The sequence below is a fragment of the Lagopus leucura genome, unplaced genomic scaffold (genome assembly GCF_019238085.1).
Source record: "Lagopus leucura isolate 7727_CA_CO unplaced genomic scaffold, USGS_WTPT01 Super-Scaffold_73, whole genome shotgun sequence".
NCBI lineage: Eukaryota > Metazoa > Chordata > Aves > Galliformes > Phasianidae > Lagopus > Lagopus leucura.
The window spans coordinates 38,482,556-38,554,644 of record NW_024962252.1 but is presented as its reverse complement, the minus strand read 5'-3'; the positions used below and the strand labels follow the sequence as shown (position 1 = coordinate 38,554,644).

Below are 72,089 nucleotides of genomic sequence, written 5' to 3'. Positions count from 1 at the left end.
ACCAACTTGAGCACAAGTCAGAAATGTGCCCTTATGTGGATAATGTACTATTATGTCTTAATGTGCCATTAAGAAGTTTAATGATAGTCTTGGCTGCATTAGGCTAAGTATCGCCAGTAGGCCTAGAAAGGTGTTCCTTCCCCTCTGTTCAACATTGCTGAGTACCTGGAACACAGTGTCCATTTCTGCAACCCCAAGAGCAAGGGAAATCTGGACATACTGGAAAGAGTTCAGCAGAGGTCCATCAAGATGCTGAAGAGTCTGGAGCACCTCATTGAGGAGAGGCTGAGAGAACTGTAGCTGATCATCCTGGAGAAGAGGAGGCTCTGAGAGGATCTTAAAATTTATGTAAATATCTGAAGGGATAATGCAATAAAGATGGAGTCAGGATATTGCCCAGTACCAGCACAAAAGCCAGTGGGCATGAGCTGGAAGACAAGAGCTTCCCTCTGAACACCAGGAAGCACTTTTCTACTGTGTGGGTGGCAGAGTACTTGCACATATTGACCAGGAAGGCTGTGAAGTGTCCTTGCTCCAGGAGCCATCTGGACAATGTCCCAGGCAACCTGCTCTGGCTGTCCACACTTGAGCAAGTTGAACAGACGACTTTCAGAGGGCCCTTCCAAATCTAACCATTCTGTGATTTTGTGATTCTGTGATTAGGAATGTTTACTTTGAAAGAGTAGTGATACAAAGTTCCTCTGACTCAGGGGAATCTATTAGCCTTTTCTGCAATGCCCTTGTAAAACAGACATTGACTATTCTTTAATCACAGAGACAGTAAGTACAATTCAACTCTGTGTTTGGACTCTAAAATATAGGTATCTGTGTGTAAGTATCTACTGTGTCTGAGATAGCTGATGAAGACTGGAGAGATAGGGCACAGCTCAGCAACTTAAACATAGGTCCTAATATATCTAGCCAGCTAATGCCATTTTAGCCACTGTACAGTACCCAGATCAGGAACATAGAGATGAAAAAAATACTACAGTGGTAAAAAGTATCTCTACCTCAGGCAAAGGAAGCTGGGAAGAAAAATCTCATGCATCATATCTGGCCCTGAGGCTGTCAGCTGACCAAAAATTTTAATATAATCTATACGTAAGAATTCCTCAGATAGTATGTGAGGTTTTTATCTTCTGAGCATTTCAACTTTCAGTTCCTGGTGGTAATTATCAGATCTTTAAATACTTTAATATTTGTCTTCTGTTCTGTTTTCCTTTTCTTAGGTTCTACAGCAAAGCCTTGGCCGAGCATTTATCAGGGACGTGGTCATGAATCCAAGTCGCTGAAACAGGAAGTGTAGCTGTAGATAAGCCCTATCAGCTACTGTCAGAGCCTCTGACTTGGAAATGGTATAAAAAATCAGGGAGAGAGACTCCAGGCAGTTGAATAAAGCAGAGTATAACCTCTTTTGTTGCAGTTTACTGAGATAATAGAAGTAGCAACTGGCAAATCCATCCTACCTAGTAGAGAAGACTTTTAGAGCTATTTGCAGATGTAAATGCTAATAGGGCAACTGGGTAAGACAGAATTCTTCTCAAACTTCCTTCTGCTTTATTAACATTTCTGTGTCAATGGTTTTTAAACTTCTTTATGAAGACACTACAAAGTGAATTAGATGCTTTGCATGCTCATTGGCACTCATTAATGAGCACTAATAGACATACTTTCCAGTTTCTTTCCGTCTTCTGTTTTGCATTCTTCACTGACAACATTTTTGTTCAGCATTATTTGATTAATATTTGTATTAGTGTCTCAATTTATTAAGACATTTTAGTAATGAAAATATATATGTGCTTTTCCTCACATTACAAAATGACAACTGAAAGGTACACTTCCAGAATGTAAGGCAAGATAGGTATGATTGACCATCAAATTGTTCTAGAAATAATATGTTCAGTTAAGTTTAATCACTGAGGAAAAGAGTAACTAAAATACGTACATGTATGGAGGTGGGAAAAATCTTGTGTAAGTTATTTGATAGTGCAGATAATGTTTGATGTTTGACAGGAACTTAATTTCTACACAAGCCTTGCTGTGGCAGCAAAGTGATATGACAGCCTCTGGAGAACACCCAGCTAATTACTGTATTGTCCTTTGCTCTGTTTTTTCTACTATAAACCATGGAAAGGTGGAAATCCATGCTCCATATGCTACAAGAAATCCCCATGAAAAACAAATACAAAAACCTTTTATATGAGGATAAAGGATATTTAGATCCTGAAAAAAAATGCAGAATTCCAAATCAAACGTTCAGATTAATACAGCTACAGTGCAGGGCAGCCTGGCCCAGCTGACAAGAAGGCACTTGGCTTCATACAGAGTCTAAAATATGGGGCTCTCTTTAGAGGTGTGCTCAATGCATGAAAGCAAGCCAGCTTTTATAAGGTCTGCTCTGAACAGTAATGCCTCCTATTTTACTATGTTTCAGAGCAACTTACTTATTTGTAGAGACTGGGCTTGGTGACTCCAAGTCTGTCATGTGATCCAAGTCTGCATGAAGAAAGCTCAGATCTAGATCTCTCTTTGGACTGATGCTACAACAAATTAAATGTCGCATATGGGCAGAGCAAAGTCAAGCAATTTACACACATGCACTCAGATCTATGCATTCCCTCTTGATATCTACATCCTCTGCATTTCTTCCACTTTCATCTGCTTTTCTTCAGCATAAATCACTTTGGCAGCTTCTGCACATATTCATTTCAGAGAAAGAGATACCCTTTCCTCTTGAGATGTGTGCAGAGTTCACAGCTAATCATGAAAATAGATGATAACAAATTTTCCAAGTTTTCTGGCTGGTGGAAGTTAACGGGAAACCACAGATAGATCCATCTTGCTTGCTCCTACGTAACAGAAGAAGCTGAAATTCAGGCCCTGCGTCTAATTTCATCTGACAACTGCTCAGAGATTTTGCATGAGTAACACCACTGCAGCTTTTCAAAGGCATCATCTCAACCATGACCTCTGCTAAAATTGCTTGTGCATCCTGACTACAAGGGATGGGAGGCTCATTAAGGTTCTTTAGGCTTATAACGAGGAGTCCATTTCCAGATCTCTCAATTCCAATATATATTACTCTGGAAAAGAAGAAGAAAAAAAAAAAGTTTTAAAACAGTATAAAAAAAGAGAGAGGTAGAAAATATTTGCTGTGAGATTCTTTAATTCTATGTTACAACTGGGTCAGCCCTCTCCAGAAACATTCTCTGCAGGGTTTTGCAGCCATTAGATATGTTGTCTCATGATCCAAAACATTTCTGCATTCTGCTTGAAATGGCCCAGGGTCATCAGCTGTCAGGCACTTAGCTCCTGCTAAATGCTTTAGGAACCAGAAAGCAAACAAACAGATACCTAAGCCCAACAGAGAAAATCAATCCAATAAAGCATGCTTAGCTTCTGTGTAACACATGAAAGGATCAAACTCACAAGCATAGTGAGAGCTGCTTTCCTTTTCAAATACGCTTTAAACAGAAGTCCTCACTGACTGCAATGGCCGCCTTTACCCTCATTTTAGCATGTGAGATGAGCGGTCAAAACACTTGCAGAGGGAAGGGGAGGTTTAGTCTCAAGGTCTGCTCAGCCAAGGGAGTACGATCCATATCTCTCCTTTTCTAGCTTTTTTTTTTTTTTTTTTTTTTTGGCTGGGCAAGATGCAACTCAAATTCTCTGAATTGTGAAGAAAAAACTAAAGTAGAGATACCTACTTCCTGAATCCCAACACAGAATCACTGCTGTGGTCAGCAAGAGCGATTTCCACGGCCACAGCTCCCACGTGCCTAACTCTGTGCTCCTTCATCCATTGGTCTCTGTCCTTTTGCAGATCTAACACATGTATGTTAAGTGGGGCACCACCTAAGGGGCTGTGTGTCTTTCTCAAACCAAAAGAGGTTTCAATTGTTCTGTTACTTCAGAAAACTTCCTTACAGGGGTTTGCAATTCTTCTAATTGCAAAATTAGATTCTTCTAACTCTGTCTTTACATGCCAACATAGTAGCCTAAATCAACACGTGAATTATTTTCTATGTCTTAACTTCTGATAAATACTAAAACCTACAGCTATTGGGACCATCCAGGCAAGCTAAAAGCAAAGTAAGCAAACAATTTTTTTCTTCATTCATTTGGAAGGATTTATTTTAATGCCTAGGAACTGCCTGAAAGTATACTACCCAAAGGTTTTCATTATGCAATTTTTCAATAGGAGAAAATTTTCTGAAGGCCTGAAATATGTTAGGCATAAAGAGACATTGCTAGATGTATAAAATGATAGTAATGGTTTATTTAACAATCTAAAATCAAAGTGATGAAGACAGATTTCAACACTTCATGAGCTGAAAGCTAAGCTGTAAGCTAAGCAGAGATCAATTTCTACTCACAGATCTTTCTTTCCTGAACATTCACGTGCCCAATTCTATGTAATTTTCATAAATCTGCATAATCAATATATCTTGTTACACAAATATTAAGATTGACTGTTTTTATGAAACTACACGTTTCTTTACAAGCTGATTCTGATTACTAAGAATGAAGCATGATCATTTCTGAGCCACGTTTTTCAAATCTGCTGTGTGCTTTCAAAAACAGTATAGGTAGCTGAGACATTTACCCAATACTTCACCTAATGGCTTCCTATTCCACTGCATTCTAAGTAGTATTTGATTATTATGTACTTCATTAAAATGATGAGTAATATAATGTTGTCAGAACAAATTGTCCTTCATCAACAATATCAGTTAATGAAAAGTGATGTTGTAATCATATTTTTCATTAGGGTTATTCCACTGTTATCTTCATTTTTTGGAGTACAGCAGAAGTTGCTCAGTCAGTCGAAGTTGTTCAGTCAGTCAGTTCATGCTCTGTTAGTTAATTTTATAAGAGACATATCAATACTTGTTTGCCCTCAAAAAATCATCAAATTGTTCCATGTTTGTATTCTTATATCACCACAATGTTTCTGCTCAGCCTGTGTCTCTTTACCATACAAATATATCACAAGAACCTGATTCAGTAGAGGTTGTCTCTGTTCCTCTGCTGCCGCAGCAGCTATAATTCAAAATGCATGGGCAGGAGTGAGCCCAACAGCATTTCTCCATCCCTTTGTCTGAGACTGGTCCAGCAGAGGTGAGACACTTCCAGGAGTTCCTCTACAGGAGCCATTCTTCAGGTGTCTGAGTCCTTTCCTGTATCCAACATAAACTTAGCCTCAAAGAACATATGGAATAAAAAAGTAAATAATATAAATAAAAGAAATCTAGAGTGACTTACGCAAAATCACAGAGCAAACTAGTCATAAATACTGTGCTAAAGCCCTTTTCACCTGACTTCTATCACTATTTGCTATGCTTGGCATATATTCACCAGAGGTAAGAGACCAGTTAATCAGCAATATCACCATGCAGTGAATTCAGTGAGCATATTTCTACATAATATGTTTTATTTGAGGCCTCACAACTTCCTTCAGTCTCCTTATCCAGACAGGAAATTAGCTACCCTCTACAGTCCCAGACTTCACTAAGTAATCAACACAGCTCATGTGCAGACAGTATGAACCCTGCTTCCAATTAATTCCTGAAATCTGTTCTTCACAGGTGCTTCCATTAAAGCAGCTTGAAGTTTTAGCATGAGAAATAAATATGTTGGTGAATAAGATTAAATTGGATGGCTTGAAAGCAGCTCTGAGGAGAAAGATTTAGGGGTATCTGCTGATGAAAAATTTAACATGAGCCAGCAATGTGCACTGGCAGCCCAGAAGGCCAAACGTATCCTGGGTTGCACCAAGAGAAGCATGACCAGATCAAGGGAGATGATTCTGCTCCTCTGCTCACATGAGACCTGGAGTTCAGTTCTGAGGCCCCCAACATAAGAAGGACATGGAGCTGTTTGATTGGGTCCAGAGCCATGAACCCAAGCCACGAAGATGATCAGAGGGCTGGAGGGCTGCCCATATGAGGGCAGGCTGAGAGTTGGGGCTCTTCAGCTTAGAAAAGGCTTAGAGAAGGGGATGTTATAGCGGCCTTCCAGTATCTGAAGGGGGCCTACAGGAAAGCTGGGGAGCAACTTTCTGTAAGGGCACGTAGTGACAAGATGAGGGGAAATGGCTTTAAACTGGGAGAGGGTAGATTTACACTAGATATTAGGAAGAAATTCTTTACTGTGAGGGTGGTGAGACACTGGAACAGGTTGCCCAGTGAAGTTGGGAATGCCCCCTCCCTGGAAGCACTCAAGGTCAGGCTGGATGGGGCTGTGAGCAACCTGGTCTAGAGGGAGGTGCCCCTGCCTATAGCAGAGGGGTTGGAACTAGATAATCTTAAAGGTCCCTTCCAACCCAAACCACTCTATAGTTCTTTGATTCTTTGATTTAGTCTTACTGAATTATTTTTCACTAGATACTCACAATAAATTGCTTTTGCTTGTTTGCCCATTGTCAATACTCCACATCTTTCTGTTTTCTACAGAAGTCAACAGAGGGAAAGGAATATAAACAGACTGTCAGACTCGGTGTATGCAGGCCAAGGAAGCGAAAAATCTTTATTTTTGCTATACTCATGCAAATCTTTCCACTACTCTAAATGTCACTGGTGCTGTACTGAGAAATGATTTAATACAGTGGAACATCCTATTTCATGCTGTTTGACTTCTGCTGTGTGATATTTTTACTATAGATTAGTACCTTGGAAAAGTGACTGGAGCTGTGTGGTTTATTAGCTAGCTCAACAAAGTATGTCCCATCTGTGCGCTTAAAAAAGACCAGCTATTGTTTCATGTGGATATTGATTACTGGACAACAAATCAAATCGCCTGTTCTATTTACATTGAATTGGCAGACAATATATGATGGACCAACAAATAAGAGCCCTGAGATCAAGACACTGATCAAACAGAAATTATTATTCAGCAGGAGATCTCCAGAATATAAAGTGATGTCATAGTTGTACTACGCATGAACAACACGGAGCAGGTTAAATGTCTTCAGGATCACTAAAACATGTTTTGCATCTGCTACATTGTTGATGAGAAGATTAGGGAGGTCACAGAATCACAGAATCACAGAATTGTAGGGGTTGGAAGGGACCTCCAGAGATCATCGAGTCCAACCCCCTGCCAAAGCAGGTTCCCTACACCAGGTCGCACAGGTAGGCATCCAGGCAGGTCTTGAACATCTCCAGAGAAGGAGACTCCACCACCTCCCTGGGCAGCCTGTTCCAGTGCTCCGTCACCCTCACTGTAAAGAAGTTCTTGCGCATGTTTGTGCGGAATTTTCTATGCTGCAGTTTCCAGCTGTTTCCCCTTGTCCTGTCTCTACTCACCACTGAAAAGAGTCTGTCCTCACCATTGTGCCCCCCACACCTTAGATATTTATAGACCTGGATCAGGTCCCCTCTCAGTCTTCTTTTCTCAAGGCTGAACAGACCCAGTTCACTGAGCCTTTCCTCATAGGAGAGATGCTCCAGGCCCTTCACCATCTTCGTGGCCCTCCGCTGGACTCTTTCCAAGAGATCCCTGTCTTTTTTGTACTGGGGAGCCCAGAACTGGACGCAGTACTCCAGATGAGGCCTTACCAGGGCAGAGTAGAGGGGGAGGATCTCCTCCCTTGACCTGCTGGACATGCTCTTTTTAATGCATCCCAGGATGCCATTGACCCTCTTGGCCACAAGGGCACACTGCTGGCTCATGGCCAACCTGTCATCCACCAGGACACCCAGGTCCCTCTCCACAGAGCTCCCCTCCAGCAGGTCATCCCCCAGCTGTACTGGTGCATGGAATTATTCCTCCTCAGATGCAAGACTCTACACTTGCTTTTGTTAAACCTCATCTGGTTTTTTTCTGCCCAGCTCTCCAGCCTGTCCAGGTCTGCAGGCTTCTAGCAATTACTCCTTATTGTGAGCACAGTTCATATTTTCTGAAAGATCTATCATATCTTTGGTTGAAAGAAGTCTACTACTGTCTTTTCTGTAGAACTATATACCAATTACAAGAGTGAAGACAGATTCATTTTTCTGCAGAACTTTGACTTTAGTAGACACTCATCCAGCCCCTCAAGTGATAAACTGTTTTCTATCAAAGCCAAAATATCTCACAGTTCAAGTAAAGCAAGCACATTCCTGAGCCTATGCCATCCGTGTTCCTTTCCTATTATACTGCCTGCTGGTCCCTAATGAGCTGCTAGATCTCTTGAGGACACCTTCTGAGCTTAGTAAAATCGTTGCCTTTGAGAGAGCGCTGCTCCAAAAGCAATGCCTCCCAGTTTTATTCTTTCAGCCCACAACATCAGATGTGGATGTTGGTGGAATGGCAGTAGAGGTTGAATATTCCCACCAATATTCCACTACATTTTATTGCTGTGTGATAGATGGCAGCAGAGGGGCAGTCTGATAAAATGGCATCTGACATGGAAGTGTGTATGGAGCAAAGGTGTGGCAGTGAATTCCTCCATGCAGAAAAAATGGCAGCCATTGACATTCATTGACACTTGCTGAACATTTATGAAGACCAAATAGCAGTTGTGATCACAGTGAGACAGTGGGTGGTGCATTGCAGCAATAGTGACAGTGATGTGAAAGACAAGCCACATTCCAGATAGCCACGCAGATTTTTACAGGCATGGGATGCAGGCTCTTGTTCACATTGCTGGTGAGAATACACAACTAATGGATATGAATATGTTGAAAAATAGTATTTTGTAGATGAAAATTTGCTCTATCAAACAGTGTTATTGTGCTTCTTGTATCTGTTGTAGTTTCTATGGCAATCAATAGGAGGCATTAATTTCAGAGCAACTGTCACAGTTTTGTGATATTTGGTTGTCAGTATTCCACATCATAACATCATGTAGTGCACTGGGAGTTTAACTGTTAATGCTCAAGTTCCAGGTACCAGTCCGGAAGAGAAGAAGAACTACATTCCCCAGGGGACTTTGCGGTCAGAGAGGAGATAGAACTCCTGGCCAGGTCACCTGATGCACTTTTCTTCGTCTGCTCTTCTTCGTCTCCCTGCTGCTCAGCTGGACTGTGCATCTCACTTCAGTGTCATGGTGAGGCCTATCCACCTTTCGGACATTCTCTCTCTCATTATATTTGATTCATTAGCTTCAATTCTAATTATATTGTATTATGGTGTGTTATCTTGCATTCCAATACTATACTTAGTAAATTAGTTTGTTTCCCCACAGATCGTTGCCGCTGTTTTTAATTATTTTAGGGTCCCCTGTTTCCCTTTTCCGGAGGCACAGATTTTGTGAAATCCCTCCGCCCCACTAGTCACGGAACTGGGCCAAATCAGCCCGTAAACCGCTGACAGCAGATCGGGACTGTCTTATTTTGGGAGCTTCTGTACATTATAATTCCAAAGACATTCCTGGAGACACTTTTATCTCCAATATCTTGACTTGTCCTCATGCTAGATATATCAGGACACAAAATCATATAATCATAGAATGGCCCAACTTGGAAAAGACCCACAATTATTATGGAGTTCAACTCCCAGAATTCAAGCCATACATCTGAGAATGTTGTTCAAATGCTTCTTGAACTTCTGCAGGCCTGGGGCTGTGACTACTGCCCTGGGAAGTCTGTGCCAGTGCTGCATCACCCTCTGGTGAAGAACTATTTCCTAATAGCCTATATAGGCTATAATAGCCTATAACCTGACCCTCCCCTGACAAAGCTCCATGCCATTCCCATGGGTCCTTTTCCTGGTCACTGGAGAAACATAACCTGCAAAAAAACCTACATCATTTTGGTGCATTGCAACACATTTCATTATTTTGAGTACTTTGAACTGAAAAGGGAATGAACAGTTATTAAATCTCATGCTCACACAATGCAGCCTGACCCTTGAGAAGGATAATGTAATTGTGACCAGTATGTACCTGATGAGGCCAGCAGCATGTGTGCAGCTCCCCCTCCACATCCATACACCTACAGAGGAATTCTCAAATACAGCTATTTCAAAAATGCTAGTAAACACAAGGAAGTTCAAGGAGAGATGTTGCTGTTGGACAGTGTTTTTTATTAACGTTGAAACAAAAATTGCCCATTGTTTTCCCTTTTCAAAGACAAGTAGATGAGCCTAAATGCCTATATGGAGACACAGAAAGTATATCTGAGGTACAGTAACTTAAAGGTTGCTTGAGGAACATGCAACTGGCATTTAAATTATAGAAAGTATTGCATTTTTAGATGATAATGAACCAGTACTGCTGCTCTCTAAAAACAAATTTAGAAAAAAATGTCATGACTGACTAAGCCAAAGACCCATAGATCCTGTAGACTAGATGACTCTACTTCATTCTGGGAACAGCATTTGCCTTGTTGCCCACAGTTTCTCCATCTGCAGTAAGCATAAATTCACTACAAATCAAAATCCAGTATCTTTACACAATGAATTCAAGCCTCATAGTCTACTATTTCTGAAACAAGCAGAACAGGTTTTTATGCGTCTTTCCAAAAAGTTACAAAAAGAGGTTAATGGTTGAAAACCTTGAAGAGTCTGTGACATAATCACAGTCACACAGCTGTCCCTATGTGCTGGAGAATCACTCCCTGTAGCTAGTACAAACAGCCATGGCCATAGTGCCGTTCACAGTCCTCCCACACCCTTATCTGATGAGTTTTCTCTGTGGGAGTTTTGTCATGTTCATTACAGTATAACAGACATTTGTGGAGAACTCATAGTGCTGTAAGGAGCATCTAGACAGTTGTGGGCATTGTTGCTGTGTGCAGGCAAAGATGAGGGGAATGTTGCACTTCAAGTTATTGTCATTGCTGTTGATACTGTTGATTGCTTTTTAAATGGAAACACTATTATTAACAAAATATTTTCTCCACCCTTCTTTATTTCTTGAGACTCAAGAGAGCTGGAAGAGAAATGGAGGAATTCTAGTGCTCACATGTTTTAAATGGCAAGGGAGATGAGGTTTTCAAATGACCTTTTTGTAACACATTTCCCTTACACTTCACTGCGGAGGCTACATTTCTTACGGAATGTGTCCATGTAGTCTGGATTATTAAGGAAATTTCTTCCCACTGCGGTTATTTTAAACTCTTTCCCTGAGTAACTTTTTTTTGCAAGTCTACACAGCAGTATTGGTAAATATTTTCCTCCAGTACTAAGATGTTTAAGTACAATTTCTTCCACCAACTTAATATTACATAAATGAGAGCCAGAAGTTTGATATGAGAATAGTGCATGAAATGGATAAGTCAGTCTGGGGACAGCAGAGTATACCTTTCTATACAAGGGGCATCTGTAGTCCAAGTTACCTTGCCATCCATGTCCAAGGTAGAAAAATACTGCTTGTATCAGATCTCAAAAAGGCCAGTCCAATTGGAGAAAATACCAATGAGTCTATATTGACAAAAAGACTTATCACAAATACCATCATTTATTTTTAATTAGCTGTGGACAATCATCCTTTAAAAAATATACACAATATACATAATATTTATTTTCTCAAGCCTGTGATTACTGTCTTTAAGATTCCCTTTTTGTCTGAGCTGATGAGGCAGATAAAAGCAAAGAGAGCATCTAATCATGTGTCATGTCCTTTTCTAACAAAATTAGCTCAGGCATTTCTCATTTTTTTAGTGGTCTGTGCAGTTTATAGATGTCTCCAAGTTGAAATTGCAGGAAACATGCCCCATTACTGTTATACACATTTAACCCAGCAGATAGGTCATGCATCCAAAAAGGCATTCCACAATTCTACTTTTAAGTACAAAGTCTGCCACATTGTATCCAAAACCATCATTAGAACTTCCCCTCAGTCTTGCAGCTAAATGAATACCTGAAATATTTTGCTGATTAACTGTTCTTAGTCTACTCATTTCAATAACCACACAGTTCCCTACAGGTTCTGGCATTCTAATGCAGGATGGAAAATGATTGTGTGGCTGGTAAAAATAGCAAGGCTTTTTTATAGCAAAATTAGAGGTGCATTAGAAGCATATTAGCAGCTTACCTGCATGTTTTTGTTTTGAAATTCTGCCATTACCCCCTGATGAAAATAGGATATCAAAGTGTGATCTGGAACCGAAAGTACTTGAAATTGCCCACAGTCTCCTGGATTGCAATGGTTTAAAAGTACGTACTTTACTAAAGTCTCAAAGTCCATAGAACTGAAATTAATTTAACTCATCATCAGTGTAATTTGTTATTCTGGCAGAATTTTATCAGAATAAGCAAAAAAAAAAGAGCAGCTTGGATTTTCTTTAATTGTCTTTACACTGAGATTTTAGTATGTGAGATAGCAGTGTGCAAGCCAGAAAAAAAAAAGCCAACACCTCCCTGCACAAACAAGGCTTCTGAAGTACTCTGATCAAGAGAATAAGCACTGTGCAACTAGTACTTCCAATTACATCTCTAAAAATCTTTTCTTCACTCCTCTCCCTCGTCATAAACTTAGTAATAGCAATTTTGGCTACTCGTAACAGATCCTAAATATGTAATCTCATAGAGCTAATATCAGTGTAAAGCAGAAAAGAGAATCTCTGGCCTTTTGCTTCGCTCCAACTGCAGTGTTGCAAGAAGCAGTAATGCAGTTATTCCCAAGGATCACATTACCACACTTCCAGCTGTTTGTGAAAGCATTCTTTGTCTCCATTTGACATTCTCATGTTTAAATATCTGTGTTTATATATATGTGTGTATACATGCATGTTTATATAAAATCATTCACATAAATATAAATGTCAGAATTAGAAATAACCTTTGTAACATTGCCAAGTTTTGCAGTTTGTAAAAAATCACAGCCATTTGGACAGCTAAGCATTAATCTCAAGTTCTCATTATTAACAGAAAAAATGTTGTGGCTTTTGCTACAGGGAACTCTCTTGGTTGTTTGGGGGATAATAAAATATGTGGAATAAACAGACACAAAAAACAGAGGCTTCTGGGTCCAAGCAGTGAAGGTGGAGTCTCTCATGTGGAAACCAAGCTGCCTCATGCCATGTGACCCATAAGACAGCCGAAGGCTGCCTCATACTTAAGGGCTCACCTGTGACTGCAAATCAGAGCAAATATAGTTTGTAATCGAAAAAAAAAAAATATGCACATTTTCTCCCATCCTGGAGAGAAAGCTTTATTCAAGGCTCTACAATCTTATTTGAAGCTGAACTCGTCTCTCATTTGCAATAAAGGTAATTGAGTAGAAGAAACATAGGCATTGATTTATTCTTAAGCCTCTTGCTAGGTTTTTTCTTTGACTAGTCAGCTGTCTAAGTGCTAATGACATAGATGGCCCAAGAGTACTGCCAAGGATCTTCCAAATTTCTGACAAGCTGAAGGGGAACATGTTGTGTGGAGAGTGGGTCAGACTTAGAGAAATCTCCATTTCACATTTCTGATGTGTAACACATCTCTGTGTTAGATCTCTCAGGTTTTTAATTCAAATTTGCCATTTAAAACAAAAAAAAATGATATCTCTGATTAATCAGACAAATGATAAATGGGATCATTTACACCTTGAATAATAAGGATTATGAAATGTTAGAAATTAAACTCTAAGAACCAAAATCAACCACTGGTTTTGACAAAGATGAAACATAATGCTTTCTTTCTGTATTAATAGGAAGAAGATAAAAACTTTTGTGCAATTAGCGTGAGAAAAAAACTATAGATTCTTACTGTGACATACAGCTAGCTCTGATTACAGTTATGACTGTACCAGCTTTTTACTTTCACATGCAACTTTCCCAAATTCTCTCTTATTTTCCAACTGAAGTTTATTTTCAATAAATAAGCACATAATTTAAGTCATATTATGTATGTTCTTAAGCTTAAAAGCTGATGGAATTGAAATCTTCTTCTCCTCCTTCCTCTTTGCTAAAGGAACTATTCATTTACATTTATTAAAGTTTGATTATTTTTTTCCCTAACAGTGAGTGAAATTCAAGCATGAATCCAATATTCTGTTCACCTAAATGATGTAAATTTTATTGTATTTTTCTGAGGGTACCCATTTGTGAGGAGTTCCCTACACATCCACAATCAGTGCTGCAAGCTTCTGTTACATTTGCAATGAATTCACTGAAATACAAAATTTGATACACGAAGCGAGACTACTATCCACAGTTGTTTTTTAGCAACCTGTCAAACTTCACTATTTCATCAAAAGGCTGTTCAGGAAGAATAAATCTGCACATAATATCCCTTGAAAATGTGCTCCACAGACATGCAAGAGATATTCTTACTAAGAGATAGAAATGGTGATTCTCTTACCCCACACAGATGAGGAAAGAAGAGTCATCTTGTCACCAACTACAACAAGAAGGTAGAACAAAGGATGTATCTTGAATAGCTCCAGTAGAAGATATGAAATAAGATATTGTGGAAATGTGAAGAAGCTAGCACTATGCAATTCTATACAAAATGAATGCATGCAGAGGGACCTAGGAGCAAATTGGTGAAGTTGAAGATTCAGAGAAGGATGGTGCACTTGTGATTTATGGATAGTGTAGGAAATGATGAGAGTTGGCTCATATTTCACTATAAAATCTGGCTGCACTGAGCAAGGAGGATCTGGTTCAGATCTGGAAGAGAACTGGGCAATCTTTGTATTTCAAATGGCTGCACAGTAGCCACAGTTCATCTGAAGTGGACTGACTGGATTTAGACTGAATCTAGGCTGACCTGCTAAAGATTGACTATCATCAGTAGCCACAACAAGCATTTTCCAGACATTTCTGTGACTGGTCTGAGATTTAATCTGCACAGCTGGTATGCTGTCATCATCTAGTCCAACTACCTATCGCACTTAAATACACCTCCAGAGCTGGATGCAGGGCTGTAGGCCCCTTAAAGGACTCAAGCCACAGAAGGCTAGTAGATGCATAAATTAGTGCAGAGCTGGTTATGTGTCTGTACTCCCACAAACTACAGGGCACAAACTACAGAAAGAACTCTGTCTCACCCACCAAGGAATCCCACTGAAGCCAGACAAAGTAAGAAGGTGAAAAGCTTCTGGCAGGAGGGAGGGAGTCAGCTTTCAAACATCTTTTGTGAAGCCATCTGCTCTTTGCTGGTATCTATCAGAGCATTTACTCACCTAAAAGGAAAGATATCCTTGCACATAAATCAGCAGTGTTTAGGCTACTATACAACTGTGATGCAATTAATTAAGTATGCCTCGAGAAAAAAATTATAAATGCATATTTGTATGTCTCACATACATTTACACAGAAAAACAAAATTCTAAATTCTCTCTCAAAACCAGCAAAAGCAAACTAAAAAAAAATAAAATTCCAGTAGTTTTAAGTTCAATGCACTTGCTCCTTAATAACTTAATCCCCTGCAGCTAAGCAGGGGACTCAGAATGCCATTCTCAAGCTCTCAAATAAAAGCATAAATTTAACTTGGTAGTTAAGAGATTTTTAATACTTTTTCTCTCTAGTTATTTGCTTCAGGAATTCAGAATCTTTAAGTTGTATATTTTTCATCAGTAAAGCTTCTTTAAAAAAAAAAAAAAAAAAAAAAAAAACAACCAGATTTTCAAACAATTATCATTCCAGCAGACCGGGCTTCAAAATCATCTCAGATATCACTAGATATAGATAAAGCCATCTTACATTATAATATTAAATAAACAAAATATTGTGTTTTCTAGAGCAATCACTGGAATTGGATAGGAAGAAATCAGAATGTAAAGTCTACTATTAAAATGTTCTGGCAAAGGTGTTCCTATGGAGATTATTTCTATTGTGATATGAAGTCTTTGGCTTAAAGGAGAGGTGAAGACACTGAACCTTGTGGCCCACCTTAACTTATTCTCTTGCCTGTAACGTGGCTATGTTTAAGCTCAGAGAGGCTATTCTGGCCTTTGGAGTAGATGAAACAACCTTTGTGCTGTCAAACCCTAGCTTCATCTGTGCTTGTTTCTTCCAGACTCTACAGCAAGCTTGGAGTCTTGCCAGACCCAGGCCAGATTCTGAAAGGATGGGAAGAGTGGACGAGTGGGCAATGCTAGACTTCTGACTGGGGGGCATTTGCAAACTGGCAGGCTAAAATTAAAGCCAGGAAGGTATTTTAAACATTTTAGTTTTGTTGGTTTTTTTTAAGTGTGGAAAGATAATAAATTTCACAAATTGATAAATAAATCATAAAATTAAGCTATTCTCCTTAAAATAATTTTCCCCTAAATCACTTCAGGAAGGAAAGTTTCATTAATTCCATCTACAATATATTTTTAATGATATTTATAAGGAATTTTGAAGTATGCATTTATTATTAACTGCTTTTATCATGGTAGCACCTGAAAGCCTCAGGATAAAGGCCATGTTTTTATGGAGGGCAGTAATAAACCAAGTCTTACAATTCAAGCATATACACATTTCCTTGGAATGTGTTACAGTCAAAAGAACTGCCTACAGTAGTAAAGGGAGCTTCATTTGTATTTAGATTTCTTTTTCTTCAGCTGGTTGTTTAGAAATTGGTCACTTAGTATAGCAGATGTGTCCTCCACCACAACATATTTGTGTCATATATGCAGAAAAGGTTCTGACCAACTCCCTTGTTTAAGTCACTATAATTTAACATTCTGTTTCATTATTTTTTAGAGCAGACAGAACAATTAACTAAACTTGTCAGTTGTTCATCTGTGTTTTTCCCCGCCTGCAATTTACACAAATAATCCACTATGGGAAATTTTACTATTGTCTTAATAAATATATGTATAAACTCCACATAAGCAAGCAGCTTCAATCTAGCAGAAATTATTCAGGAAATGTCACTTAGCTGGTTTATGCACCAGAATGTAAATGAGGCCTCTTTTTTTTCCCCTGGTTACCAGTAAAGATGAGGCATTCACTGCTTTCATTGCACTTCACTTCTTCTTCCTGTTGCCATGGAAACCAGGGTGCTAGTCAGGCTGCAGAAGGGGCTGCCATTGCAGGTGGTTTGCAGATACTGTATTAATAAATGAAGAACTAAATAAATAAGCAGAACCCACATTTTCCTCAGAATGGCAGCAGTAAAAAGCACATCGCTTTTTCACTTTTCATCTGTGTTGTTGGCCTGTGTAATTTGGCTACTGGGATGTTATAGAAAATGTTGACTGCATTAGAAAATAAGCACGCGTGCATTCTAGTACCTGGCAAGACATTTGTGTATATTTATATCCTTCTCTATAGCAATCAACTAAAATGTTGAAACAACATAAACCAATTGAGCTGAAGAGAATGAATCCTAAAAAGAAAGGGACGATAGGAGAGAGAGTGTATTTGTGAACACACATGCACTGATGATTTATTCATGTGCATGCTCAGTTTATGTGCTAGGGCTTAATACCTATTTTGGGACCTATTTGCACAATGATCCCGTTGTTCTGAAGAGATTTAAATTAATATAATTTTGATCTAAGATATCTGAACTAACAGAAAAAGAGAGAAAGAGAGAGAGGGGGAAATATAGAGAAATATTTTAGCTTGATTTAAGTTTGTTTAGCTTGTTTTAGCTTGAGGAAAGCAGGGCTAGTGGAACACTTTATTAGTCCACTCAAGAATCCTCCACATGCTTAGAAAATTCTTTTCTAATTTCAGAAAAATCTTAAATATTGGTAGAAATCCCATGATTCATGTAAAATATTTTGTAAAAACTAAAGGCTGCCAGAGAGATCAATGCCTGCAAAAGGGAAATATAAGAACTCCTCATCTATTCAATTTCGTGTGTTTTACTACTAACACACAGTGAAATAAAAATCAAGCACACAGAAAGGTCTTACTTCAATTCCATCAAAAATAACATTTTACTAGAGAGAGGAAGTGAAGAAACTGCATGGCTTATAGCATTGCATATGATGCATCTCAAGTCTTTCCAGTACGAAAAAGCTCCACAGTTATTGCTCATTCAAGTGTGCATAACATCTTAATAAAATGTATCCACCTATTCTCTTTTTAACGGTCTTGATTCCGTCATTTCTAAGAAAAATTAATGTTAGTGTTATTCATCTAAGGAAAGAATCATCTGTCTGAGCTCTTCCAGTAGACTATTTGTCTAAGTCATAAACATTCCAACAGATTTAAGATCAAAACACACACACACGAAAGCTGTGGACCTAGAGGGAAGCATACATGAGATTTGCTCACTGACGTCCACATAAATTTTGAATGTGCACAGAGGAAGAAGGAAGAGAGGGATGAGAGAAGTGGCACAAGTTTTGAGTATGGGAATTTTCAGAAAGAAAAATTTGCAGGAAAAGGGAAAACTGGAGGATCTCTGTCTCAGGAAGGAGGCTGGGGAACTCAGGATATTATTGAAAATTAGAGATTTCATGGAACTCTATGCAGGGTTAAGGGATCCCTTCCTTTCTTTTTCTCTGTCTTTGATTATGCCCTAGATCCCCAAGGAAATCCTTTCTGCCAATCTCACTCATGAGCTGTCCTCTCCTGAATTATACGAACACAACCCTAATTCCTCCCCTCAGCATACTGTGCTTTGTAACAAGCTTTTTTCCTCCATTAGTTTGCTGCCATGAGTAACAGCCTATTTGGCTTATGATTTTGTAATTTTTGATACTTTTTAAGTAATGATTTTAATGATAATTGTTACCATGGCACAATGAATTTGAAAAACTTCAGTTCTAACTCAGCATGACTATTTTCATGCCAATAACATATTTTCAAAGAAACACTTAGAAAGCGGAACACTAGTTTTGACTTGTGATTTTTTGTTGTTGTTTTGTTGGTTGTTTTGGAGTTTTTTATAACTTATCAACAGAGCTCTAAAATAGCCTGATTAGCAAAAATAGAGCATATAGTAAAAGCAGTGGAAGCTGAAGACATCTCCTCTACTGTATAGTTTACTACATACTGCAAACTGTGCCAAACCATGGATTTTCTATCTTCTTATCCCAGGATTTATCCAAGACTCACTGCTTATAAAGGCATCCATGAACCACAGTGTAGATGGAGGTAGGCCATTCATGACTACCACATACCTACAGAATTTCTTGACAGACAAGAATAGAGACTCCATAGATAAATTGCCTTCTGCAGTTCCAGTCGTTAAAATAAACATTTTGTGCCAACAGTTGAAAAATGCAACCAAGAAAAGGCAATATATATGAGATAGTTAAATAGGTCATTCATGTTATCGAATTTCCAGAAGTAATACTGACATTCTAGTGAGGAAAAAAGAAGGGACTTTTTTTTAGCGGGCCAAATGGCAGAAATCAAAATGCTGACCTTGTATCACTTTTTCATGAGCCATTTTTTTAACAGCTCTGATTTGGATTTGCCAGTGGAAGGCTTCTGGAAAAAGTAGAGACAGTTGATCCTGTTTTCTTTATTTCTTTCTCATTTCAATCTGGAATGTAGCTTGGTTGCTGAGATCACTGCACAACATGAATAGTACAGAAAAATCCTCATTTCTGTAAGATAAATGTGCTGTTTTCAGTTGAGCAGGCAAGAGCCTTCAAAATTTGTACAAGTAAATGGAAAAACACTTATGTTGATGGAGAAATTTAAACCACATCCTTTTGTACTCAAACCACCTACCCCCTAAGAGGAAAGAGTTGTCAGAGAAGTATTTCGATTCTGACCATGTCTGAAATTTCAAAGTAGGCTGTTTTTTTTCTCCTACTGTCTCTAGAAGCTTGGAATTTTTGGAAGTAGAAGCTTGGAATCATTAAATTTACTTTTCTAGGCAGTAAATGAAGAAATCTCTTCTATAAAAAATAATTTAAGTACAAATTGGATTAAAATAATGTCACCCATACAGAAAAAACGAGTCCCATGAGCATCTAGTGAAAAACTGAGACAATGCTGAGCATCACTGATATACATTCACCTCACGATCCACTACTTTTTTCTAATATCCATAAGAAGTTTAAGCACACGCAAACAGGTAATCCAAACTTTGATTTAATTTAGATTTGGATTCTGTTCAAGTCATCTGTACTTAATGTAAATTTTTAAGAGCCCAGAAACAAATATAGTTTAAAGCTGGCAACCTTCTTATATGCAAATCTCCCTCAAAATCAGTGTAAATGTGTCTCAATTAAGTTTCCAGGCTGGACCTCACTTGGAATTACAGATCATAAACATCTGCTGCATGATCTGTAATATTTGTCTGTAAAATTTTCTCAAAAGACAGTCTTATGTACCAAGTGTATGTCTTAATGAGAAAAGAGGCAAATTTGGTTTTGATTTGGTTTTATGATTGTAAGAACACTGATGTCGTAGCTTAAAATTGAAAAACATGCTATTGAGTTATATAGCTTTACATAGTAGAATTTAACCTCTTACTGCGATGCAACAGAAAACATGAGAAGGCATTGGTAGTAGTTAGCACACTATTATATTTTCATAGCTTATTTTCTAAGCCTGGTAGAACTCTGGAAAACAGATGGAAGGGATCGTAGTCCTTCAAGTTTCCAGGAAGCCCTGGTTATATAATGTATACCTTTCACCAAAAGGTCAACTGCTACTGAAGTCCAAAAAAGTACAGAAGAATCTTCTGAGCAGGTAAAGGCAGAGCAAATGCTCAAAGGTTGCTCATAAATGTAAACAACAGCTCAGAAGATATCGATAATTAAGATAATGGAGCAGCAGCTGCCGTAGGATTATAGGCTGCCTACTTTCACTGCCAACAAGTGTGGAAGTTTTAAAAAGCATCTCCAGCAGAAAATCTACTGTTTTAGAAATACTTCTACTTGATTTAGCAAGTGGGAAACATGAAGAGGCCCACTAAGTACAAGTGGTTCAGGAGGAGCAGCCAAGAATTCTGGACTTCTCAACTGGATTTCAATGTTCAGAGGAGGTGTCCTGTGGCTTGATTTCTCTTCACAGCTCATGTTTTGAAACGGTTGGACTTTTGTCCTTGTCAGAGCCATTCACTGTGCATTTCCAAAGGCAGCTTGGAGAACAGTGAGGTAATTCCATGCTCCCTTCTTACAGTCACTGGAAGAAGGAGAATTCTCCAGAGGAAGATCCAGATTCCACTGAATCCACTCAGAATCAAACACTGGAGAAGAGTTGCTCTTCTCAGGGGAGACAACAGGGACATTTATCTCATTAGTAGGCTATAGTGTGTTTCCACATTTCTGTTCTGGCTTTGTAAATAAAAAAAGATGGGATAGACTCATTTCTGTACTAAGGATACTATCAGAGGTTTATTCCAGGGAGAAACTTAATCCCATCATTTGTATTTATTCTAACTATGGATTAATTTTTGTTTGTTTTCATTACCATGCTATTTAATTAGATCTATTCTTAGTAAACTCATCTGGGGACTTTTCCCTTCCAAAAGAAAGACAATGAGTGATTTTCTTGAGAAAAACTCAAGTGACTTAGCAGTTAAAATTCCCCTAACAGGGTGACTTCTGGAATTAGAAATAAAGAATTCTTATTCAGTAGTTAACAAGAATGTCAAATACAGCCTCTGCATTCAATAGACAGAATGATGTCTGTTACCACATTGCTGAACCTACTCCTAGGCCAGTAATACGTTGAGGAGTAATTGATCTGGATATTTTAATAACAGATCTTATGTAGTTATTGAAGGTTAATTTTGGTTTCCATGAAGAGGCAGAAGATTGTGACCCAGCAAAACTGGAATACAGTAATCCTATTTCTTGCACTTGCCACCTAATTTTAAGCTAGTCATGTATTATACTTTTTGCAGCCTAACTACATTATTCCACTTACATTTGATGCTTTTTAATGTAAGCAAAAAGTTACTTCAGTGTTCCCTGGATATGCAGCAGCAGCATTCCTCATTGAGTGGTGAGCACAAATGTCTGCTCAGATGCAATAGATGGCACAAGGCCCACTCCAAGGATCATGAATACCATAGAGAGTGTCTGTACTTCTTTCCATAGACTTTGGATATCATCCATAATGAGAGTATACATTTAGAAATACCTTTCCATGGATGTCTAGGAGTCATGTGAAATACAATGTGAATGGAAAGCACAATAAGTCTCTGAAAGAAAGCTTGATGAAGAACTTGACTGTGTATCTGGATCAGATAAACTGAATGAGAAGCTGAAATAGTAATTCACCATTCTTGTGTTTTGGGGGAAGTAACAGGATTCAATATAATTTCCCTTCTATGAGCTCAAATACTAATGCCTTTTACAATCTCTGTCCACATAAAATGAATCTAGAAGTTGGAGAAAACCCTCAGAAAGTAAGACTATTCACTGGAGCATATATAGAAACAAGATAGATTTCATAGATTTCTGTGGGCTTTTCCACTTTGTCCCAGAAATATGCCTTTTGATTATTAGCAAATGGACAACCACAGCTTCACTCACCATGACTTTTACTTACATATCACTTCCACTGGTTTAGCAACAACTTAGTTTCATTCATTCCTGGATTTCAAACTTTTTTCTCCACTGAAGCAGTACTTATTTTGCTTTTACATCTACAAGAAGGAAAAAAAAAAAAGAAATGAATAACACATGAGCTGCAGTGTCATATGTAAAAATGTTAAAAACCAGCTTTGCCAGAGAAAAACAACATGAAAAAACACATCATAAACAAATGCAATCAAAGAAGATGGACACAAAAGCATACTGGTGGTGGAACCTCTAAAACTATTCATAAATTATGGTCACAACAAAACCTCTCAACCATCCTAACAGCTTGCACTTTGACAGAGTTATATGCAAGGTGAATCTAGTCTCCTCAAATGTGAAACAGCATACACTGCAGAAAAAAAAGGTTGCTTTTCTCCTGAGGGGACAGGTATGCTGCAGGATGTTAGAGAAGTCTGTGCATTGAACCACATTTGCTGAGGTGGGTCTTTTGCTTGGTTCAAAGTAATTACATGCTTCTACAGCCATAAGTGCTTCAAAAGAAAGAGCCAAAAGGGCTTCAGCAGCCTGCTCTGCCGCGTCCAACAGAACTCAGAGCTTGTAGATGTTTGCTTCACATAGTCAGAAGACCACAGAGAACCTACACATTCTGCAAAAGCAATTGTGTTGGTACCTGCATTTTTAAGTGAAACATGAGCAGCTTTGCAACCTCTAAGCAACAGTGATTATGTTTTATGTTGCATTGTAAATAGCTTTTTGAAATCTAGTGAACTGTCTCTCAGTTTCAGGAGAAAACCTAACAATGCACAAATAAAAACAAGAAAAAAAAAATTATTGCAAATTCTTCACATAACATCAACTGATTGTTACACACAGCAAGGCAGGGAAGACAAGGAAAATCTGCAGCTGCAATTGCCATTTACTACGTGCTACTTGAGTGAATTCTGAATGGTTCAAGGATTTTTTCACCTACAATTAATGGCAAAAGATTGCACTTCTTATTTTAACATTTAAACTTAGGATATTTGTCGAGTATCTAGATTCCCAATGACATTTCTGATACAGGACTCTACTAGTTCCAGGTGATTTACAATTCCATTTGTTTACAATGCTGCATCCAAAAAAAAATGAATAGTAACAGCATTCTTCTGTAAAACAAGCTGTAAATTTTTATTCCTCCAAAACTACTTATATCAAATAGATTTCTATATAAAATACTTATTCTTTAATGTGACATTATTACTGTTATTAATATCTTGCATCTGTTGATCACAGAAACACGGATGAAAAATATATTATTTTGTTCAATTTAATCTGCATTCTAGACTATGAAGTGAATATACGTCAGAGAAGGCATACTACAGAAGCTAGTAAGTTAATCATACGCAAGTTAATAGCTTAAGAAGGTACCAATCTGAGTTTCATTTCCAAAATAATCGTCTGCCTTGAGGAGAAAGCGCCTTGTTTTCAGTGTCGCACAATAAAACCAAGCATAATCAAAATACAAATTCAGTATCTTTACATTTCAATACTTTTAAAACTAGGCCTCTTGTATCCCAACAACTCTTCTGCTGAAGTCTCCTGAGTTTTTACCCTGCTTGTCATTAGACCAGATGTATAGTTGACGACATGAAATGTGCGCTGGCTGTCTGCTAATCACTCTTGAACCTTTAAATACACTTCACATATTAATGTGAAGTCTTCAGGTTTTTCGATGTATTATGAAAGTGCCTAGCCAGGAGAATGGAGGGCCCAAATGAGGGCTGTCACCATGAGAACACATGCCAGTGTGTGCATGTTAGCCAAGCAGGATGTGCTTAGATGGTTGCGTGCACTCTCTGCAGCTCAGTGCTGAGAAGCAATACCATCAGAGGCACTGGGAAGAACTGGACTTCACTGTGAGAAAGAAGCTTAGGATCCCAAGGACTTAAAGCTGTGGGAAAGAGAATTCCTTCCTCCCCACTGTTCAAAGAAGAAATCGCTTTCTATGGCAGCTTAAGCTGTTCACTGCAATAGCTGAATATTGCAAATAAGATGTGTCATCAGTGGCAGTGGAGGATCCTATTCTGTAGGGTAAAATGTATCTTATTCCACTAGGAACTCAATACTGACAAGATACTTAGATATTTTTATGAATACAAATTTTGCCAGGTCAAGCCTTGATTTATGCCAATGGGAGATAAGTCCTTGTAACATAAGAGTCTTTATTCTTCACTGAAATAGAAGTTTTCTTGATTGTCTTTGTCTTGACAGCCCATAAAGAAACAAAGTTTTTCAATAACTGCTTTAAATGTTGCAGAGTTGGGATTCACAGTCACAAAGAATCACAGAAACAATAGAATCACAGAATTGTAGGGGTTGGAAGGGACCTCTGGAGATCATCTGGTCCAACTCACTGCTAAAGCAGATTCCATAGAGTAGGTTACACAAGGAAGTGGCCAAGCAGGTTTTGAATATCTCCAGAGAAGGGAATCCATATCCTCTCTGAGCAGCCTGTTTCAGTGCTCTGTCATCCTGAAAGTAAAGTTTTTCCTCATGTTCTTATGGAACTTCCTGTATTCCAGTTTGTGCCCATTGCCCCTGGTTCTGTCACTGAGCACTGTTGAAAAGAGCCTGGGTCCATACACCTGATTTCTGCCCTATAGGTATTTATAAGGATTGATAATATCCCCTCTCAGTCATTTCCATGATGGAAACACAAGGTCTCTCAGCCTTTCCTCAATAAGGAAGACACTCCAGGACCCTAATCTTCTTGAACTGGGGAGCCCAGAACTGGACACAGTACCCCACATGTGGCTTCAGCAGGGCAGACGACAGGGGGAGGATCACCTCTCTCAAGCTGCTGACCACGCTCTTTTTAGTGAATCCCCAGATATCACTGGCTTTCTTGTGGCCAACTGATTGCCCACCAAGACACCATGGTCCTTTCCCATACAGCTCAATTCAGCAAGTAACCATGAAATGGACAGCTTTCTAGGCTTTGAGAAAGAAAACAGGCTTCGAGACTTGGGAAATCATGACACTGTTCTTCAGCTTGATCTGCAGAGGAGTTAATGCAAGGACAATTTCAACAGAAGAGCTGAAGGGAACTTTATTCCCATTAAAGTCAAATCTTGATGTAGACTTGCTTCCTTGGAGCTAGGCAATGATAGTGTGCTAAGATTGTTTATGTGATTTCAGACCATCATATTCCAGGGTTCAAATGAACTGAGAAAATTACATGACAGTAGCTGTAATATTACCGATTTCATCTTTAGTAAAAACCACATAGAAGGATACGTCCAATAGCTCAGCTGAGAAACAAGAACGGTCTCAGAGGAAAAGTTTGTTTCAAACATATCTGAATTTATATGCAGGCTCATTTGTACCTTCCCATATTACTGGAGTTTGGATAAAGTAGGTGGATTGACTACAGTCTGTGCTCCATTCCTCTTATTATTCAGGCTTCATACTGTGATAGTTGAATAGTTCCTGGATGTACAGAGAGTAGCATGACAAGGAACTGCCAGTTTTTAATTTCACCTTCCATTGTCCTCTCCCTGATTATTGGCACTTAGCTTGCACAGGCAGGGTGATGCTGCCCCAGTCTTGCACCTGGCTTCCTTGCCTAGTAATTACAGTAGAAAGAGAGTTTTTGAGAGCTTCACGTTTATGCCTCTGGCCCAATTAATATTTGTTGACTCAGAAAAGAGACTGAAAGAAATAAATTCATCAACATACAGTGGTTTCATATCATCTGGTGGGTGATTCATGCCATGAAAAAATACAGGGGAAATTTGAGTCTCCAACTCAGGAGAGTCTTCTGTTGGCCATATTATTGTCTATTTGCCATTGGCTTTTTTTTTTTTTTTTTTTTTTTTTTAAGCTGTGAAAATTCTTTAGCTTGTCACAGTAGAGAGTAGGCTTTGGGGTTGCTTTTTTTGTTTGTTTTGTTTATTTGAGTTTTTTGTAATCTTACTTATCACAAGACATGAAATCACTACCCAAGCCATTAATTGGACAGACTTCCGTTCTATTTTTTCAAACTCCTATTCATTCAATCCAGCTTTTTGTGGAGACAATCTGGTGTTAGCATGGATTGATGGACTTTTCAGATGCTTCACTTGGAATATGTAAGGCCAGAAAAGAATTAAAGCAGCAATGATATTTTCCATTAAGGAAAGTTCACTGCTACATGCAGTGAAATAGTCCAAAGTTCAGAAAGATGGAAGAGGTCAACAAAAGCACTGCTCTTCTGTGACACAACTAGATTTAAAGAGCCTTTTAACTAAAAAGTATATGTATTTATTTATTCATCTCTTCATTCTGTTGTTGAGATGGCAAAGCTTTCAGCAACAGTCACCCAATGACCTTCATGGGAGACATGGAGGAACACAGGCCAGTGGTAGCAGTTAGTCCTCTGCTAACAGCATCTCCACACAGATTTAGTGGAGACACTCAGTCTGTAGTAAACACAGCCTAGGCAAATACAGACCTAAAGCTGTCTGCTTTCTCATTATTAATACATCGGAATCGTCTGGACCTGTGACCTCTTTACTTAATGCTCCACCCTTCTTTTCTAACTTCTTTTTCTGCCCACGTGTGCAGCAGGAACCTTCCCAGACTGCATATATGCAATCACAGTTGCAGTGTCTTAGTTCAGATTCTGCACTCCAGAGTCCCTCACCCACAGGGATGGGACTCTGACAAGACACTTTGCACAGGAAAACAGCTTGTGTGCCCAGCATGCAAATGCTCCCCCTGAGCACAAGGGATACAATTTCATCTGGTAGCCTGTACCATGTGTAGCTTAATAGCAAGCCAAAAATGCAAGAAGACTATATCAATCATGCAGATTTGGCAGGACAAAAAAAGACAGAAAAAAAAAAAAAAAAAAAGGAATGGGAGTACATCAGATAATGTTTTCATTCTTTTTCTCCTGTTACTAACAGACACTAAGCGCAAGTCTAGCAGATTTAAGTGCTATATAAAAATGAGTAGCAAATCAAGTGCAGGGAACAATACATCTGAAGGAAAAAGACTTCCAGAAGCAGACTTGGGCTTTTTTGTGTGTGAGGCCTGGAAACAGCTAATCTCTGCTGAGTAAAGATAGCCATTCAGATCAGATCAGTCGAATAGGCTGCCAGAGGAGGAAAACCAGGGAATCATTTCATTGTCACTACTGGGGAGCCAACAGATGCTTGGGATTCCATATCTTTGGGGGATAAATCTTTCAAAAGCTCCATTGACACTGGGGTATGTCAATAATTCAACATATTAGTTGGATGCAAATACTGCACAATAAGGCATGGAAAAAAAAACTGTAATTGGGAATGCTGGGGCAAAGGGGGCTCTATCTTCTGACTAAACCCATTGTTGAACTCCAGGCTGAACCTCCGACCCTTTACTTTGGAGAGACACAATAGGCTTTGATATGAGATGGTGGGAAACAGTCTTGGAGGCTCATTTCACATTCAGCTGCAATTCATCAGCTTGGCTGGGACTTCTAGCAGCTTTAATGACCACTGCAATTGATGGTTAAATCAATTTGTGACGGTGACAGCATGGCTGGCCCCTAGACTGTAACAATCCAGGATTACAACAGGCAGAAAGGGCCCCTGTTATTCAGATGTGCATGGTTTCTGCTCAGCTCTGAGTGGGAACAACAGTGGGACAAAGTCTCACAAGACTGGGCCTGGAGAATGTACACATTCACTCCAGTTGACTACACACCACCGCTTCTTCTTTTATCACGATAAGGCAGTTTAAAATTAAAAAAAAAAAAAATGTTATTAATAAAAATATACAGTAGAGCACAAAGGATGCTGATATCCTTAGGGAAAGTGGCAACCCAGAAAGAATTTCACCTTTGTTCCCTGGGGACGAAGTGGGTGGTCAGTCTCCCTTCACCCTGTCCCAGAGCCTGGTGCCCCCACAGTGAAACTCAGCCACCTCCGGATTATGGCCAGGCAGGTTTGCATTTGGCAAGAGGGATATAGAGGGGGATGGGGGCCAAATATAGCATGCAGATAATGAGAAGGAAGAACTGCTCCCTCTCCTGTCCCTGAAGAACAAATGCACATGAAACACACCATAAAGTGATATAATCCATTTTCATCTTTGCAGGACTGTAATTACCTCTTACGTCGAACAGATATTGCAGGGAATGAAGAAGACCAAAGCTCACTCTGGTGGCCCTGCTGCTCATAATTACATTACAGGACACTCAGTTGTTTTGGACAAAAGTCTGCAAGGCCATTGCTTGCCTAAAAGACAAAAATGCAAGTTCAAACCATTTCAGCTCTCCCTTCTGTCACATTTTGCTTGGTGCAATTTGCACCTGAAAAATAAGGTGTTTGTTACTAGCAGACACAATTTCTGGAAAATATGTGATTTCAGTATAATACTTTACATCAGCTAATGAATTCAGCATCTGAAATCTATCAGACAAATGTACTATCCATGTTGTAACATGGATACACATTACATAATGTGTGTATGTTTTGCTTAAGTCAAATTATACTTTATATTTCAGACAATTCAATGAAAAGCAACATTTTGTATGTCATGTTAATTGAAATAATTTATTCCATCTAAACAGAAGTTATGATGCTACGTATGTAACTGACAGTGGATTCCTTTAAAAAATCAATATGATATGTTGTCAGAGAATCAAAATGCTTAAAAATTTATATGAGGCAGCTGGTAATGTGAGCGCTACACATGATGCCTATCAATAACTTGTAAATTATATAATAATTAATTACACATCTCTTTTTATGATTAGCTGTGGCTGAGCCATTTCTGTGCATTCTAACGAAACGTTGAAAGTTAGTATTAAAAAAAATCAAAATGTGAGCCACAATCCACTGGCCTATTAAACAAATCAATTCATCTGGTTCTGAGTTGACATCTACAATTAATAAACAGTTGTAGAATCTTCCTTACAAAATGTCATGGTCTAAGAGTTGCAAAAGAAAAGCTGTCTGGATCCTTGAAATATGTAAATCAATTGGTTGATGTTAATACCTGAAAAATTGCATCCTGAAATAAAATACTACATCTTAAAAATGTAAACAACAGATTTTTTTCCTAAAGAGCTGTCCAAATATTGAAAAAATATCATTGCTAACAGCAAAGAGGTCTGGCACTAGGTCCAAACCCTGACAGGGCAGGAAAGGAAAAAAAACATCACTAGGTTTCTATGGTAACAGTGCTAGTAGAAATAGTTGTGTGAGCATACTGAACATGCATAAAAGCCTTCCCAAGGGAGGTCAGAGGATTTGAAGAAAGAAAGAAAAAAAAAAGATGGCAGCTTTTGCAGAAAGCAGAGAGACATTTTGTGCTGAATAAGTGTTTCACATTGGTGATGTGAAATAACAAAATGTTGCAAAGATTACAAATCTTTGAATATCTACCCACTTGTACTTAAATCGCATGTTTGTGCATAACGCGCTAAGAGGGAAACGAGATGCTAAATGTGTAGAAATGGGTTCAAGAAGAAGATTCTGCATACTTTCTACTACATTAGATATACATGACACGCACATTAGCTTTTGCACACATGTAGATGTTGGTGTGTGAATAAATTATGCATCTTCATACAATGGAAATGTAATGTGAGATTGTTAACAGAATCCTTAATATATGCCTTATATATATATGTCATATATAAGGCATCACACATGACATCATTGTATTAGATATATTAAATACATCTGTGCATGTTTAAACTATTAAACATGAGTCTGAAATAGCTGACACAGATTACCAGTAAGAACATCAGCATAAAAAGTAACTCAAAAATACAAGCAAGAGGCACCTAATATTATTTGTGGGTGAGTTATCTTACTTTTGGCAATTAAGGTATTTTAATCAAATGTAATGTTATTAGCAATGATAAAGAAGACAGGAATCAGGCAGAGTACATCGTACAAAAAGCACTCAATATGTACCAACCAGACGCTGCAATTCTGCCTGCTTAGGAATCAAGTGATCACAGCTCATTCTTTGGAGCTAAAAATGTTCACTAGCCCTTTATTCACATCTGCCCCAATCCTCTCCGTTCATTGTTGGTTGCTATAAACTCTCTCCACGGGGGGATGGATTGGCATAGAGAAAAAACGTAACAGAGGCTCCCATACAGAGCATGAGCCGTTGCTGCAAGTGAAATCCCACATCCATAAAGCCAGGGGGAGGGGAGAGTTCCTGGTTACACTCAGAAGCTTGATTTGTGCACTTGCAAAGGCAAAATAATCTTGACGGTGTCTGGTATGTGAAGGAGGTTTGGAAAAACATGCATCATTCTCCTCGATTTTCAGAGCATCACAGTGCACTATAATTTCAAAAGCTTGCTGGATTACCTTCTGCAGTATGGAGAGAGAGGATTTTCACGCAGAAGAGGTGGCTACAGAAGGCAAACAGGATCTGTAGTCACTGCTGCACTTCTACAATTCAAAAGAAGCAGCACATTATCCGGGACTGACCCTTGCAGAGATAAAAGTGGCACAAAAACCTCCCTGCCCCACTCGTCCCCTTCTCTCCTTCTCCCCCTTGCCTCCCCACAGCCAGCCACCATGTGAGGCAGAATGCGGCTTATTTGTGCCAGACACATGCCTGTCCTCCCTCACTCTCTGTAAGAAAACTGCTATTATTATTCACTTGCACTGTGCAGGGTGTGGCGTGGGCACACAGCCAGCAAGGACCATGCCTCAGAGACCTCCCCAGAGAAGTCAGATAGATAAAAGATGCATTTAACTGTAATGCACCCAGCCTCATAGCTCCTGCAGGAAATCACACCATTGGCCACATCGGCAAAAAAACAGCCAACCAAACAAACAAAAAAAGAGAAAAGCAACATATGACCTAGTCCAAACAGACAGAACCTACCACTGGTTTCTCTAGCACTTTTGTTCTAAGCTCTATACAGCTGCAGTAATTCTACAAACAATCTAGAAGATCAAAAAGTCAGCATCACAAAGAAGTTGAACTCAAGATTCTCCATGCATTTATTTTCCTCCTACTTTCAGCTGGCAGCACCCCTATTTTCAGAACTGGAAGCAATGTATCATGTTCTGACTTCTAACAATGACCCTGACAATTTCACATGATCTCTGGTGCTTTCCAGAAGCCCCAGTAGGCCTGGTTCTACATGGTATATGCTCCTGATCTGGGGTATTATGCTATCTTAAATATGTATATTTCACTTGACATCTGGAAATGGTCAGTCATCGATCCAACATTTTTTCCACGTCTGCAAAGACTTAGATCCCAGCTGCTAAATTTTAATCCACATTCATGATTGCATGCCCTGCCTTCTCCTTGCTGTCCAGCAAACCTGGACTTTTTTCTTCTGTCACGAGTTCTTTCCTTTGCAAAAATCATTTTATAGCATAATTCCTGTCCTCATTCTGCATTTTATCTTGCTTGAATGTGATATGTGATAACTGCTTTCCTGTTCAGCAAGCTGTGTTGGGAAGAAAACATCCCATCTTGCTAAAAGTATTTAACAACGTGTCAGTTTATTCTACTCACAGCGTGTCCCCATAACAGCAGCAATGATGGCATTCTGAACCTCATAACCTTGGTGGGAATTCCCTGCTAAGAGGCCACACTAACATGGAGGCCACTCTAATACCTTTCATACTGATGGATCAATGTGGATAATTTTAGTATAAATGATGGCCAACCTATTAAGACAGTGAACTATGGAGCAATTAAAAACTTGAATTCTGTAGTAAGTCCAAATACACAATTAAATCAGTGTTAAATCAATGTCTTGTTTGAGCTTCTCTATTTTATCCCCAGCCTACCTAACTTATAGTCAGTTCAGAAATCATTACACTAAACTGCACCGATTTTTTAGACAGTAAACACACCTTCAAACACCTGAGTAAAGATTTTGAACAGATTTCATCTTTCAACACTTGTATAAATTGCAGTTGGGTAATCAGTGCCTAAATTAGTTTTATTAGTTTTGTTTGTTTGTTTGTAATTAGCATCATGAACTACCTCTCTAAAGTTCACTGGATGTATAAACCTTCGTCAGATATGCTGTGTTCTCAGCGTCAATGAGCAAACATTGGCCTTGGTTGGAAGGAGACATTGTATTAGATTGTAGAAAGACATAAACACACAAAACCAGAGAATACACAATGTCCTAGTTTTTAAAGGCTCAGATGCATTCATTTATTTCTCTAAAGAGTGACAAGCAGAATATTTAGTAGCTCCAGTATTTACATCATTCCAGTTCTTTCTCCCTCTTCAATGGCTACAATTAGTTGGTCATACTTACAATTTTGTTTTATTTTTCTCCTTTGTAGAGATTCAGAAGATTCTGTTACTATTCTGCTAGGGTCTTAAATGCCCTATCCAGCCCTTCAGAAAATTCAGCATAAAACTGTGATGCCCTCATACATGTCCACCTTACTATACTCTGTGCATCAAGCAAAGCTAGCCATCCATATGCTGTACCTGGTAGAGATCTTTTTCCTCTGGTTTGAGTGGCTGCAGCTGTGTGATATGCCTAAAGCCAGGCATGTAGAACAGCAGTTGCTGTCTGAGTTCCATTGAGAGAAATTGAAATACTTGCATGTCACAGGTATAGTACAAAAAATACTATTTCCTGTCAGATTCGCAACATCTTCTGGAAAAATCACACTCAACAGAATAATAAGGTCGTTTATAGGTATATGGGATCCCAGAAAGTAAATATACTGGCCAGGTGGATTTCATAGAAACCACAGCAAGGGACTGGTTTTGTGACAGATGGGTAACCGAATCACTTATATCACTTGTCTCCAAACGACTCACAGTACAATTGAGATCAAATTGTCTCTTAAACTTACAGTGAAAGAGAGGCTCCTCTGAATCCTCATTATAGGCATTTACAACATGAAAGAGAGTGTGACAGCACTGTAAGTCAAAATGCAGGAGTGGAAAAAGATTCAGGTCCAGAAAATTTCTTCCTACGCACAAACCATACGAATGTGAAAACCACACTTTAATACTTTAGATAAGTACTTTAGGTAAGTTTAGGTCAATCTAAAGAAACAAAAGACTATGAAGATTGAACCTTGGAATAAGAATACTCAAGTGTCTGTACTGGTGAAGCACATTCAGGTATTAATAGTTGATCACTGCAGTAATTGTACTTTGGACACTTATTATCTTGGCTATTAATATATTATAGCACTATCAACCTGGTGTCAAAAAACAGTGGCTCACAGGCTTTCTTGACTTTTTTTACTGCTTTGTCTGCCTGAATAGACATGCAAAATATCTATAACGTGTTATTCTGGAGCTGAGACCACAAGCCAAAACTGCTGAGGACTATGGAAATCACATGAGTTCAATCTATGAATTAAAAGCAAACAAAAATCTGTTTCATTTCAGCCTCAGCAATTTAAGTAGTTTACTGAAATATTATCCATTCACTTGTGCCAAACCTGTTCAAAACAATAAGCTAACAAGCATAACATCTTATGTACGAATGATCTGAAATCACTGCTTAAAAATCCAAACAGTAAGGTTAAAAATCCAAACAGCAAGACACAGTCTTACTAACACATATAAGTGTAAACAAAAACGAAGTAAATTCACAGAATTATCATTAAACTTCAGAAACAGCACTAAGTACTTCTATGAATAATCACTGACTTCAGAGTTACTGTAAATTGTCCAAATTCAGGCATATTGTGAGGTTTTTTTTAATGACATCACCGTGAAAAAGGTTGTTTACTCTTGGCCAGATTCTGATAACCAAATCCAGCATAGTAGTTCTTCATCTGAGTAGCCAGAATGAGTTCCACATACCTAAATACAAGAGAACACTTTGATCATTGGCACTGAAAATGAAGATCATTCCACTTTTATCATTTTTCAGACTCCTGCTACTTTGAAGCCTCAGAAAATTACTTATGAAACTGAGACTCAGCTCTACAGGATTGCTTGCAGAGATTTCAGTCCTCACAAGAAAAGGTGACAGCATTTGCATCTTTATATAAGTCTTAAAAATCACAGCAGCTATAAAGCAGTGACATTTCTGCTGTAAGAATTACATGCTGATTTTGTTGCATGCAGTGTTGAGGTGGCTAAGTAAATAAAAGGTTTACTTTGCATGTGATCACTAGAAACAGTACATCTTAGATCATAAAAACAACCCCTAAGAAGCACAGTTTTGCACTGGCTAAGTAATGCAGAAAATGGCTTCTCATTAGCCATAAATTTTGACAGAAAGAGAAAATAGAGCCCAGGAGTCCCAACAACAGCTTCTGTGCATCAGCCATTAGATCATGCTGAAATGTCCAACAGGTCTAAAATTCAGTTATATGAAAGCTCACAAAAATATTTTAGTATTATATGATATTTTAAGTACTCCAAAATCTATGGCTAGGGCTCATAGGGCCAGCTTTTAAAAGATTAAAGGTTATATTTTAGGGTAATTAATTCCACTTATTTTCATTTTTAAAATGTAATTAATGTTTTTTAAAAGGTGACATACTATTATTCAGACCTTCATTGCTTTCATGTTTGGCATGGGTTTTTTGTGCGATATGTGCTAAGTAGGTAGAGCAAACATTTTGATAGGTGACTGAAAACAAGATCCAGGCTGATCTATGAAATTCTTTGCATACCTCAGCTTAGACACCTGCAAGTGCATAAAGGCAGCCTTGTCAAAGCCATTTGATGCCTTTCCTGCCAAAGCACTCTCGTGACTGAATAACATGGCATGAAAGGACCCATAGGCACTGAAAAGGAACATAAGCACAACAGATAGATGACTATCCTTCCATGAAACTCAGCACCCTGCATGACAGGAATCATGCATCGGTGTCATGAGCTCCAAAGAGATACAGGTGTCCTGTCAAGAGTCCTCCCATGGGTTGCTCCCCAACAAGTATACTGGTGACACTTCTGAACCCATTCTTTCTGTCCCTCTAGTGAACCCCAACACTGATCTGGACTACCTTTGACTATCAGTCAAGGTGAATACCTCCTGGTTAGGCCCCATCCCTGGAGGCGCTCAAGGCCAGGTTGGACCATGCCCTGGGCAGCCTGAGCTGTGGGTGGCAGCCCTGCCCGTGCTGGGGCTGGCTGGGCTTTGAGGACCATTCCAACCCAAACTGTTTTGTGATTCAGTGATTCTATTTTATGTATTAGGACATCAGAACTGAGTACCTAAAGTAAGCCATCAGAACTGAGTCCCCTCACTGCAAGAAAGACATGGAGGCCCTGGAACGTGTTCAGAGGAGGGCAACAAAGCTGGTGAGAGGTCTGGAACACAGGCCATATGAGGAGAGGCTGAAGGAGCTGGGAATGTTCAGCCTGGAGAAGAGGAGGCTCAGGGGAGACCTCATTGCTCTCTATAACTTCCTGAAGGGAGGTCGTAGTGAGCTGGGGGTCGGCCTCTTCTCTCGTGTCATTAGTGATAGGACCAGGGGGAATGGTTTCAAGCTACGGCAGGGGAGATTCAGGCTGGACATGAGGAAGTATTACTTTTCAGAAAGGGTGGTCAGGCACTGGAATGGACTGCCCAGGGAGGTGGTGGAATCACCGACCCTGGGGGTGTTCAAGGAAAGGCCTGATGTTGCGTTGAAGGACATGGTTTAGTGGGAGCTATTGGGAATAGGTGAACGGTTGGACTGGATGATCTTTTAGGTCTTTTCCAACCTTGGTGATTCTATGATTCTATGATTCTAAAAGGCCAAAAGTGTTATGGAAAAAATCAGATTTCTGTCTTGCTTCTGTATTTTTTCTCAAAACTCCTTCTGTAACAGTTCCTCCTCATTCCAGATATGCATAAATGAGAAAATTAAAAGCAGACAGAGCAGAAAAAAAGCTAGGGAAGTTACTTTTCTTTTAATAAAATTGAGAAAGTTTAAAATAGCAAGAGTTAAGCCCTTAGTACGAGGTAGCAGACATTTGTTTTGCATTAAAATTCTCTGGCATTTAAAGCTCCAGAAGGCTTTCACCATGAGCTTTTCTTGCTCTTTGCTTACGTGGCGCTGGGACCTCCTTCAGCTGCTGAAGATGTGCTAAATAGAAGGCAAGGGAAGATCTGGATCTTCTTTACTAAGCAGTCTGGGCAAGAAAAGAGGGATTTCTTCTTTATGTAATGAAGAAGTCAAAGAAGTAAAGCTTAGAGAAAACCAGCAGAAGACAAGATGTTAACACTTCTCCAATCCTTGTGTTAGTGGTCTGCATTTGCCATATGTCTTCCTCTTAACCTGAGGTGCTGTCAGTTAGGGTGTTAATGTGCTGCTATTCCTTCTGCCTGCTTTCTACTAGGTCTGCCTGCTTGGAAAGGCCCTTCAGTAGAATCAGATGAAAAATGAGCAGGCAAATAACAGAGAGAAACATGAGGAAACAATACCATATGGGTCATATTTCCCAAAGTAAATCTTAGTAAATTCTGACTAAGTCAGTCACACCACACAGATTCACATCAGATTGAGAACTCAACTCTTCTATATATATCCTTCATACAAAAGAGTTCAGAATAATCTGTTACTTCCTTGTTACTACTGCCCCATATGCAGTCTTTTCTTCTACAACAAGTAAAGGTCTTATCTAAGGGATATGAATGCAAGGTCATGAACCTCAGCATTCATTCACCAAGCTTGTACACACATACACTGTACGTGTAAAAGATAGCTTTTAATTATTTCTTTCTGTGAAAAATGAAAATTGTCAAGTGCATTTGCTATAAAGAAAAATATAATCTACCCTATAATTAGCTCTTAAATGGCAACTTGCAATAATCATGCCCTCAGCAAGATACTTTGCCATCAACACAAAACAACTCAAGACACTTGGGGGAAAAAAAAAAAAAAGTGTGTTGAGAAAGAGAAAGCAAGACAGATAATTAAAACCATTCAGGAATGTGGGAGATGTCATTCTGAAGCAGAAGTAACCTTAAGACAGAAACAGATTCAATCTAACTAGGGAAATCAAGCATGTCTGGCGTCTTTACAACAAATGACAGATAGCAGCAATAGCCAAGGTTTGGACTAGGTCATATATTTTATTAAAAACCCATATGGCATTATGATCCACTATGAAAAATGTGTATAGTAGTGGTTTATGGCCGCAGTTCATACACTAACAAGTTTTTCATTTACTTGAACATATTCCATCATGTTCAGGACAAGAAAGTGTTTCTATCTCTTATTAGTCATTATTTTGGCATTATGGTATGATTAAAAAAGCAGCTCAGTACAGCTCAAGTAATGTAATTTAATAAGATGTACTACTTGTTGTTTGTTTTAGGATAGATGTTTGTGACCACCTGTTAAACATCAGCATACGTCATCTTGGACATTTGTGACACATTGGCTGAATTCAAGTCCAAACTCAAAGCAGTATCAGATATGCTACTGTTTTGGAGCAATGTAGAAGCAAATATGCTGATTAAGTTAAAAAAAAAAAATTAAAAGGCAATTTTCTACTACTTTTATAGGTGCCAGTGGGATCTATGTAGGAATGCTGGACAAGAAAATCCACACTTCCACACCATGTGATGGGGAAGGCGTTTGCTGCATGGGTATTTATCAGTGTGCACCAGTCCTTCATGCAGAAAGTTCATGGTGCTCTGGGGATGAAACCAAGCAAAGTTTACAGATCAGCAACTTGTCAGCCCCAACCTCCATATGAAATTAAATGCAGATAAAACAAATAGAATGTTTTAAGGAAATGGAAATACCAAGTGCTGGAATTTCCTGGCTATATACAGCTGGATTTATTTCAAGCGCTGTGGACATGGAAAAAAACATGAGCTCATACTCCCCATATGGGAAATATGATGTTGGTAAGAGAGGAAAACAGAGTTACAATCCCTGCTCTTTGGAAACTGTGGGATCAACCAGGCCAAAGACAAGGGAACCTGTCTACCATCATGAGTAGCTGCCTAGTCACAGCCCAGAGAACAAAATGGGCAGAAGTATGTACCCAGTAAGGAGAATGGATGAGGCTTTCTGGGGTTAGTGAAAGGGAGAAAGAAAATTAAGCCATGTGGCAGCAAGCTGCGCTGTGACCCTTGCCCTGGCTTCGTGTAATTTTCTAATATAGAAGCAGATTATGTGACTTACTGATTCCAGTGTACAGTGAGGGGTCAGCTTGAATTACGAGGATGAAATGTTCAAACAGGAGAACATCAGATCTGCAGCATCTGTGAGTGCAGCAGGGAGTTATCAGAGAGGGGATACGAGCAGGGGCTGCTGGAAGTGGGAAGTCATAACATGCTGCATCCTCACATTCAGCACCCAAAATTAGCGGACACTTGTTCAATTAACCCCCATGTGTGGTTTCTCCATCTATAAAATAGTTTTCTTGCAGGATATGCCTACTACAGCATTGCAAATTCAATCTGTGGTTTTGTTTTGAAGCCATACCTTCCCCACTAACCACACTCCAGTTTGCATTCCCAAGACCTGCTGGGGCACAGGTTGAATTTTTCTGGGAGCAATTGAGATAAGTGTAGTTCTGCAGGCAACCCATCTAATGCCCTCCAACCACTCCTGGATGTTTCAAATGTGCTGCTGGGGTGCAGCAATCCCCTGCAATGTGAGCATCAGGCCCTCTGCACTCACTCTTCCGTGAAGGGATTCACTGCTCACTAACAGGCACAGATTTCTGTAAAATTGATGCTGCAAAGTGCTTAGCTGCAGCAGTGATGAGCAGGAGAGAACCACCTGGGAGGAAGCTAAGAGTCTTTTCTTTAAAGCAAGGTTTGTAGGGTGCAGAGTAAAAGCATCATATACCAGATGCAAGAAGGATAGTAAGTAGTAATACATAGTGGTCCTTAAATGGGCCACTTACACTTTCTGTGCACTGTCTGAGGTTGGTGTCGTGGAGAGAAATTGCATACATTCATGTAACTAAAGACTGCCTTGAGGTATACATTCATGAGGTCAAATTAAAGTTGCACAGACCACCTTAATTCTGGTATTTCCTAAGTCTCAAGTGTTTGACTTTACAACCTTAATAATGTTCTTTTAACATAGATTTCGTAAGTGTAATAAATTATATACCCTTCTCATTTTCAGTGCTCTTCTCACCAGTAATGCTGTTGGACTCTGGTCCTTTGTTATGAAAACAAATACTGGAAATTATTGCTGTTGTTATTGAAACCAGATGTACTACTCTCTGAGGCATTTATTTGTATAGTGTCAAGCTCTGGCACATTGAATTTCAGCGTATTTATTGAATAAAAAAAAAAAATAGAACTGATAGTGAAATGTCAGTGCTGGAAAAGCCCTAGTAGCTTTCTTTTCAGGAAAGTCTGCAGTGTTCTTTTTGTACATACACATTCACACCAGTGACTCTGAGCAAAATTGACAAAATCACGTTTTCATCAGTATAGAGTAATGGAAAGTTACACTGGGCCAAGATGAAAGAATTTGGGTCCGAACGTGTGAGGCATTAAATTTGTCCTGAAGTAGGTGGTCTCTGGTGCCTCATGGACAAAAAAAAATAAAATGTGATGCCTTCGGTAAAATGCAAAAAACAGCAAAGATGAATCACAGGCCTCATCTTCCTTTCTGAGATCTCAGCAAAAGCTACCCTGAGGGACAGCATTTCACTTACTGCCAAGACATGTTTTAGTTCATGCTTCAATTTTAGAGGTTGAACTTTCAGCCATCAAACATTAGGTGGGAAATACCACATTGTGTTTCTTCTACACCATCATTGCTCGTCCTGACCTCACTCCAAGGAATAAGGCTGTTGACTATATTAAAAAGGAATGGGAGGAGAAAATATGCAGGGGAGAAGCCCAGTGGGTGTCTAACAGGATATAGGATTGTAGGGAGACAGAAGACTTCCCTAGTTCTTCCTTGGAAGGAGGATTCCAAAAACACTGGGTAGAGATCTCTGCAGAAGGCACAAAGTAAAGAATTGGAATAGTATAACTATTTTCATGAAAATTGTCAGCACTGCTAGGTAATACTGATTAAACATATTTATTCAAAAAATACTGGATGTAACCATTTATAAAGCCTTAAAGTAACATTACAGCTCTATGTCTAAGTATGCAAAAATTAGCAAATCCTAGTGCTAGATAGCTAGACATACTGCCAATAATTCAATCCTTCTATAAACGTATTTTAGTATGAATTTTAATTGCATGATCACCTTGCAATTTTCATACAGGATTCCAACCTCAGTTAAAACACATGCTGGGAAATGTGAACCTGACCCACGTTCATGACCGTGCTGGTAATGAGGTTTTGCCAAAGGGCTGAGTCTGTAGAATTACCAAGCACTCGTGTCAGTCAAGGATTGTCTGTATTCTGGATGTGCATCATGACAACTAAAGACTGTAAATCGGCCCGTGGGCTTCTCAGATTGGATAACTAGTCTTATCCTGTTTGAGCTTTAAATATTATGTCACTTAGGTGTCTTCTCACAAGCCTGGATACCAGTATGCTTTCATCTCAGAGAGCTGTCACGAAAATGAATTTATTAGCAGCTGTATCTCTCTTATGCACTGCAGTAAGAACAGCGCAGTAAAGCTAGCTGAACTATTAAGCACATATGGAAGGCATGTGGTTATGTATATGCAGAGTAATAGATTTCCATTCTCTGTGAAATGAGCAAAAAAATTAATGCTGCTGCTTACTGAGAGCTTTTGCAACTTTGACATGTCTCTTATATAGGCTTTCTGCAATGTAACCATCTGTGCAGTTCCCAGGGTCGTGCAAAACACATACAGGTGTCAAAAATCTTTCACTCTAAATAAGCAATATATATGGGGATGGCTGAACAAAGCATTGTAAGTATGGAAAAGTGTCCTTTCAGTTAATGTGTGTTAAGCATTGCTACAAATAAATTACTTCTAGCTTCATTATTCTTGAATACCCATTGATCATTTTTAAAGAATGCTGTTTCTGGACAGGGCACTGCTGACAAGTCTAAACAGACAATTATTGTCTTCTCATTTATCCACTGACCAGCCTCCCATGTTGTGGCATGGCAGAGTTCACAGTCAGCCTCACAAGGCTTGTATTTGAGAAGGATCAAGCCTTGTTTATTTGGTCTTCCATACCATCCAGGGGAGCAAAAGCAGCTAATCAATCGATTGATTTCCTTCCATTCTTCTGACATTCCTTGGATTTTCTGCAGTGAAGATCAGACACCTAACTCAGAAAACAATTTGGAACTTCAGTGAGACTTAGAGAGAAGCTAGCTCAAAACAGCATGGATTTTTATCAGCAAGCTAATCCCAGAGTACCTCTGACATCTCTAAATGATGGTAACATCAGAAACAGAGAAGAATGACCAGGTACTTACTGAAAAATGGAATCCTTGTGGCCATTTCAAAAACACTGTACCGTAACCAAAAATGTCCAGTGGGAAGTCTGAAAGAAGAAAGTAAATATTTTTTTAGTACCGCTATAAGGAAAATGTGCTCTGTTAGTTTATGAAGCTTTTGATTGTACTGTGATTAATCAGATTTATGCTGCATATATAGTATATGGCCCTAATTCAAAATGTAGGAGGAACTCTTGTAATAAAACACAGTGATTATTTTTTTTTTTTTAATATTGCAAAAGGATACTATTTTTACTGCAATGCACAACTGTGCCAGTGGAAAATAGTGGGAAGGAAAAAATATATTGTCTGGCACTGGTTGCCATAGCAGCAAGCTGAAGTTCAAGGAGAAGTGGAGAATCTGAATTCTGTGGCAAAGTAATGAATTTAGCATCTACAGGAACAGAAATGGATTTTCTGTCACAGCCTGTAAATCAACCACAGGAAACTAACATGCTGGAGATATTTAGGAATGCTTTATATCTGCTCCAGATGTATGAAAAGTGTATCAGAATTATCTCTCTGGGTTTTGTCTTCAAGGGCCTTCCCTTTTTTTGTTGTTCCGACCACTGCACTTAAAAACACACTTGTTTGTTACTGAGACAAAGGAACAAGCCTTGCCATTTTCTCAGCAGCCTCCCAAAGACAGAAGGCATCACTCTCCTCTGAGAACGCTGCTCTTGTGCACTGTCTTTTTGCAGTGCCAGAAGGTCAGCAATGAATTACTTGTGTCCAGTTGTCTGTGCCAGCTTTCGAGAAACATGGTATCCAGCTTAGCAATAGGAACAAGCAAGATGCTTTTCAACATATCCACGCACATGTGTGACCAATCCACCTTGAAAAACTTGTCTGCTTGGCAGGGGGAGCTGGTTTAGGTGACCCCTCCAGCCAAAGAAAGGGGAGATGGAATTCAGATGCTGAGCTGATATTGTATGAACAGTGCATGTAAGCAACCAGTTATCTTGATAGAGATTTGGGGGAATGGTGCCCATGTTTCAGTTAAATCTCTAGTCAGTCCTCATGTTTCCTCAGCATCTTTTTAATGGCTACTTGATGTCCAGAATGGCTTTCTCCTTGGCCACAATAATTATGCCCCAGCTATTCAAACAGTATCTGTGAGAAATGTATAGAAAAGAAATACATCTCACAACAGTGGGACCCAGATAGCATTCTTCATGTTCTACATGACATTAAAAACATGAAAAATAAATAGCTTTCCTTTCTACCCCTGTTCCTGGAGCAGATGGAACACACTCTGGGGAAAGGGCGGGAAAAATCCTCTTAAATAAAAAAAAAGAATTATTACAATACACTACAGTTAATCTATCTATAATGGGTTCTATTCCTAATAAATCACACTCATTCAGCTCAGATACAATTCTTAAAAAGTCAGTGAAGATAAAGCAAAGTGAACTCAATGTGAGCAGAAACTATAAAATATAGTGGGAAAGAAATAAAGAAATAAAGGAATATATTAAACAAAACAAACAAAACAAATGATCAGAGTTTTTACTTGTATGTCTTTTGCATAAGAGATGGAATGCACCCTAACCCTGTTACTGCAGAGGGTTCGTATGGGATATCTCTTATTTCTACATACACTTTTTGCCTATTAGAAACGGAATGCAGACAGAACATCAAGTAAAAGTTAAGGAGTTAAAATATTTCATAGAATTTCATTTTATATAATTTGCTGATTGTGACTAATTCCTGTTCAAATTCTCTTTTCCTTCCAGAGTAAAGGAACAATGGGAAGCATAAATTTTCCTGGGTGTGCATTTGTAACCTCCTCCAAACAAAATTATTTGAAATCTGCAAATTAAAACACATAGTATCACAGCCATATATAAAGACACAGCGAACTCTCTAAGATAAGCCCATCTGAGACTATCTGAAAGAAAATAAATAATATTTCCATTCTAACCGCTTCATGTTCTGTTCTGTTACTCCAGTTTCCTATTCCACAATCATCATGGTCCTCAGCATCAGATGAGCTTAAGAGTGATTCCCAATTTATAATTTTCTAAAAAAGGTGAAATTCTTAAGCTTGTAAAACTAGTCCTGAGATTAAAAATAGTTGGCTTCAAGATTTGGGTAATCTGTGGCCATTTGGAAAAAAAAAAAAATAGAAAAGACAAAGAAATACAAATTTCAAAAGTACTGTAGTTCCACTTAGGACAGCTGTAGAATTAAGGATATGTTTAATTCACATTTCTTATTCTTTCTTACCCTTCTAACATAGCTTCAGCCCCCTTTGAGCTGTTATAAATAAATAGATAGCTAGTAGCTTCAGTTTCATCTTTGCCATCTTTCATTTGAAATGTGAGTCTTCCTGGGATGAGAGCAGGACAGCATCGCTCAGCATGTGTTTTCTTCTCAGGAGTCCTTATAGAGAAAGCCACTTTGCTACTGAAGGTGAACCACTGCAATGACAGCTTGGAGTTTGTGGGATTTCTTTACAAAGATATTCGTTCACATTTAAAGAAAGGAGTCTTCTGATTCAGGAGAGTGCTTTAACACAATAATGGCCTACCATGTTTCTGCTGATTTGGTTTGAAACTGTAAGTAAGCATGAAAATAGCAGGAAATCATTATTTCAATTACTACTCCTGTCGTGAATGTAGGGTTCTCTCTGTCTGACAAACAGTACATGATCTTCTTTTACATGATCTGCTCTTAGAGTGGAAAATAATAAATAAAAAGCTTTTATTTTCTTCCCAGTCTTGTCACTAAAGCTCCATTTAAATGCATTCAGGTCAAATGCCTTACTTCTGACTCCACAGCACTTCTCATTTCTCTCTCACTTCCCAGGCAGGTAGGTACAAAGGCTGCTGAGAAGGGCAGAATAACAAGGTAAAACAGGCACATGCTTTATTTTCCTAAAGAAAGAGGATGAGCATTAAAGAAGAAAGAATCCTACTCTGTACACTGGCCAAGCACTGTTTGCTTTCCTAGAGCAAAGTGTGTAAGCTCAGTCTATAAAACATGCAGCCGCAAAGACACAGGGCAATTTCAGTCCCATTCCCTTTCTTGCAGTCATCAAAGTTGGGACCACATATGCATGGCCCAAGTGCTGGATCACGACCAGGCAGGCCAAATTCATGTCTGGGCTGGTTCTGGTTTCTCTGGAGCTAAACAAAGAGAAAAGTCTCCTTATGGTGTCAGGATCTACTCTACTGATCAATTAGACAACTTAATTATCCTAACCTTTTGGCAAACAGAATACTAGCTACTCAGAAAAACAGTTAACTCCAACTGTAATGCTGAGATCTGACCAGGATATGTGTCAGTAAACTGTCAGTAAACTGTCCACTACTGCTAAAAACTGAAAATATTTATCCAGGCTGATAGATGTGTCAGGTAGGTGGTGGGTGCTCTTACATTTCAATCAATTTCTTCTCAACAAATATTTGTTTCACAAAAACTCATAAATATCCAGCAGATGCCTCCCATGATTATATCAGACCTTTCAGAGTTATAAACTCAGGCACTTTAAACTGGTCTCAATGTTGTAAGGTTTTAATTATCTATAAAATCTGTCATTTCAACTTTCTTGCCCTCTGTTCACATAGGTGGACCCTGAATCTCTGAAGTAAGCCAACTTCCATGAGGGAAGAAAACAGTCAGTCATTTTTCTGCAAGATTCAGATTGCAGTGTGACTGCACAAATTGGCATGACTTGACTGCTGGAACAATTGAAAGTGTGGGAACATGTGTGGTATTGTCACCAAACACACTGTCATGTCAAATCACAGCCTCAAGCAAAAGGACTGAAGGATGTGATTTGGACCTAGATCTCTCATCATGACTGAGATTTCCAAGATGCACAGAGAAAGCTACATGCCTTCTCCCAGAAGATTTGTGAATCAACTTTCAGGATATTTTTTCAGTGTCTTAATAATAAAAATGAAAGAAAATTTTCTGTTGGTTTGGGTTCTTTTCTTGCTGTTGTTGTCTGTGGGAGGAGGGTGGTTTTTTTGGAAATCATCTGTATACTGGTCAGTCTTCACTGAGAATTTTTTCACATTTTTTCATAGAATCATAGAATCACAGAACAGTTTGGTTTGGATGGGACCTTAAAGCCCACCCAGCCCCAAATCCTGCTGTGGGCAGGGCTGCCACCCCCCAGCTCAGCTGCCCAGGGTCCCATCCGACCTGGCCTTGAGCATCTTCATGGATGGGTTCCCACAGCTTCTCTGGGCAGACTGTGCCAACACCTCCTAATGTCTAATCTAAACCTCCTCTTTTTATTTTCAAGCCCTTGTCCTACCACTGCATTCCCTGATAGAGTCCCTCTCCATTTTGGGAGTTGCTGTAGTTGCTACAGGAAAAGCCTTACTTACTATGCTATGCTTAATACATCTGGAAAAATCTGACTAGTTCTGCAACAGTTTCCACAGCTCATTAATTCTTCTATACAAACTTGTTTATGAGCACAAATGATTCCCCCCCCCAATCAATTATCTTCAGAAATTATCACAGGAGAGAACTGGCACTGGAAAGAGTCATTACATTAATGCTTGGATTCTTTTTATAGTTTTCAGGAAAAAAACTTTTGTGTTTGTGGTGTCCTTATTCACCTGAGAAATATTAATTAGTGCTACTAATTCTAGTGAAGTATTTACTGTCTCAGTAGTTAGATAGCATACCAAAGTATGTTATCTAGCCAATACCCCTCAGTAGTCATAACACACAGCTGCAAAGCTCCAGGAGGGCTTTGACAGGTATACTGAAAGTTTGTGTTAGTGGCAGGAGAGAAAGTGAGGACACCTGGCCCATCCAGCATTCACCTTGAACTGACTTTTTATGTGCAGTGAGTAGGGAGGAGAGTGGACTTGTTTACGGTTCTGTTTAATCTTCAATCACCTCAAGGGGATTTTTGTGATCTGCTGATTTTTTAACTGTTAGCAGTGGCAGGGAAGCCAGAGTTTATAGTCTTCTGGTTTCCTGCTGGATTCTGCATGCCAAAACAAAAGTCTGCTCTCCTTCCATCTGCTCCTTACTCCTTCTCTGGGCTAACCCCTTCCCTCTGAAAGGAATTCTCTCTACAAGAGAATCAGTTTATCTCACTTTCGGGTGAGACTCTACCCTGAGTAGTTCAGGCAGAGGACACTCAGCTGCATGTAACTCAGCTTTGTGGTGTGCTGCATGAGTCAATGCTGCTCCTGAATGTTTAAAGATGCATGCATATCTTCTTGCCATTCCCACAAGTAGCATGGAGAGGCTTAGTAATTTTTTTTTTTTTTTTTCAGAAATCTCTTCTAAATAGTCTGTCCACCTCAAGCACACTGCTCTACACTGCACTTATGCAGTCCTGGGAGAGCAGCAGAGCAAGCAACATCACTGCCAAGCTCATCAGTGCTGCCAGATTGTGCCAAGCTAAGACTGCTTATAACTGTGCTCTTAGTTGTCAAGAGCTGTCTAGGAGCAAGGTGTGCAAGCAGGGGGTAGGGACTCTGGCATTACTACTATGGTCTTGATGCTCCCCAGAGCTGCTGAAGAAGATGATCCAAGTAATGTGGCTCAGGTTGTAGAAGACAATCAAAGACCAGAGGGCAGGCACAGACATTGCAACTGGAGAATAAGAGAAGGGAAATGTCTCCAGAGGCACAAAACTGAACAAACAACTTCAGCTCTGTCATGTCCTGACATTTGAGTTCTTGGGTTGGAAACATGATCTTTTTATCTAGGTTACACGCATACAGAAGACGGTTACAAGCAACAGCATTTTTTTTTACCATCTTGTGTCATAGTTTCAAATGGCATCTTTAAAAGGACAACATAACTGCATTTTGTAATGAGCTTCAGCTTGTTAAATCCTGAAATATTGACAACCGTGTGCAATTAAACCAATCTCTCACTAGGTTCTCTCTGTAGCACTCACTTTATGGGGCAACTACTTGGAGGAAGGTAGTTTAATGTTCTCTGTGCAAAAGCATCAATAAACATTAGTGTAGACACCTAAGCATCACTGACAGAGTCTCATATAAACCCAAAGCAAATCAGGTAGTGAGAAGATTACATACACTGATTAAACCATTACATTAGGTGAGTATGTTACTCACCTAATGGTGATCCTAACAAGGATCCTGGATGTCTCAATGTCTGTTTGACACAACAAAAGGCAAGAACTACTGGTTTAAAGCTATTAGTGTAAACTGGGAAAACATCTGCTTGCCTATTGCTAATGGACTACAGCTATTATCACGATCTAAGGAAGCTCTGGGTAGAGACTGGAGAGTATGTATGGTCCTACCAGTACAGATGCTGTGTGTAGTCAATGGAAACTTAGTCAAATACACTTAATTACTCACATAATTAAAGATCATTATTGAAAGTAAACATAATCACCAAAGTTAGCACTCTTGAAGGAGTAAGTGACATTTCTCATTTATTCATACAAGAACCAAAAGAGATCATTAGGGCATAGATGTACTCTGGGCTGGCAGAATGACAAGCAGTTACAGAGACATTAAGCGTATTTATAGGTGTAAAATAATAATAATAATAATAATAATAATAATGGTAATAATACTGCAAGTGTGATGCCTTTCCAGTAGAGGAACTGCAACTTGAACTGCGATTGGAACTGGAAATGGAGAGAGGAGCAGAGAGGAAGGAAGGTGAGGGGAGTAGGAAGGAGAAGACTGTAAACATATGTACAGAATATGGTCTTTGGTCACTACAGTTTCTAACCAAAAGCAAAGGGGAAAGCTTTAGATGATCTAGAAAAATTTTTTACAAGCTGATCTCTGTCATGCACATAAAACATCCTGAAATCAACAGTGGTTGCTTAACTCTAAAGCAATCACTGCAGCAACTCTGAATGAAAGAAGATTTGGGTCAAAATGGCTCTGGGAGAGTGTTGCTTTCTGTGATGGCAATAGAAATTATCTGATATCAAAGTGTAATGTAAGTTACATATTCCCACTGGACTGACCACATTCACCACGCATCTAACATTAACATGGAGAGCAAGCAGAAAAGTGTGATGGATTCATGAGGTGCCAAGTGGCAGGGAGCTGGGCTGCCATTTTGTAAATGGGAATGGATACAGGTGAATTTTGCAGTAGTAGTCCCAAAATAGTTTTTCTCAAAGACTTTTATTTTAGGCCACAGCTTCTCTGTGCTGTAGCCCTTTAGCCAGATCCACTGCTACCTAATGAGGAAATGAAAATACAAGGAGGGATTTTCTTAATGTAAAAAGATTTTTTGGGGTGGAAATCATGCTTTACTGAAAGCCAAAAAAAAAAAAAAAAGCCATTTATGTTCAGATTCAGATCTGAATCAAGACATAAATTTAATCTGTACATTTAAAGATATATATACTATTATATGCATAAGTATACGTACTTGTGCACATAAATGTACATATAAGTACACAAATGTATTGCACATTTATAATACAAATATACATAGAAGACTGTGCATACATGCATACACTTGTGCCTGTATTTACGCCTGCACTTATGCCCACACATACTTACATTCACATGTATGCATAAAGGCATATGTGTGAATTGATGTGTATGGGCGTATATTTAATGTGAGATATATGTCTAAACTCCTATTGTGGTTAGTGGAGTTAGGGCAGGTGTCTAAAAGCAGCTGGGCATAGTGACCTAAGCTGTCCTCTGCTATCCAAAACAGCCACACAGGTCTGCAGAGGCAGATGTGGCGTGGGATCTTTGGAGATTCATGGCCTCATGGACTGATCCTTCTGGAGGTCACAGAGGATTATTTTCAGGGGTCTCAAATTGTATTAGATGCATATGTTTAGACAACTAAATCCAGCTCCTAGTCTATGGATTCTCCAAAGCTGCTCAGCAGAGCTCAGCTAGAGCACCATTTGTTCACCTGAATAGCTCTCAAAACTCTGTTGACTGTATTTACTAAATCACCATTGTTTGTTTAGGAAGCTTAGACAGCCAGCATGTGTCAACACCTGTACAGAGACTTTGCAGTCTCAGCCTAGAGCAGAATCCCAGTCTTAACCACAGAAGTATCAAATCTGTCTTAACTTTAATTTGAAATAGTTGTAAAATCATAGAATCATAGAATCACAGAATATCCCAAGTTGGAAGGGGCTTATAACCATCACTGAGTCCAACCCCTGGCTCCACACAGGATAGTTAAAAATTCAAACCATGTGTCCACGGTTGAGAGAGCATGTCCAAACACTCCTTGAATCCCAACAGCTTGGGGCCATGACCATTGCTCTGGGGAGCCTATGCCAGGGCCTGACCACTCTTCTTCTGGTAAGTAACCTTTTCCTGATATCCAGCCTTACCCTTCCAATGCCACTCTGTTAGGTCAAAGTTTGTCCCATCAAGGACATAGGAAGCACACAATGGAAGTGGAAATCACCTAAGTTCCACAAAAACTGTGCCTGCAATAGCTGCAGGTAGCAAAACAATCTCAGATTTTTAGCAATATGCTTTCCAGTGAATTACCAGTTCACCTTGAGTGAATTATGTTTATCTTATTCAGCATGCAGGTAAAAGACAATCATATTTTTATACCTGAATTTATCCTCCTATGCTCTATTGTTCACTTCTCATTCTTTCACATCTGCATCCTTCTACTGCACCTCAGGTAAAATGCCTGTTTTTATTTTTATTGTTTCCCAAACACTTTGTTTAGAGCATTCTATAATGTTGTTGATACCCCTATATAGACTATATTCTTGTGCATTCAAATTCCCTCTCAATACCAGAAAACTCTCTTTAAAGAGAGGGAAAGTTCATCTTAAACCAGTCAATTCAAACCATTTATCAAATTAACCATTTACCAAATATTCAATATAGCATTTTGAGTAGTTAATGCACCAACAGAGGTTGGAGGCACACTGTCCATACATCACCTGGAAATGCAGGGGTTGCTGTAGCAGTTTTTCCCATGGAAGCAATCCCCAAAGCACTACAGTCCAGGCTGACCACAGAACTATGTAGCACAACTACAAGGACACATGGATTTGTATTCATGTAATCTCACTGGTACATGTCTGGAATGTGTCACTGATGTCTGGGTTCAGCAAATGCAACTTTTGTTTTCTATGGGCTATAATTTTGCTAGTAGCATCAAAAAAGAGGCACTGTCAGTGCACTTGGCTCCTTATTCAAAAAGCAAACTTGAAAATTCACATGCTACCCAAGTGATTAAGATGAGTCTGATTTCATGATTCAGCAATGTATTCTTCATACTGGCTAGTTAATTTGTGTGGCTGAGTTAGAACATTGCCACAGGCTCAAATTTTCTTGTTATATGTTTTCTTTTGCTTTGCCCAAGAAATAATATTGTTGGTCAGTTCTGATAGTTTTTTCCTGACTTGTTTGCATCTGCTGATGTTGTCAAAGAACATACGTGCAATTAAATATTAATATAGTTTTTGCAAGAGAAAATATAAATGCAAGAGCACTACAATGCTATATTCAGAAGATAAAATGCTGAGGAGAGATTTTGTGTTCTTGTTGACAACTTGGGTAGGCTAATGACAGTGATAGAGTCACAGCTGGAAGCCTGCCCAGATCTCCCACCGGGAGGAATCACAAGCTCAGTGGCACTTGTGGATCAGCAACATATGAGATCTTACGTGAGCCACTAATTTAGCAAAGAGGGATGTTTTCATTTACTCTGTTTGTCAGCTCTGTAGTTTGGCATGGCAGAAATCAGAACTAGGAATGAGATGATCTGTTCACAGTGATTGTCTACCCAAACCAGAATCAAAAGGCTCCATCAAAAGAGGGCTCCATAAAGAGAGGGGTGGCCAGCAGGGACAGGTTGGTGATTGTTCCTCTCTACTCTGCTCTTGTGAGGCCCCATCTGGAGTACTGCATCCAAGTGTGGAGCCCCCAGTACAAAAAATACAGGGAGCTGTTGGAGAGGGTCCAGAGGAGGGCCACGAAGATGACTGGAGCACATTCCCTATGAAAACAGGCTGAAGAAGCTGGGCTTATTCAGCCTGGAGCAAAGAAGGCTGTGGGGTGACCTCATTGCAGCCTTTCAGTACCTAAAGGGAGCCTACAAAAAGGAGGGGAATCAACTCTTTGAAAGGGTTGGTAACTGCAGGACAAGGGGAAAGGGTTTTAAGTTGAGGGAGGGGAGATTTAGGTTGGATGGCAGGGGGAAGTTCTTTACAGAGAGAGTGGTGAGGTGCTGGAACAGGCTGCCCAGAGAGGCTGTGGATGCCCCATCCCTGGAGGTGTTCAAGGGCAGATTGGATGGGGCCCTGGGCAGCCTGGTCTGGTATTAAATGTGGAGGTTGGTGGCCCTGCATGTGGCAGGGGAGTTGGAGATTCATGATCCTTGAGGTCCCTTCCAACCCCGGCCATTCTGTGATTCTGTGATTCTGTGATTCTGTGAAAAGTGCCTGCTCTAAGCAGGGGAAGATCTTCTCCAGAGTGAAGGATTGATAGTTTTTGCTTCCCAACTACTCTTTTCGCCACAAGCAGAATTCATTTCTGTTCCAGTAACTGAAAACTCAAGGCATTCTTCTACCGTAAAAGCAGTACTGGAAACAGATAGTTTGGCACTGGATCACCATAATGGCTGAGCAATAAAGAGGAGATTAAATTAATGCATAAATAATGCATTGTCCCCTTCTTTGGCTGGCATTTCAGCATTTTATTATTATTATATGAATTAAAAACCCAAACAAGCAATTCTTAATCAATCTTTGCTTTGGTAAGTGAAGAAAATGGTCACTAAAGTACAAGGGAAAAGGGATTGTAAGCTTTTTAATTACTCCTTTCAGCATTTTTTTCTGCATAGTTTCTCAGCAAACCACAGTTTTGGATTGAATCAAACTGAATGAGATATTCCCCAAGAACAACAGCAGATGTGAGGAGGGGTGACATAATTTTGTTTTACCACACAGTCAGGGCCCCAGTGCCAAGCACTGCAAACGGGGATTTTTTGCATCCCAGGCTAGCAAAGGGGTTAGGACTGTTGAGTATATCACTGCAAAATGCACTGTGGTCACAGATTCTTTAAAAACACATAATGGATGGACGCGGTGTCTGTTCCCTGCCTGCAAGTCTAACTATCTGGTCTCTTTTCCTTTCCAATTAAAGTATGGGTTTATGATCCAGTGAATTTAGGTCATAATTCAGAGCGAAGATTTTAAAGCACTTAGCTGTGCTTAAGAAAAGGACTTGGTGTTAGAAGAAAAATATGATAAAGAGGCATGAGAGGGCATATTTCTTTTCTTCTTGTCTCCTGAGCAGAGAGGGCTGGTAAGAACCTCTCCTGTGATGACAGCAGCTCTTGAGGCAAAGGCATTGGTACTTGCCATTGCCCTGTGCTATCCCCATCCTGTGGTGAATTGCACAATGTCACAATGTTTTCTCTTAAAAGAGTTAGTGTGTTTTCTATGCACCCACTGAGAAGCCTTAAAATCTAAAGATCACACCTAATTATTTATAAAAAGTTGTTTTTCTCACCATCTTTCAAAATAGTTATGAAAGCCTTCTGTTGTTTCCAATTCTACTTCAAGTCATATAATAATTCTTCAGTGTGGAAATCCTTTTGCCCAAACCATCAGTGAGATGTAGATGTTCAAATCTCACTGACTTCAGTGGGTATTCAGAGATTAAATAGCTCCAAGGCTCTAGGGTTTTTCTGTGCCCTTATCTGTGTGCCTCTACCCTAGAGCTACTCTGGAGATAGGGACAACAGCAAAAAACCCTGAAGCCTGTTCAGTAGGTGGGAAGTACAGGCATCCCAGAGAATGCACCATGTCTCAAACCACAGAGCCTCAGCACTGTCCCTTTCTCATCTGCATGTCCTTCCTAATATCTTTTTCTCAAGCATCTCCTTTGAGAACCACACTCTTGCTGGCTGGCTTGGTGTGCAGCTGCAGAGAAACAGCCCTGGGAAAGGATCTTTGGAAGTTACCAGCTGTTGCTAATTCCCAGGGTAGCACTGTCCACAGTGACCAGAGTTGAATAGTCCACGAGCAGCATCTGTTCTCCATATGAGCACCCTTCCCCAACCTGAAATATCCAGGGCAGAGCAGGTAGGATGGAGCCACAAGTAGGAATCTCAGGAAAAGGAAGATGAGCAGAAAGTCTCAGTGTCTCATCTGGTTGAGTCCCATCCTACATGTCCTGTGGGCAGACCCGTATGTTCTACATTAGAGCTTATCTCTGCAGCTGCACTGAGGTACCACACTTCTTGGCCCCAGATCTGCATGCCAGCACTGCTCAGTCATTTACAAAAAAATGTATTGAAGAGATCTGCCTGGGAACTGCTTTCTGATTTTTCAGAGAAAGAGGGCAAAATCATAATAAATGAAAGGGGTTTCTCACTGCTTGTTGCAACACACAAGATGTTCTTAGGTGAAACACAGGCCTTGATCATCTTGAAGATAAGCAACATCATCAATCAGTATATTTGTTTGTTTAAAAAGTAACATAAAAGCAGAGACAGAAGAAAATGCACCAGAACACTTGTTTTATTTTTCTCCACAGACTGTATTGATTATAATAAAAATTTCGGCTGGAAAGTTGTTTTTTTGTGTTTTTTTTTTTTTTTAATGCACATATCTACAACATTTATTACAATACGGCCATTGAAAAGAGGAAATGGCTTTTTCTTCTGGTGGTATATGGTTTAAAACCCAGTAAATTCCCATCCTAATGCTCTCTTCTCTGAGATTCAGTCTAACATGAGTAAGTCTTGCCCACACATCAGTGAAGCTGAAAAAGACTTCTACCAGAGAGACTGCCTGGACAATCTGTACTCAGTTTTGTGCAAAGCCAGATTCACCCTGCCCCAAGTCTTTAGGCACCGCAGATCATAGTCTGGCCAGGCAGGATGTGCTCAGCTATGCATTTGGAGCACTGTACGGATCTGAAATTTTCTGCATTAAAAACAGACTTTCTCGTGATCTGAGGGGCGGAGTGACCCTGGAAAAGTTGATGATCTCCTTTATTTATATAGAAATATAGTAAGCTGCTTACCAGATGGACTTGTTTGCAAGCTTGCCCACTTCTGACATGAATCAATTAATTTACAGGGAGATTTTTTGGAAACCAGTTAACCCAAGAAAACGGACCAGTGGGATACCGGTACTGCCACCTCGTGTAGGCTCTGATCATTGCAGTTGGCTCCTGCAGGAGCTTCACGTTTTAGTATCACTAACGAGGAACGAGGAAGTTATAGCAAATACTTCAAGTGGCTGCATGCTAACATGATGCAAAGGAAACTGTTTTCTTCCCAGACCATCCGTCAAACTAAGCATCTGCAGGAACAGAAATACCTTTGGATCTTATTTAAAAGCAGACTTTCATATCATACAGTCCCAATTTCAGAGGTAGCCCATAATCCCTTATAGGAAATTAGGGAAACAAAAGAAACATTGAAGGACAATTTGGAATAGAAGGAGATTTAGTGAGTGAATGGTTTCCCTGGAGGAGAATGACCAAGGCAAAAGAAGCAGAAATCTAAAACAGCAGGCAAGGTGAGCAGACAGATGCACAAGATAAGCAAGTCCAAACAAAACAAAATACAGAATAAAAGGGAAACAGGAGAAAGCTTGAACATTCCTCCATGTTTTTTTCACCTTGGAGATTCACCTTGGTATTTTCTTCACTCAAGTAACACTCCCAAATTTTTCTTGGGAAGTCCTGTTAAAAGTAGAGATGATGGTCAACAGACTGTTGATCTTCCAAACAAACATCTTAAGAATTTTTTTGTAGTAACAGAGGAGGGGCTCCATCATTACATGACCAGAGACTCGATCTCTGCCTCAGTGTAAAGATTTGCAGCCCTCCCAGCCTCTCCCTGCCTTATCTGACCACCCCACACATGCACAGGGTGGGGATAACCATGACCTCACTGAAACAAGCAAGGCTCACTGCCAGCCCAGATCTCTCTAGAGTACTGCTAGAAGAGTGTAATACTCTGTTTTGGACATATCATGCTACAATTCAAGCAGGCAGAACCAGTTCAAGAACTAGGGATCATCAGACCACGTTAATAGGATCAGTGAAAATAGAAACTGAAGAACAGCAGAACAACACATTGTTCTCCCCAAGGATTCTCAAAGTTAACAGGAGTTCAAGGGCAGATTGTACAAATACTGCAAGAGAAATCTCCAAAAAACACAGAAAGTGCAGGACATGTCCAGTCCAGCAAAGCAAACTATCCCATGTTTTACATGCCATCCAGTCTGACATCTTGGTTCCAGTATTAGAATCACAGAATCCTTATAACTGGAAGAGATCATTAAAGGTCATCTAGTCCAACTCTCCTGCAATGAATGGGGACATGCACACCTAGGTCAGGTTGTCCAGGGCCTGATTCACCCTCGCTTTGAAAGTTTTTTAGGGATGGGGCTTTCATCACTTCTCTGGTCAATCTGTTCCAATGCCGCACTTTTAAACCCTCACTGTTTAAGATTTTTTCCTTCTATCTAGCCTAGATCTACCCTCTTTAAGCTAGAAACTATTTCCCCTTGTTCTGTCACCACAGACCCTGCTGAAGTGTCTGTCTTCTTCTTTCCTGTAGCTCCCCTTTAGATACTGAAAAGACACTATCAGGTCACCTTGCAGCCTTCTCCAAGCTGAAGAGACCCAGCTCTCTCAGCCTGTCCTCATAGGAGAGGTGTTCCATCCCTTGGATCATTTGTGTGGCCTTCTTCTGTACCCAATGAAACCGTTCTATGTCCTTTTTGATTGGGGACCTCAGAATTGGATGCAGTACTCCAGGTGGGGTCTCATGACAGCAGAGTAAAGGGGCAGGATCACCTCCCTCGACCTGTTGGCCATGCTTCTTTTGATGCAGCCCAGGATATGGTTGGCATTCTGGGCTGCGAGGGCACATTGCTGTAGGTACATTGCTGTGTTGGTGCTTTTCTTAAGACCTTCTTCAGACCTCAGAAACTGGCAAGCAATCCTCCAAAAAAAAAGATAAATTTATATTTTTTTTTACTTAATAGAGGCACAGTTTGGTTTGAGACTAATCTTGTCTATAAAAATGAGCATAACTATCATCTTAGAAGAAAATTATTTATTTTAGATTGGGTCAGACTTCCCAAAACTTCATATGGGTTGTGCCTGGAAGCATCTAACCCTCCTGCTATCCCTCCCTCCATCCGTCCCGGGATTATTACATGCAATCAGCTGCTCTTCTCCCCCTTTCTTTCCACTAGCAAACCAGAGCGACAGAGCCTGAGAAGAAACTTTCTTTCAGTAGAGCTACAAATGGATTGCTAACTCTTGCTGCCTATGAGAATGATTATGTTGAAAGAAGAGTGAGAACTGTGACACCTGCAGTCATACACAATACCCAGACACCCAACAGTCACTATTCTGCATCTTCTTGGATAGCAGCAAAATAAAAAAATAACTTAGGGAAAGCTCTCCATTACCACAGGTTTAGCTTTCAAACTTTCTTTTCATTCTGTCATCACGGAACAAATTCTTTCCTCTCACATCAAGTCCTTTCTTTTCCCCTTGCTACATCCAGTGTAGTAATGACCCCATCGCTTCAGTTTCGAAAGCTGTTACACTACGTTTGTCAGTACATGACATGGGAGCAAGCCTCACAACCTGACGAGCCTTAAAGCAAACTTCTTCCAAAATTTTGTACCAGCATACTTTCCTGTGGAAACTTCTATCAGTTAATGCACTGAAAATAGAAACTTGGCCAGAGAGAAAGAGACCTCCCAAATATCAGTAAGAGGCTTTGGCTACAATCCTTTAATTACATTTCTTTTTATTGACTATACATATGTCAGGTTTGATCAAGACCAAAAAAAAAAAAACCTCTTCTGGACATATATGAAAAATTATGCTTCAAGAATAAACAAGTGTATTTGACAAAACATGAAAGTACTGTCCAGAGATACATGTCTGAATGACTCTTTAAAATAGTTATAGAATTATAGGAATCGACACATTTATTGTCAATGATGATTTCTTGATATGTAGAGTCATAGTTCACATCAGTTTGTTCAGTGCCACTAATGTGTCCTGTGTGTACATTACCTACAGAGCTGCTTGATCCATATAATATCATGGTTGCATTGGTGGGCAGTGGATTAAGGAAATGAGATTAGCTCAACGCTAATTCCCAGTGTCTAAATAAATGACTTCAGCTTCAAAATGTCAGATGAGATAACATCCCAGCCAAACCACATCACACTGTAGTATCTGGTATGCTTTTTATTGCTTGATATAAAAAGAAACAGATGAATATAATAATGCACTCTAAAAACTCTGTGTATCTCCTATTCTTTAAAAATTGAATCAGTTTTCCCTTAAATAGGTAGATTAATGATGTATCAGATGTATCTATCACATCTCTTTTTGAGTCTATAAATTAGGTGTATGGTGACCCATACATTTCCAGATGTTTTGCACAAACTTCTCTATCTACGGGACACACAGAAATCTTTTTCTCTCTATCACAATCACTCTTTAGAAATAGTGTCGTACCATATGGAATTACTTTTGTTTAAATCAGACATGCTATTTCAGAAAAATACAAAAACTATAAGCATCCATTGATTAGCAGATATTCTGATTGAATCGCTGTGATCAAAAAGAGAAAAGCTTTCCATATAGGTCTCCATGACATAAATCAAAAATATATTTGGGAGCATATCTTAAATTGAGCACCTCACAAAGCCACTGTAGACTGAAGTAAAATACAAAGGATTGTTCCCATTCTTTGTTGTTCTTTCCAAGGAGCAAAGACCACTACGAGAAGTAAAATGCAATCATGACATTTTTGAGAATTAAATCTGCATTATTCTTTAATTTCTATATCTCCAGATTCCAGGCACATTTAGTATCTCCTCATGCAATTTAGCATCCTATTAATACAAACAATTGCTGCAGCTTTATCCTAGGAGAACACCATGCTGCACCTGTATTAAAATCAGTAAGCCAGCAGACTGTGACTTAAGTCAGTCCCCTGAGTAAAGGGTTTGAGTGTGGGTCTGCAGCCCACAGCCTCCAGCAGGAGAAACAGGAGCTCTGTGTCTGTGCAGTTAGCACTGGAGAATTATTAAGTACTCTCCTCTTTTCCTATTTTAGATTGTCTGAAAGAGAGGCATCTAGTCTCAAGTTACTTTCCAAGTTGTATTTTCTAAACACTAGTGGAGAACAGGTGCCATCAGAGGATGGACCTCACCCTCAAGAGGAGTTCTGCTGCAGCTGGCACACCTCATTCTCTGGAGATTGCTAGATTTATGATGAAGGAAGCTGAAGGCAGTGTTTCAGACCAAAGCTCCAACCTTTAAAATCAGGTGAGATACACCTTCTAACCCCTGCTAAACTGCCCCCTTCCACACCTGCTCATCTTGAATAAAAAGTTATATTCAATGAAAACAAAACAAAACAAAACAAAAAAAACCAGTGACCTGCTAGAACTTCAGAGACTTATAATTTCCATTAGTAAAGTTGTATTGATTTATTCTGGTTAAGGTTTGCTGATATATGCCTAACAGAGAAATGGTGTTGCAGCAGGCGACCACTTAAAAATTACTGCATAATCTATTGGACAATATACCTTCTGGTTCCCACAGGGATAACTTATTTATTTATGCACTGTAAAACCCTGCACAATAGATTCAAGTACAGACTCCCAAGGCCAAGAATACAAAACATCCCAAGAGATCTCATCAGTTCCTAAGGCATTTTAGCCACATCAGTGCAGTTCTGCCCCTGAATTAATTTTCCCCACAGAATACCATGACTTATAAGTTGAGCACAGTGGTTGCCTGAAACAGCTATTTTATATTTCGTGTTGAGATAACATCTCTCTGTATTCCAATGAATGGTTTTAGACACATGGCTCGTGTTAGCTCTGGTATGAGTACATTTTGCTTTCTTAGGATGTATAGAATTGTCTTTTAAAAGCCAAAGTTTCCTGAGAAAATAAAAGCAAATTAAGAATTTTGTTTAAGCATCACCATGTTTCAATTCCTGCTTTTCTGTATATACATTCTTTGCTAAGAGTACAGATATAAAAAAACATCAAATTTCAAAGATCTGAATTCTTAAGGAACAGAAGAATTTTTGTAGCTCATAACAAACTCATTACGGGCCCAATCACCTAAAGTGTACTTAATGTGTTCTTTAATTTTAAAAACATTTGCAAAACTAATGGAAATTCATGGCAAGGACACTGGATTAATGTTGCTACAAGAGGGCAGGAAGGTGAAGGAGGGGACAGGTAAGCAATCTATGATTGTAAGCAAAGGTACCGTAAAGGCACTGTCATGTTAACTAGCTCCCAAACCCTAAAGTGGAAAACAAAGGAGAGAGGCTGCTCCGTGCTCATCAAGCTACCTAAAAAAGCATGCTTGTCTAGCAAGTGCAAAAAAAGCTGATTTTCTAGGCAGTTAATGGAGGGTTATTAACTACTATGGCAATTGTTTTGTCCATATAGTCTCAGAAGGAGAATGAAAACTCTGTTTGTCTACTGAAGATAATTAGTGACAACTACAGAATTACTTGCTTTCTTATTTCAGCTTCATGCCAGGCAGCACAGGATATGTTTCTGTGACTGAGAAAGTGCAGGAGCAGTAAAAAGTCAAGTTAATAGATGAAGTCTTTATATAATCAGCATTTCTAGACTTGACATTTGGAGTTGGAGCCTGTGACAGTCATGTCTGTAGTTTGACTCAAATTACTCATCCAAGATCTCTCAAGGTATTTAAGTATCTAAACCCACTTATCATCCCAGACTTCTTTCGTCTACCTGTCTGCTGTAGGAAACTCAGCAACGTCCTGTACAGACCTCCCATTGCAGAACAGTAAAGACTAACGCTTCTTTTGCATAACTTTCATGGAACAGTATATAAGGGTAAAGGATTTGAAAAATACTAGATAAAAGCTCCAAGCAGTCACTTGGCTCATGGGCAAATCTGTCTGACTTCTGCATCCCACATTTCATAGAATTCTCACCCCATCCACTACTGAAGAAACACCTTTGATTTTTTTCACTGATATTTGCACAAATATCAGTGTCGCTTTACAAAATATGAAGTATCATATGGCCAAAAGAGTGGTATCCAAATGACCTCATCTGCTTTCACTGAATTTCCTGTTTCATGGAACTAGACATTGTTATTCCATGGATGGTATCTACATATTGGCCTAATGAAGCAGGTTCAGACTGAAGTAGTTTCAGACTGAAGTAGAAGGTCTGTACACGATTGTATTTTCATCAGCTGAAGGTGACCATACATATGGCAGCATAAAATTTGTATAAGTTATGACTATTATTACTTACTATAGTGATAATAGTAAGATATCATATCAGGGCAGATTCAAAGTTTACAGAGTTACCTGAGCCCTGAGGCACAAAAATTTAAAATTTAAAATTTCATCACACAGAATGTCCTAAGGTGTTGCTGCATGAAGATATAATAGATGCAAAGTTTAGTTATTGGACAGTCGGAGGGACAGAAAATTAAGCGAAACAACAAACAAACAAGCAAAACCCCTTGTAAGTATTGCTTGCTCTTTCAACAAAGTTACAAGGGAGAAAAAATGACAAATTCTAATTAAAAAATTAGCAGGTAAGTACATTATGCACACCTGAGAAAGACAGAATGAATTCCCCTGCATGAAGTGATGGTGCTGTTCAGGTTCAATTATTCAGATTATGTTGTCTCTTAACGTTAGCAGCACAATCTCTCTGCATTGGACTACGATATTTTCAATTGCTTTTGACTCTGTACTCTCCTTTTCACCTTCTTTTCTATCTGCTGTTACAGAACCACTTCTGAGCTAGCATGGCCCTGGAGATGACAAGGGGAGGAAGACAGCAAACTGGAGAGAGGCTTCCCTGGTGAGAGCAGAGCTGTGGTAGCCCTGGGGCTGCCAAGCATGGCTCTGGCTCCAGACAACACACATTACATAGTGAGAATGATTTCTGATGCAGTGATGGTGTCCAATCTATGGCTTAAAGTAAAACAAAACACAACTCAACAGTGCTCTGAGTGTAAAGACTTGCTCCTCAGTGTTTCTTCTCAGTGTTCGCACAAATTTCTAGTGAAATATAATGTAGACAAAAGGCCCTGCTGACTTGAATGTAAGCAATGTAAAATTTCAGTCTTCCCCTGGAATAATCAAGGGGAAAGGAAAAGAAATGATTTCCCTGAATTGAAGTACTGACTGGTCACGAAAAAAACTAAGTTCAGATCTATAAGGTCTTTAGGTTTGACAACCGAAGACCTACCAAAACCACCCAGAAGTCAGTGATTAGAGACCAAAATGACTTTGCAGATTTGATTTCTATATTGGTCTCTAACTTTTACTGTCCTTTGTATGTTCTGATTGAGTTCAAGATCTATGAATTACTTTCTATGGAGTCTCTCAGTGTGAACAAGCATGTGTATCCACATCTCTAGGGAATAATACACTAATTCTTCCTGTGATTGTTTTCTTCGCTTAGCTGTGGATTCTTCATTATCTTCAAGTTTCCCCATCATTAATTTGCAATACTTTCAAAAATATACACATGGATTCTTGCACACAGCTGCAGCAATTTTATCTATTCTGAAATTTCAAAGATAATTTTACACCACAGCTTTACAGCTACATTTCTTCCATTTCAAATTCCCTCCTATGTCCTTCACACTATTTGATCACCATTGAAAGATGATAGATATAAATCTCCCTTTGTTCTCACTTTATGATCAGCATGGCAAAAAATGCCCTTGGAAAAGGTATAATTCCAGAAGCATTTCAATTGCATTCCTAAATGTCTAGAAATGAATACAGACATCCTATAATTATAAACAAGAAATGGTAAAGGAGTTATTTGCTAGTAAAAATACAACCTGTATTCAAGAGAAAATGCATTATCTCTGTATCTAAATGTATAATATGTACACCTATAAAAGTCAGAAAAATGTCTCTTCCTTTTCTGTGTATCAACTCTGCAGAAGCAATGAATGGTTCTTACACAGTCTGCAGCATGCTGAATCTGCATAAATCTTTATTTTTTCCTTGGGGAATATATCTTTACTTGACTGTGAACAGGTGTCTTTCACATCCGCTTTGAATCACAGCCTAAACGCTGCAAAATTAAAGTAGTTTCTCAGCTAAAGTCACAGTAGCATACTGGGAGACTTACAGAAGGTCAACACAAGCTTTTTCCAGAGCTGAACAGCTTCTAAACTTCTTACCAAGTCTATCCAAGAACTCAAAATCCTTTTTACTTGATCTTTTTAACTCTATATTAAAAGATTTAGGTCTTAACCTTTGAATGCCTTTAACTTGAGGCCCAAATTTTCCACTCCAAATTCCCACACATTACTACATGGTTTGGGGTAGAATTATCCCTTCATTTGCATTGCAGAAAATAGACTTGCTATTACCTGCTTTTCTGCCTAAAATCACCATGTCTTTTCAACTGTATCATAGAATCATCGAATCACCAAGGTTGGAAAAGACCCACAGGATCATCCAGTCCAACCATTCCCCTGACACCAATAGCTCTCACTAAACCATGTCCCTCAACACAACGTCCAAACATTCCTTGAACAAATCCAGGGTCGATGACTCCACCACCTCTCTGGGCAGCCCATTTCAGTGCCTGACCACTCTTTCAGAGAAGTAGTATTTCCTAATGTCCAGCCTAATCTCCCCCGGTGCAGCTTGAAGCCAGTAGTTCTGTTCTTCAGGGTGTGGAGGCATTCCAGCTTAAGGTGCACAAGCAGTAATTTCCATATGACATTTGTAAAGGTGTTTTAGATTAAGCACTAAGGTGAGAGAGAGTTCAGAAAAGTTACAGGCAAATTCTCAGGGGTTGTAGCTATATGCACATAAACATGACTGCATTTTGCATGATCTGAGAGCAGCAGTTCTTCCTCTACTTTGGGATGACTGTCATACCATGTAGATGTGGATTGCACAAGAGAGGGGGGAAATGAGCATCTTGGCTGAAATAAACCCCCTTTAAACTGCCCTAGCTATGCATAATTTTGAGTCATATGGCAGCGTTTATGCATATTTACTTTGTCTGACATCACATTGTAAATTACAGGGAGTTGATGGGCAGCTCAGTCAAGAAGAAATGAAACACCATCAAAAAAGGATAATAAATTTCCAAGCAATGAGCACGGACTTTTCCAAGTGGTATTTCTCAGGTTCACATTATGTTTGGAATATATTGTCCAAATGTACCTAAATCATCCTTTTATAGTGGTAATAGGACAAAGATTGAATGAGCTTTGGATTAATGTCTCTGAATTTAATTGCGAAATGTGTCAGGCTTCTAGTTTTTCCTAGCTATAAAATGTTTTATGCTTGAGAGAGTACAGAATGATTATTTTTCATTTTTGTGTTGTTGTTTTTTTGTTTTTGTTTTTGTTTTTTAGCTGACTAAAATGGAGTGGGCACAGACATTTTCTTCTTTTATTTTTATAACACTATAAAGAAATACCGATGCCTCTTTTGGCAGGTTTGATTCTTTTAGAGATTTAAATTCTGTTTAGGGGTAGTTAAATTCTGTGACCTCATACTGTGTTTGAAGTACCTTCCCACTGTTGTTTAATAAAGCTTATGATGAAAGAAAAGCCCAGTACCAGCCATAGCTATTGTTATCAAGGAACAAGTGAAGGAATAATGACAGATGAAGGATGGAATATTGTCAAAGACTTTTTTTCCATAGATAAACAGCTCATTGGTCTATACAATCTTATGAGTATCTGTCTGTGATTCTGCCCACAACATTCTTTATCACCATTGCTAGAAAAACCAACACCAAAGATCACAGCCCTCCATAAACTCTCCTGTATCAATGGCACCAGAAATCCAGTGTCCTAAATGATAGGAAAAGATCAAGTATTACATAATAACTGAGCAGTTGCTGCAATCCATTTACAAAAATAAACAACACTTAAATGTCAATGATATTTATCAAACACAACTTATAGTCATGTTCTTAAATGAATGTAGTGTTAAAAGAATTTAGCAGAGAGCCAAGGTGTTCTCTAACAGATCTCTCTTCCTTCAGCCCCCCCCTTCAAAAAAAAAAAAAAAAAAAAAAAAAAAAAAAAAATTCTATGAGTAAAGCAGCAGAAAAAAAGAAAGGATACCTTTAAAAGTTTAGTGCCACAAACTTTTTCAGGTGCAGATATTATACTGTTCCAAGGTGCTGTCTCCTCTTTTGATTCCTCTGAAGTCCTGTTCCTGGAGCCGGTTAAAAATGTTTCTTATAATGTGTATGAGCAGTTAAAAGTCAGTTTACTGAACTGAACAGGTTTATAAAAATTGCAAACATTTTTTATCACAAAAGCATTGTAATATGTTTTTCTACCTGCTAGATTAATCATTCCAAGTCATAGACGTGCTAGATATCATTGCTATACTAAGAGCGTGTGTGAGTTTTATTTTAAGAAACATAAATCGGAAATAGAATACATATGTTAGTCTAAAATTACTAAGCTTCAAAATATTCATAAAAGGAAGTAGGATGCCAACACTGGGGGAAATGAAGAGCCTGTGAAATGTGTGATTCTTCCCAGTTTGTGAATCATTCACAGATTATTTTTAAACAAAGCAAGTGGAGCCATAAACTGGGAAGATACCCATTCCCCAAGTATTTAGGATGAGTGTTCAGCAGCCAGCATCCCAGAGGGAGTGTTGGTGTATATATCTGGTCATGGGACATGCTCTCTGTTCCTCAACGGATGCTGTAATGGGAGTGAGGAAAGGTAAAGAAACAGTCATAAATTTTGCCATCAGGCTTTAGTGGATCAGATGAGGACCCTTTAAAGGGTTGAGTCACTTGTGACCTTTTTGGTCACACCTCCTTTGAGCATCTATCATTCATCCTGCTCAGATCTCATTAAATTATCCAAGTCAGAAAAATTACCACAGATAGAAAAATAACTTCTCGTGCTGGATTTCACAAGATTAGCACACTGCTGGCTAGAGATGAAAAATAGGTACAATCTCACTCACATCCTAGGAAAACTTTTTTTGTCAGTAAAGTTCGTGGAACATTTTGACTAATGAGGTAGTTACATGGCAAGTCGTTCAATAGCTTTAAGGAAAGGTCAGAGGCACACAATGAACTAAGCAACACAGGGTCCTCTCCTCAATGTAAGGGGCTGGATCCAAGTAGTGCCTTGATCCTTTCAATCTTGTCATCCATAATTTATCATTAAAAAAGCTACCTCCCAAAGAGCTGGGAGATCAGGAGTCCGGTTTTGTGTGCAAGAGGAGCTGCTGAGACTGAGCTGTTATTGTTCTGTAATTGTCAAAGAAGCCTCTGTGTGCCTGTAGATATTTATAATCTGGTGTATTTTAGAGTAAGTGTGTTATCTCACAGAGAACAGCATGTTTGATGTAATTCTAGTGGGATATATGAAACCATGTGTTCTATGTGAATGGTGGAGCCACCAGGGGAAGTGTGTGACAAGCTGAGGTTGCTGCATTCAGCCTGCTCAGGAAAACACTAGAGAAAATAACCTGACTATCATTGTGATCAGATCTCTCCTTGCTGCCAAATTAAATAAATAGAAATGAGAACATTACATAAAGCTTTCTGGGTGCCGTGAATTGTGAGAGCATTATGTTTGTGCACATGCTAATAAGTGTTTCCAGTAGCAAAATCAAGGGAGTTTAGTGCCAGCTGCCCCATATAAAGTTTATTTGGTCAGGCTCACATAACACATTGAGCTATCAAAACGGCACAAAAAGATCCTTTTGAGATCATTTTCCAATAACACCAGGCTTGCTTTGGTGTTGCACACCCGATAGCACCATCTCACTAGGTACAGAATATCACACAGTGCACAGAAGAAAACTGTCTGCCTGCTTACAACACAATCCAAGGAATTGTCTAACTATAAACCTTATAAAAAGGAATCTTTCTTTCTTCCGCACTCCTTCCTCTGTATCCTTTGCTTTTTCATACCACATTATTTTGCTGAGGATCTTGTTTTGAAAGCCACGTTTATATTTTCTCCAAATAAATACATGTAAGATCATGCTGTGTTGCTGGAAACATGATAATTAGCTTTGCTGCAATATGAGAGCCTGAGGTGATGCACTGATAGAGTAGGCATACACAACACCTCCCTGAGCATTTTTCAGCAATCAGATGAGGAAATTATGAGACTTACAATTGGAACAACTATGGAAATAAAATACTTCTTCATAGCTTTCTCATTACATTTTGATCTCTGTATTTTATTACTGCTGAAATTAGTTGCTCATTGACGCTGCATTTGGAGATTCCTTAAAATGTTTCTGTTTCAATTAAAGCACATTAAACGCTTTCAGATAAAGTGAAATAGACATGGCAGTGAGCAACAGTTGACTGCTCATTGGATATTTGAGCTGAATGTCGAAGAAACAGACCTCAATTGGTATCAGTTTTCTTGCAAGTCAACAGAAAGGGCCAAAGACAAAGACAGCACTGAATTGAACAGTATGGTTCATACAAGGTGGAAGCTAAAAAAAAAAAAAGTACAGTGACGTTTAGGGGTATTTCTCCATTTAGCTTTGGAAAAGAAGTATCGTCTCTACCATAGGTTGTCAGAATATGCAGATCTAGTTTATTAAAATACACTGACGAGTGATGGGAGGTCCTGTTAGAGCCATGATGAGATATAATTTAACATGGTATCCATCATAGATTGACAAAAGCCTTTTCAATAGGGAGACAGATGTGGGTCAGCTTCTGGCTAACTAAATCAGTGGCATCACACTAGAGATCAGAGCAGTGAATTGCATTGTCCCAGAAACATGATTTCATTATAACTTCGCAATAATTCTAGGTAGGTAGGTAGGGAAGGAAGTGAAGGAAGGGAAGGAGGGTAAAGAAGGAATGGAAGGAATGGAAGGAAGGGAGGGACAGAGGGAGGGAGGAATGGAGGGAGTATGTATTTCAGACTCTCATAAGCCTGTAATAAAATTCGTAGTGAAAGATCCTGTTCCTACCTTCTTGCAACAGACCATCTACTTTCACCAGACTCTAGTATCTCTAGTCACATCTGGTCATTGGTACACCTTTCAGCATGTGTATCTCCTCCAGAATGTATTTTTCAAAATGTACTTTGATCCTAGAGGACACAGATAAGCCTGAGATTTTTTCTGCATTATTTAATCTTTTACACATACATCTATCCTCTAATTTTCCAGGATCTTTGGGAGTTAGGATGAGAGAAAAGAAAAGAACAAGAAAGAGTATTTTTCAATTTTAAGTTATCTTGTGAAATACAGTATTGTTTGAAATTCTCTTTCCTTCCCCAGTTTTGGTCACAAACACAGGAATGTCAAAGAAATGCAGACCTACCCCAGAGAGACATTCATAGCCTCGACTTATTCTTTTACCCCTGGAGTTGTATTCACAACATTGCTGATGCATGATATCTGGTAACTCTCACCATGTTACATCTCTGGCTGTATTGCATACTGAAGGTTTTTTTCACATCTAAAAGGCTTTGGATTGTTCACAAATCTAGACACTTTCAAAATGATTTACTATCTTCAGTTATGGGCTTTGCTGTATTTTCTGGATCAAGTGACAGCCGATGGGATTTTAAGGGGTGTATGATGAATGGCAATTTGTAACAATTTCCTCTTATTTCTATTAAATTTATTTCCCCAAGTCTTTAAGCTGACAGGTAAGGATATGGCTGCAGCCTATCTCTCAGGCCATCTATGTGTTCCTACAAACAGAAAAAAAAACCATTTTAATGCAGCTCTTTTCAAACCTGAATATTTCTTTCCTTAATACTATCCCATGACTGGTTTGATCCTCAAAAAAAAATTTTCTAACATCTCTACTTGTTAGAGATGCCAAATGTGTAGAAATAAAATGTATTTATTCAGCAGCACTTACCAAGATCAGCAACATAAGTTCCTACTTTTGGCAAGTCAAACAATAACAAGCATTGGGCAAGGTGCTCTCTTCAGTGCTTTGCTTAATTTGCTTGGGATCATGCACATGAATCGTTACTTTCTCATATTTTTCCTTGACATCCTCAGAAAGATTTTTCTGCACTGTGTTGGTTTCTTTCCCTTTGTTGTTGCTTTGCATTTGCACAATACTGCTGTTGGGCTGCCTGTGCTTTCATTATTACTGGTGGTTTATCTCTGAGACTGCTCCCCTTCTGCTCTGTAGTTAGAGATGAACTTTTAATTTGTTTTATCTGCCAACAATTTTTGACAGAGTTAGTGTGGGATGTCAAAGTACTTCTCATTCAAATACTTGCATTTTGTATTTCAGTCTCTAACCTACTATGAATCAGTTTCAAAAAGTATTAAATACATTAGTCAGGTCACCAAAACACTAATTCTTTCATTCTCCATTTCTTGCTTAAGCCCACTAAATAGATGGTTTTCTGGCTACTGGTTGAAAGTGTGTAGCATCTCCCAGCAGAAGCCTCCTCTCCAAAGGGGCAGCTCCAGACACTGGGGTGGCCTGGGGAGGAGAGGGAGACTGGAGGACAGAGCTTCTCCTCCAGACTGGATGGAACAGGAGGACAGGAGGAAAGGACAGCTCCAAAACATCCTTCAGCCCCTGTTCTGTCTGCACATGGTAGGAAAAAAGGAGCAAGAAATCAACATCTTGTATTTCCAGCCACCACCACAGAGGGTGACAGGGATGCTAGTACCCAGCTTCACATGCTGCTGGCTTCTCCCCACCATGAGCTGCACATCTACGTGCTGAACATAGCCCTGCCATCTGCTTAGAGGCAGGGGTGTGACATGTTGCTCAATCATTCTTCAAACATTCTGCTTTGATGAGGTAATTTTTGTTTTCTTGATCACTTTGTTTTTAAATAGGCTTTTGCTGGGGAGGCTGGAAGAGATGAGAAACACAGCCTTATTGATTTTGAATCCTGCAAGACACCACTCACTAGCATAGCCAGTTTGAGGAAGAAGGAATCAGGACAGGACAATATCCCACCTTCCTAGCCCTTTTCCATTTTTCCCACCAAATTCTGTCCATTGCTTTTCCCACCAAAGACCCCATGGAAACTTTTCTCCTTGGGCATGGGATTGGATAAGAAAAACAGGGCTGTCAAATGTGGCAGAAATAGCCCAGCTGCGCTTCCATGGCCCGCAAAGGATAAATTCTTCCCCTTGTCCCACAGATCCCAATGCCTAGGCCAGGTGGGGATTTCTGGAGAAAGAACAGCTAGAACTTGCAAAGAACATACAGGGAGGAGGCTGGACAGTGTACATCTCTGCTCTGTATAGTTTATAGACATTGCTGATGCAGACACTGCTCAGCTGCCAAGCTCTACAGCATATGAAGCAAATGGTTAAAGAACAGCCAATATACAGACAACGCCACTGAAAAGCCATTTCCCAAATTCCATAGTCAGTAAAATGTAAAAAGTGCTTACCTGCATTTCTTGTCTACATATGCAAAAATCAACTTCAATAAAGCTTTGGCAAATGCTTGGGAACCTCAGGCACAGACAGACTGCAGGAAGGATGTAGCTAAAACACCAGGGTAGGAAATGAGTGACCATGGCTTGGATCCAAGCATAGTCACAGGCACCTTCCTTGGCTTGCAATTTCAACTGAACTGTGTTTGCCCCTGAAGAGCTGAGTGAAATCAGAGCAAAGTTTATCAGTTCCTAAATAGGAAAAAATGAGAGATGAGTAGAGCAAATATTTTTAACTTTGTGAATTCATTGGAAATCTGCCTTTTTCCCCTTAAATAGGGGAAATATTATTAAATTCCAGACCCAGCTGTGTGGGACAGCTGGAGCAGCAGCTGTGCTTGCATGGTCACATCACCACATCCCAGGGTCTCATATGGACAGACAGCCCCATCTATGTGCTCAGACTGAAAGGCACACAGCTTGTCTCTCATTTTTTCCTCCTTTCACAAGTGCTTTGGGATGTGACAGGTATCTTTCCCCACCAGAAACACAAGACATGACACCGGAAGACTAAAGTGGTGCACTTTCCCTTCTCCATCAGGGAGCCCATCTCCCGGCCCAGCTTCCTTCATCCCCTCCCTCTTGCTCCCAGCCATGCATTTGTTCCCATTTTCCTCCTGTTCCACTCCCAACTGGAAAAGCACTGATCTCTTTCTTTCCCAAAGGTGATCGCATGACATCCCTCTGGCAACGGCACCAATTAAGTGTTAAGAAAAGTAATGCTAGGAAAAAGTTAATAGATTTTGACTTCTAATGTAATTCAGAGCTGGAAACAACAAAGCAAGACTGAAGGAAGTAGGCTGCCAGCACCCATGAACCAACAGCTTTGTTTGGGAACTGGAGCCACAGGGACAGGCGGGAGAAGGAGGCAGAGTGCTTTGGAAAAGGTGACAGCATTCACAGGAACCGCTCTCTGACTTCCCAGAGAGAGCAGCACTGATCAGTGCCAAAGGAAGAAGCAACTAAAGAGATTTGCATGGACACAGAGGAAAGAGCTGAAAAAATGACATTTTGAGTCTAATCCTTTATGCCAGTAAGCATTTACTGAAAAGAACAGAGAGAGGCCAAAAGACCAAGAAGCCAAACTGGGGATCAGAACTGAGCAGGTCAATCATATCCAAATGTTCCGTGCTCCTGGAGACACTGGTTACATTACTTACAGAAACTGGATACATCATTAACTGACCTAAGATCTCCATGAGCATAAAGGAAGTGCGTTTGGCTCTCCACAATGGCAAGAATACAGCTGGAATTCAGATCCGTAAAAAACGCCAGATCGGAAACACCCTCATAAATACTGCCACCATGAGCTGCAGGAAATGGAAAAGATAGACAATGCTCAGGGCTCAGCACTAGATATTACATCGTACCAGTCAGCAATAAATAATCACAACATTAAGAGTGCCTGGTCCTGGTCATTGAAGTACTGGCAGGTGAAGCAAGATGGGCCTGGGGACTCAATACTGCCAAGGTGCCTTTTTTTTTTTATCAGGTGTCATTAGAAGAAAATGGGGAGAATGTGTTGAACTGCAGGAAAAAAGAGTTTAGTACAGTGCTTTTAATTTTTATCAGAGGACATGGGCACATATACTCAGATCTTCATTAGATGACAACTGCAATGTAACAGCAGTGAATGCCTTCAGTCAGTAACTAGGAGTACTTGTAAAGGCAGGCAAATTCCCATAACTGGATTTTAATATCAGCCAGCTACCGAAAGGTCATAACCATAAGCACAGCATCCCCCATGGGTTGCTGCAGCCCTGAGAATAGTGAGGGACCACATATTCCAGGTGATCTCCTTCTGTCACAGCAAGCTGCTGTGAGTGTAAAGGGTGGGGCGATTTCACGTGAAACACGGCTGCTTTCTGTGACAGACTGCTTCTGTTTCTTGTGCTTCCAGCAGTGAGCTGAAACATCTGAAGTAAAACTCCAAAAACATAGTTGAAACACAGTCTTCTCCTTAACTAATTCTGCCTTGCTTTCTTTGATATGAGAGAGGGAGAGAAGCTGAAGACATTGATTTCTACTTCTAAGCATGTAACCTAGATACATGACAAGGCTAATCCCTGAGCTCTTACTGAGACGAATGAAGTCAGATTTTCTGCTGCATATTTTGAATGAGAAAAGTTGGGATAAATCTCCAAGCTCACCAATGTTTGTATT

The 72,089-nt window shown here is 39.4% G+C and overlaps 1 long non-coding RNA gene across 1 annotated transcript; it reads right to left on the bottom strand.

The window, feature by feature from the left end:
• Positions 1–28,378: 28,378 nt before the first annotated feature.
• Positions 28,379–70,047, bottom strand: LOC122188336. The gene is made up of 3 exons (XR_006181561.1): positions 69,882–70,047; positions 41,525–41,592; positions 28,379–28,500 (listed from the first exon to the last, which is right to left on the bottom strand). It is a non-coding gene; the product is annotated as an uncharacterized LOC122188336 (long non-coding RNA).
• Positions 70,048–72,089: the final 2,042 nt, after the last annotated feature.